General features: G+C 49.8%; 2 protein-coding genes across 2 annotated transcripts; one reads left to right on the plus strand and one right to left on the minus strand.

Moving 5' to 3' along the window:
- Window positions 1-3,844: 3,844 nt before the first annotated feature.
- LOC146058322 (sodium-dependent proline transporter-like) lies at window positions 3,845-37,317 on the minus strand. Its single transcript, XM_083170586.1, has 15 exons — window positions 36,508-37,317; window positions 28,384-28,606; window positions 22,650-22,781; window positions 17,126-17,274; window positions 16,989-17,038; window positions 13,470-13,608; window positions 11,417-11,551; window positions 11,174-11,277; window positions 10,743-10,867; window positions 10,429-10,541; window positions 10,210-10,344; window positions 9,276-9,375; window positions 6,678-6,796; window positions 4,777-4,950; window positions 3,845-4,535 (listed from the first exon to the last, which is right to left on the minus strand). The coding sequence occupies exons 1-15, from the start codon at window positions 36,631-36,633 to the stop codon at window positions 4,377-4,379; spliced, it is 1,983 nt and encodes a 660-aa protein (XP_083026712.1). The 5' UTR covers window positions 36,634-37,317; the 3' UTR covers window positions 3,845-4,376.
- Window positions 37,318-38,549: 1,232 nt separating this feature from the next.
- LOC146058323 (protein ZAR1-like 1.S) lies at window positions 38,550-46,188 on the plus strand. The gene is made up of 4 exons (XM_083170588.1): window positions 38,550-39,184; window positions 43,316-43,408; window positions 44,554-44,628; window positions 45,707-46,188. The coding sequence occupies exons 1-4, from the start codon at window positions 38,636-38,638 to the stop codon at window positions 45,845-45,847; spliced, it is 858 nt and encodes a 285-aa protein (XP_083026714.1). The 5' UTR covers window positions 38,550-38,635; the 3' UTR covers window positions 45,848-46,188.
- Window positions 46,189-64,582: the final 18,394 nt, after the last annotated feature.

The following is a 64,582-nucleotide window of genomic DNA, read 5'->3' on the forward strand; positions in this document are numbered from 1 at the left end:
TTCCAACTCTGTACCGAATGCTACAGTGAGTCCAGTAACAATGCATTACACTGTTATTTAGGTGCAGGATTTTATACACTTCTGTTTATTGTCTTTACTTGTGGCAGTTTATTGTAAACATGAATTGGTCTGAAAAACAATTTTGCATCCCCTATACTGGGAACATGAATGGGCTGCATTAGAGCATATAATCATGCCAAAGATTAGCCAGGTCTGCACTATATAGTCTTGGCTGCCCTCTCTATTTGGCTGCCGATTTTCGCTCGCACAGGAGTGCGTAAAGGCACACAATCAGCATGCGATATGGCTTCCGATGTTCACTATATCGGTAACATCGGAAGCTATATCGCACAGTGTGTACACACTATAAGACATCCTGACATAATTTTAACTAGATCGGAGCATCTTCATAGGTTTAATTATTTTCATCTAAAAAGCGAAACTTCAGGCCTCTTGCCAGAACAGAAGATGTTGATTCAGGTCAAGTCACAACTTTCCCACACTAGACGATTCTGAATATCTCAATTTAATTTATTTCACTCTCGCCCTACTGTGCAGCCAGTGTGCTCCTAACTATTATTTTTTTTAAACCCAGCCTGTCACCTGACAGATGCTGATTGCCTGCTTCGTTATATACATCTGCCCTAAACTTCCCAGCCCAGGGGCAAACGCAGGATTTTCAGAAGGGGGTTTCCAGAGGGGCGAAGCAAAGCACGGAGATGGAAACTTAGGTGACCCAGTATATGCCAGGTCAGTTAAAGTTATATATATATATCTCATCCAGCGGTAGGGGTGGGGTAAGCATTGATGTCCCGTGGGTGGTATACTATCACCCGCTCAGTATGTAGGGCCTGGATCAGTCATTTCCACTAATTACCCCTTTACTGCACAGATTGTGGGAGAAGAGGGCATTGGGCTGAATGAAGGGGCCCTGATATTAAACATCCTCTACCACCCTGGAAGTTTTGTATGCAGAGGAGGGGTGTATAGTCGAGTGGGCTTATTATCCATAATTTTCTGGAGAGAGGACAGCTTGCTTGACTGCAGATATCTCCAGTTCCCGGAAATAGATTTCTTAGATTTTAATGGAATTAAAAACTAGAGAATCCCACCTACCAAATGGTATTGAGGACTAGGGGATCAGAGTTCAGGAGGCAGAGCAATCTGCCAACAAGTATATAAAACTACATACCAGGTGTGTGGAGCTGGAGCAGTAACCAGCTGCTGGAAGGCTGGTATCTCTGGTTCTGGGAACAGTAGAGACAATCTACGAGTGTCCATCAAAGGGGGAGAGTCCCAGCTTTTGGAATATACCCTCAGAAAAACTCTAAGTCAGACAGAACCTGAAATATCTGACTGGGAAGAGCAATTAATAGGCTTGGATGGGGACCACTGCTTTGAAGTCAGATATCTCCAGTTCCCAAGGGCCGATTTTTAAAATTCTTGTACCCATGGAAAGAGGGGATCCTCAGCTTTCAGCCTAGGGCCCTTAGACTCCTGGGGGGGGGGTTCTGGGTACTCAGAAACCCCCCCTGCATGCGCTACTGCAGCCTGCTCTGCAGGTGAATTTCTGCTTGTCTATTGCTGGATGTCTTTACAGACCGTTACTTTATGGTCCATGGCAAACTGGTCCTGCATAAACCATCATAAGCGGTGGAACCCCGGCATTGTGCGCAGTTTAGGTGGTGGTTGCTACTTCATACACTGTATCATACAGTAGCTCACATCACAGACAGAGCGTTTGCCATAGCTAAGGCTTCGGAGCATGTTCTGTGTCAGTCGCTGGAATGATGATAGAAGAACCATGAAATAGTTTGTAGTGGAGGCTTTGTGCAGCAGATCTGCTCCCCAATATACCGTGTATTATACACTGATGCGCTAACACGTGATAACCACTTGCCTAATGTGTTTGCTCCTATGAGTGCATCTCAATCCGCCCTGAGCCACGGACTACACAACTACGCCCTGAGGCAGCCGCTGCCAGAACACACTGTACACTTGCTACATATAGTCATAATCAGCAGAAGCTGCTTGTGCATCCCATCTGCTCAGCAAATAAGATGCTGTGTAATGGAGAAACCAGTATAAATCTGCCTGGCGCTATTAAGTCACAAAGCGTTCACACGTTGTATCACTCGGAGGATGAATATATGTGGGCACATCTGTAGCACCTGGTCTGTTATGTACAGGTACGCGGTGTCTGGGTGTGCCCAAAGTCTTAGACTAGCTTCTACTTCCCACAATGCATCCTGGTGCCATCTGTTCCCAAGGTAAGACTTGCACGCCCTGGCCATCCACGCTACTTGTGGGCGTACTGACTGCCGCTGGCTCAATGCACTGTGTGGCTTAGGGTATAGCTCATACAATCGATGGGCATTGGATCAACCACTGACTGTTGACATGGGCTTAGGATGACACCTCAGTAGGTCAACACAAGCATTAGGTTGACATGGCCAAGGTCAACATGAGATTTTCACATATTTGGTTACCATCCAGCACACAACTGCGCAGACACTGCACGTCCAGCGTCTCCATCCAGCACACAACAGCCCGGACACTGCACGTCCTGCATCTCCATGCGGCACGTCCAGTGTCTCCATCCAGCACACAACAGCCCAGATACTGCGTGTCCAGCTCCACATCCAGCATACAACAGCCCGGACACTGCACATCCAGAGTGTCCATACAGCACACAACAGCCCGGACACTGCACGTCCAGCACACAACAGCGCAGACACTGCACGTCCAGCACACAACAGCGCAGACACTGCACATCCAGCACACAACAGCGCAGACACTGCACGTCCAGCATCACCATCCAGCACACAACAGCCCGGACATTGCACGTCCAGCGTCACCATCCGGCACACAACAGCCCGGATACTGCGCGTCCAGCGTCTCCATCCAGCACACAACAGCCTGGACACTGCACAACAGTCCGGACATTGCACGTCCAGCGTCTCCATCCAGCACACAACAGTCCGGACATTGCACGTCCTGCATCTCCATGCGGCACGTCCAGTGTCTCCATCCAGCACACAACAGCCCAGATACTGCGTGTCCAGCTCCACATCCAGCATACAACAGCCCGGACACTGCACATCCAGAGTGTCCATATAGCACACAACAGCCCGGACACTGCACGTCCAGCACACAACAGCCCGGACACTGCACGTCCAGCGTCTCCATCCAGCACACAACAGCCCAGATACTGCGTGTCCAGCTCCACATCCAGCATACAACAGCCCGGACACTGCACATCCAGAGTGTCCATACAGCACACAACAGCCCGGACACTGCACGTCCAGCACACAACAGCCCGGACACTGCACGTCCAGCACACAACAGCCCGGACACTGCACGTCCAGCACACAACAGCCCGGACACTGCACGTCCAGCACACAACAGCCCGGACACTGCACGTCCAGCACACAACAGCCCGGACACTGCACGTCCAGCACACAACAGCCCGGACACTGCACGTCCAGCACACAACAGCCCGGACACTGCACGTCCAGCACACAACAGCCCGGACACTGCACGTCCAGCACACAACAGCCCGGACACTTGTACAGGAGGATTCTGGGAATTCTGTCATGATACATAAATGCTTAAGTCTGATGAAAGATTTCCATATCAGTTATTTCTTTTTATCCTATATAATAAAGGGCTAATGCTGCTCCAGACCTCTATGGGGGGGATTCACATGCTGTACATGGCTGTGGCCACTAGATGGAGCGACACTTGAAGTACTCTGTCAGGTGCTGACATTACTGTTATGTTGGTGGGCTGGTATCTGATCTACATACAGGACGGCGGTTTCGCTCTGACCAATCTCTAGATCTTATGTTTTATTCTTCTGTATTACAAACATTATTATAACGGCATTAATTCAAGTATAAATAAGATCCAGAGTACTGGAAGAATCCTGCGGCAGCGGGGAGTCACTGGGTCATTGGCACCGGCACAGAACACACGGCGAATGAGAGTCACATTCCTTATTACTATGCAGTGTGGGGCTTATTGGAGGTCATTTCCTGGGAGAATAATACATCTGTGTGGCACTGGTGTTCCTGCTTAGTTGTCCATGATGGGGCCAGGGGCCTAGTCCGTACAATGCCTCCAGCCATGTGGGAATACCCAGGAGAGATCTGCAGGCCCCATCCCCGGTACACAAGTCTGCGCTCCAGGGAAAGGAAGAAGTGATGTTGGGGAAGGATGTGTACATGGGATTAGGGAAACGGTCTCCCAGGAGTCATCAGACCCATCTCCCGGCAGGTGCATCATACCACGTCCATCCCACCCCGGCAGTGTCCGGCAGGTAATCCCTTCGCTCTGGTGATAAATGAGGTATTTATGACAGCCCGCTGTGCCCATCAGGCCTCGCTGATGCCCTCACTCAGCCAAATGGGGTCGTTGAAGTCTTGGTCCGTCAGGTTCACGTTGTAGGGGACATCGATGATGGCGCTGGTCTGGTCACGCTGCCCACTGGACGTGCGCCACGAGTTTAGAGGGCGAAGGGAATTCTTGAATCTCTGGGGCGAGAGACAAACATTAGACGTGGAATAGTCCTGAGCGCCGAAAACCCAAATGCAGAAAGGTCCAGAGGGGAGGTACTTATTATTCCTGTATCTCCGATCTATAATTTACTGTCATCTGTGCGAGGACAGACCCCATCTCATGCCATCTACACAGGATTTACCCTATGGACTAACTGCACAAAACAGGGCATCAGGATTACAGCCATCACCAACACCCCCCATCATATCTACTCACGTCCACCAGCGTCCCGGATTGTCGGAAGATTGCCACACCGGCCCAGATGGGAATCTGGATGCAGCACAGGGAGCCCATGCATATGCCCAGAGCCTTCCCCCAGCGAGGGTATACGTAGTGGCCGTAACGCAGCGGGGTGTTATACATTTCCAGGAAGATGTAGAACAGAATAAACTGGGGAAACATCAGAAATAACTTGTAGGCACAGAACAATTGTGCTACGACGTCATAATTATCTTATATATCACAGACTTGGAGACACCAGTATAATGACCCCGAGGGATGCGGCGCAATCAGTACCAGACTGCGTGTAACTACTGGGGGAACCCCGACGCCAACTGCCCGTTACGCACCAACAACTCATTTAATCTCAATATAAATATCTAGGGGGGGGGGGGGGGGGTCCATTCACAATCTATGTATGTAAAAAGGCTACATACATAGAGGCCACTCAATTGACCACATTACTCCAGAACAGAAAGTGAAAGCAAGGGAGCTGTGAGGACAGAGGGAGCTGTGAGGATAGAGAGAGCTGTGAGGACAGAGATCGGAGGTAGGGACTAAGCAATCATTGTGACGGGCTATTAACTAGTTACAGAATAATGCACCGAGTTTGTTAGAGATGATCTACTTATAACATTCTCCATACAGTACATATGAGGATTTGTGGTTCCGCTATATCAGGAGCAGTCACCGGGACATCACCGCTATGTTTTTCTGTATTACATATAAGGGAACTAAAAAAGTCAGGAGAGCTCTAGACCAGTGGTCCTCAACCTCGGTCCTCGAGTACCCTCCAACAGTGCACGTTTTCCAGGTCTCCTGGCAGTTGCACAGGTGCACTCATTCACTGACCCATTTTAAAAGATCACAGGTGGAGCTAAAACGTGCACTGTTGGGGTCCTCGAGAACCGCTGCTCTAGACGGACCTTCGCCCAATAATCATCTATCAGAGGTCTCCTGTGCTGCTCCCAGTCCGCTGGGACGACCCTAGCCTGCATGTTATGCCTTACCACAGCCAATACTATTTACCCAGTATAATGACCCCGAGGGATGCGGCGCAATCAGTACCAGACTGCGTGTAACTACTGGGGGAACCCCGACGCCAACTGCCCGTTACGCACCAACAACTCATTTAATCTCAATATAAATATCTAGGGGGGGGGGGGGGGGGTCCATTCACAATCTATGTATGTAAAAAGGCTACATACATAGAGGCCACTCAATTGACCACATTACTCCAGAACAGAAAGTGAAAGCAAGGGAGCTGTGAGGACAGAGGGAGCTGTGAGGATAGAGAGAGCTGTGAGGACAGAGATCGGAGGTAGGGACTAAGCAATCATTGTGACGGGCTATTAACTAGTTACAGAATAATGCACCGAGTTTGTTAGAGATGATCTACTTATAACATTCTCCATACAGTACATATGAGGATTTGTGGTTCCGCTATATCAGGAGCAGTCACCGGGACATCACCGCTATGTTTTTCTGTATTACATATAAGGGAACTAAAAAAGTCAGGAGAGCTCTAGACCAGTGGTCCTCAACCTCGGTCCTCGAGTACCCTCCAACAGTGCACGTTTTCCAGGTCTCCTGGCAGTTGCACAGGTGCACTCATTCACTGACCCATTTTAAAAGATCACAGGTGGAGCTAAAACGTGCACTGTTGGGGTCCTCGAGAACCGCTGCTCTAGACGGACCTTCGCCCAATAATCATCTATCAGAGGTCTCCTGTGCTGCTCCCAGTCCGCTGGGACGACCCTAGCCTGCATGTTATGCCTTACCACAGCCAATACTATTTACCCAGCTTGGCCCCCACAGCTAACGCCACCTGAAGATGGCATTGTATTGCTGTAGCCTATGAGCCCCCCACACCATACAGCAATGAGGGGTCTACTTACCAGCAGCAGGACGGGGGTACAGAAAACCCAGCACAACTTAAAGTACACAAGGAGTTTGGTGCTCCATGAGGGGCCGCTAGACACCATATCCACAATATCCTGGCAGAACTGGTTTACACCTGAGGGGCAGATAAGTCACAGGAAACATTGTCTATACATGCATTGCCCTTACTGACATATCACACATCTCCTGATATACTCTGTGCTGCTGGGGACCCTGCTCCTCCCACTATATAACCCCCAGTCTGTGGCTTCCTGCTGCTCCCATTCCCCTCCTCACGTGATGTCACTGCCCCTGTCACATGCAGCTTTGTCCTCACTGACACATCACTCATCTCCTGATATACTCTGTGCTGCTGGGGACCCTGCTCCTCCCACTATATAACTATCAGTCTGTGGCTTCCTGCTGTCTCCATTCCCCTCCTCACATGTCACTGCCCCTGACACATACAGCCCTGTCCTCACTGACACATCACTCATCTCCTGATATACTCTGTGCTGCTGGGAACCCTGCACCTCCCACTATATAACTCTCAGTCTGTGGCTTCCTGCTACCCCCATTCCCCTCCTCACATCATGTCACTGCCCCTGTCACATGCAGCCCTGTCCTCACTGACACATCACTCATCTCCTGATATACTCTGTGCTGCTGTGGATCCTGCTTCCCCCACTATATAACTCTCAGTCTGTGGCTTCCTGCTGTCCCCATTCCCCTCCTCACATGTCACTGCCCCTGACACATACAGCCCTGTCCTCACTGACACATCACTCATCTCCTGATATACTCTGTGCTGCTGGGAACCCTGCACCTCCCACTATATAACTCTCAGTCTGTGGCTTCCTGCTACCCCCATTCCCCTCCTCACATCATGTCACTGCCCCTGTCACATGCAGCCCTGTCCTCACTGACACATCACTCATCTCCTGATATACTATGTGCTGCTGGGGGACCCTGCTCCTCCCACTATATAACTCTCAGTCTGTGGCTTCCTGCTACCCCCATTCCCCTCCTCACATCGTGTCGCTGCCCCTGTCACATGCAGCCCTGTCCTCACTGACACATCACTCATCTCCTGATATACTATGTGCTGCTGGGGACCCTGCTCCTCCCACTATATAACTCTCAATCTGTGGCTTCCTGCTGCCTCCATTCCCCTCCTCACATCATGTCACTACCCCTGTCACATGCAGCCCTGTCCTCACTGACACATCAATCACCTCCTGATATACTCTGTGCTGCTGGGAACCCTGCACCTCCCACTATATAACTATCAGTCTGTGGCTTCCTGCTGCCCCCATTCCCCTCCTCACATCATGTCACTGCCCCGTCACATGCAGTCCTGTCCTCACTGACACATCACTCATCTCCTGATATACTCTGTGCTGCTGGGGACCCTGCTCCTCCCACTATATAACTCTCAGTCTGTGTCTTCCTGCTGCCTCCATTCCCCTTTTCACATCATGTCACTGCCCCTGTCACATGCAGCCCTGTCCTCACTGACACATCACACATCTCCTGATATACTCTGTGCTGCTGGGGACCCTGCTTCTCCCACTATATAAATCTCAGTCTGTGGCTTCCTGCTGCCCCCATTCCCCTCCTCACATCATGTCACTGCCCCTGTCACATGCAGTCCTGTCCTCACTGACACATCACTCATCTCCTGATATACTCTGTGCTGCTGGGGATCCTGCTCCTCCCACTATATAACTCTCAGTCTGTGGCTTCCTGCTGCCCCCATTCCCCTCCTCACATCATGTCACTGCCCCTGTCACATGCAGCCCTGTCCTCACAGACACATCACTCATCTCCTGATATACTCTGTGCTGCTGGGGAACCTGCTCCTCCCACTATATAACTCTCAGTCTGTGGCTTCCTGCTGCCCCCATTCCCCTCCTCACATCATGTCACTGCCCCTGTCACATGCAGCCCTGTCCTCACTGACACATCACTCATCTCCTGATATACTCTGTGCTGCTGGGGACCCTGCTCCTCCCACTATATAACTCTCAGTCTGTGGCTTCCTGCTGCCTCCATTCCCCTTTTCACATCATGTCACCGCCCCTGTCACATGCAGCCCTGTCCTCACTGACACATCACTCATCTCCTGATATACTCTGTGCTGCTGGGGACCCTGCTCCTCCCACTATATAACTATCAGTCTGTGGCTCCCTGCTTCCTCCATTCCCCTCCTCACATCATGTCACTGCCCCTGTCACATGCAGCCCTGTCCTCACTGACACATCACTCATCTCCTGATATACTCTGTGCTGCTGGGGACCCAGCTCCTCCCACTATATAACTCTCAGTCTGTGACTTCCTGCTGCCCCCATTCCCCTCCTCACATCATGTCACTGCCCCTGTCACATGCAGCCCTGTCCTCACTGACACATCACTCATCTCCTGATATACTCTGTGCTGCTGGGGACCCTGCTCTGTATAACTCTTAGTCTGTGGCTACCTGCGGCCCCCATTCCCCTCCTGTCAGTATATCTCCGCCTGGTTCTACCCTCATCACTCAGGGAACGGATGCCATCTCCACTGTACATAGAAGGCTGCTGTAGAGAACACTGGGACCAGTCTGTCCATGTACTCACCATAGAAGAAGGCTATACCCAGGCACATGAAGAGAGTGATGATGATGAGGCCAAAGCTGGTGCTGTAGGAATCTATCAGGGTGAACCAGTAGATGCCGCCCTGTAGGGAGAGTAGAGTCTAACATGGTCATCAACTCACTGATAAGTACCAGTCCCAGCACCTCCTCTGGCTGTCCAGCACATGGCCTTCAGGTGTCTCCTCTGTGATTTACACCCAGGTCAAGGTTTCAGGATGTATCCCCCTCATATATCCCAATACTGCAGCCCCCCTCATATATCCCAATACCGCAGCCCCCTCATATATCCCAATACCGCAGCCCCCCTCATATATCCCAATACCGCAGCCCCCTCATATATCCCAATACCGCAGCCCCCCTCATATATCCCAATACCGCAGCCCCCTCATATATCCCAATACCGCAGCCCCCTCATATATCCCAATACCGCAGCCCCCCTCATATATCCCAATACCGCAGCCCCCCTCATATATCCCAATACCGCAGCCCCCCTCATATATCCCAATACCGCAGCCCCCCCTCATATATCCCAATACCGCAGCCCCCTCATATATCCCAATACCGCAGCCCCCCTCATATATCCCAATACCGCAGCCCCCCTCATATATCCCAATACCGCAGCCCCCCTCATATATCCCAATACCGCAGCCCCCTCATATATCCCAATACCGCAGCCCCCCTCATATATCCCAATACCGCAGCCCCCCTCATATATCCCAATACCGCAGCCCCCCTCATCTCCTGGTATACTCTATGGGACCTCTCAGTGACCAACAGCAGCCCCATCTTATGTCTGAGCCCCCTTATCTCCTGGTATATACTCTGGGCTCTCACCTCAGTGACCAGCAGCAGCCCCATCATATATAGCAATAATATCCCAGCCCCCTCATCTTCTGGTATATACTCTGGGCTCTCACCTCAGTGACCAGCAGCAGCCCCATCAGGAAGAAGAAGAAACACAGAGCCCCCAGGAACATTGCCTTCCGCTTCCATTCCTTGAGATATGGGAATTCATCCAATATGGCCGTCACAATCCCCTCCATGTTCCCAAACTTATTGGGGAGAGAGAATATATATAGGGTATGAGACAGATGCCAGCTTGTAGTTCTTCGGGTGCACTCAGTGAGTCTACTTACCAGAGTGTCCACTCCAAGAGAGAAGAGCATCAGAAAAAACAGGATGGACCAGAAGGCCGAGCCAGGCAGAAGAGCAAGGGCTTCTGGGTAAGCAACAAAAGCCAGACCAGGTCCTACCAGGACAAAATGGTGGGTTATACAGATGCTGCCATTGTGCAGTATAGTGACATAACTGTACACCACCCAGACACGCGCCTCCTCCATGTTAGCGCAGCTTGGTGATCCAATCATACGTGCCCTGAGGCCACCAGAAGACTCACCGACCAGAGTAGACATCCCCACACTGGTGGTCCCTGTATATTACCCATAATTACCTGAGTCCGCCACTTCTCCCACCGGAACCTGCTTTTTCCAGGCCATGTGACCTAACACGGAGAAAATGGCGAATCCCGCAAAGAAGCTGGTGCAGCAGTTACCGATGGCGATGACCAGGGTGTCCCTGTGCGACAGATGGGCAAACCGTAAGGGTTGGAGCACACGAGACACAGCAACAAAGTCACAGCTAAAGTCCCAACAGCGCATCAACCCCACAGGAATGACATCGGACTCTGGAGCAAGATAGCGCCCGGAGGCCCAGCTAGGCTGACCGGTTTCTGGGGGAAGTCTGGTATTTGGGGCCTGTCCTATGCTGGGGTCATTCTGTGGTGGCCAGGAGAGGGTGATGGTGAGGGCCACAGGCTGGGGGCTGTAATGGTCTCATACCGTACAAGCCCCTACACAGATATATTATTAGATCGCCACTCACCTGATCACGTTGTTATCAAACTTATTGTACGAGGCCATAGACAACAGTCCCCCAAAGCCGATTCCTAAGGAGTAGAATATCTGGGATGCCGCGTCATTCCACACCTGAAACATAGGGAGCGAAGATCCCCACAGAGCAACGATCAATGATAGGGGACTAATAATGCCCAATGTAGAGGCGAGTGGTAGGGAGATGGGTTATACAGGGGGGCACACATATATATATATAGTACAAGGTAAGTACCTGAGCGCTCCGGAGTCTCTCCCAGTCGGCCGACAGGTAGAATCTCACCCCATCTATAGAGCCCTCCAGAGTCGCCCCCCGTATGATGAGCACCAGCAGGACGAGGTACGGAAATGTGGCTGTAAAATACACAATCTGGGGAGACCGGGGATAACATATAAGGTGAATACACCTGGTACGGGCCCCCTGCGTATAACACTGTGCTACAGAGGGATGTAATACACAGGGCGAGGTACTGCGTCATGGTATTGGGGTGTTGGGGATAGTACTGGGGACAGGGATGATGGGGGTGATGGATGGGACAGACGATGGATGTGACAGGGATGATGGGGGTGATGGATGGGACAGATGATGGATGTGACAGGGATGATGGGGGTGATGTATGGGACAGATGATGGATGTGACAGGGATGATGGGGGCGATGGATCTGACAGGGATGATGGATGTGACAGGGATGATGGATGTGACAGGGATGATGGGGGTGATGGATGTGACAGGGATGATGGGGGCGATGGATCTGACAGGGATGATGGATGTGACAGGGATGATGGGGGTGATGGATGCGATAGGGATGATGGGGGTGATGGATCTGACAGGGATGATGGGGGTGATGGATGTGATAGGGATGATGGATGTGACAGAGATGATGGGAGTTACTGATGTAACAGGGATGATGGGGGTGATGGATGTGACAGATGATGTGACAGGGATGATGGGGGTGATGGATCTGACAGGGATGATGGGGGCGATGGATGTGACAGGGATGATGGATGTGACAGGGATGATGGGGGTGATTTATGTGACAGATGATGGGGGTGATGGATGTGACAGATGATGTGACAGGGATGATGGGGGTGATTTATGTGACAGAGGATGGGGGTGATGGATGTGACAGGGATGATGGGGGTGATGGATCTGACAGGGATGATGGGGGTGATGGATCTGACAGGGATGATGGATGTGACAGGGATGATGGATGTGACAGGGATGATGGGGGTGATGGATCTGACAGGGATGATGGGGGTGATGGATCTGACAGGGATGATGGATGTGACAGGGATGATGGATGTGACAGGGATGATGGGGGTGATGGATGCGATAGGGATGATGGGGGTGATGGATCTGACAGGGATGATGGGGGTGATGGATCTGACAGGGATGATGGGGGTGATGGATCTGACAGGGATGATGGGGGCGATGGATGTGACAGGGATGATGGGGGTGATGGATCTGACAGGGATGATGGATGTGACAGGGATGATGGGGGTGATTTATGTGACAGATGATGGGGGTGATGGATGTGACAGATGATGTGACAGGGATGATGGGGGTGATTTATGTGACAGAGGATGGGGGTGATGGATGTGACAGGGATGATGGGGGTGATGGATCTGACAGGGATGATGGGGGTGATGGATCTGACAGGGATGATGGATGTGACAGGGATGATGGATGTGACAGGGATGATGGGGGTGATGGATCTGACAGGGATGATGGATGTGACAGGGATGATGGGGGTGATGGATGCGATAGGGATGATGGGGGTGATGGATCTGACAGGGGTGATGGATCTGACAGGGATGATGGGGGTGATGGATCTGACAGGGATGATGGGGGTGATTTATGTGACAGAGGATGGGGGCGATGGATGTGACAGGGATGATGGGGGTGATGGATCTGACAGGGATGATGGGGGTGATGGATCTGACAGGGATGATGGATGTGACAGGGATGATGGGGGTGATGGATGCGACAGGGGTGATGGATCTGACAGGGATGATGGGGGTGATGGATGTGATAGGGATGATGGATGTGACAGAGATGATGGGAGTTACTGATGTAACAGGGATGATGGGGGCGATGGATGTGACAGGGATGATGGGGTGATAAAGGTAATAGTGATAATGGGGAATCTAGGATAATAAGGGGTGATGGCGAGAGTGGGGTTACGGGGGTGAGAGGGGACATGGGTGATGGATTTTGCAGGGTGACTGGGGTGATTGGCAGAACAGGTATACTAGGGGGAACTGGGACAAGGGGGCGACAGTCTCACCTTCCCCGAGCTGCGGATTCCCTTTAAGGTACAGAGAAAGATGATGATCCAGGCGGCCAGCAGACACAGAGCAAGTTCCCAGCGCACAGGGCCCGGATCACTGAGCCCAGAACTGTGTACAACTCCCAGCACCTTCTCACTGCAACCAGAGGGGGCGCCAGATTACACAAGGCAGACATCAGCGCTAGGGTTATATGACATGGGGTATGCCCAGAATGGTGGGGGGGCAATCCTTGGTGATGTATCCTCCATTTATCTAACACCCCATAGAGGATGCCGGAAATGAGATCTTACTGCAACATTGACATGATCTCCGGAGGAACATCACAGACAACTGCATTATCTCCAGAGGCAAAGCATTATATGGAGTATTATACAGAGAGGGGATATAATGGGGGGGGTTGTCATTGTGTGGCTAAGCAAAGCCACATAGATCGGGAAAGCAGGTATAGAAGCACATACAGAGGAAAGGCCGGGAAAGCCGCACACAGAGACAGAAGGCCGGGATAGGAGCACACAGAGAGGGAACACCGGGAAAGATGTCCACAGAGAGGGAAGAGCAGGAAAGCCGCACACAGAGGGAAGAGCGGGAAAGCCGCACACAGAGAGGGAAGGTCGGGAAAGCTACCCACAAAGACGGATCACCGGGAAAGCCACACACATAGAGGGATTACCAGGAAAGCGGCACACAGAGAGGGAAGGTTGGGAAAGCGGCACACAGAGAGGGAAGGTCGGGAAAGCGGCACACAGAGAGGGAAGGTCGGGAAAGCGGCACACAGAGAGGGAAGGTCGGGAAAGCGGCACACAGAGAGGGGAGGTCGGGAAAGCCGCACACAGAGTGGGATCACTGGGAAAGCCGCACACAGAGAGGGATTACCGGGAAAGGCGCACACAGAGAGGGGAGGTCGGGAAAGGCGCACACAGAGAGGAAAGACCGGGAAAGCCGCACAAAGAGAGGGAAGACCGGGAAAGCCGCACACAGAGAGGAAAGACCGGGAAAGCCGCACAAAGAGAGGGAAGACCGGGAAAGCCGCACAAAGAGAGGGAAGACCGGGAAAGCCGCACAAAGAGAGGGAAGACCGGGAAAGCCGCACAAAGAGAGTGAAGACCGGGAAAGCCGCACAAAGAGAGTGAAGACCGGGAAAGCCGCACAAAGAGAGTGAAGACCGGAAAAGCCGCACAAAGAGAGTGAAGACCGGGAAAGCCGCACAAAGAGAGTGAAGACCGGGAAAGCCGCACAAAGAGAGTGAAGACCGGGAAAGCCGCACAAAGAGAGTGAAGACCGGGAAAGCCGCACAAAGAGAGGGAAGACCGGGAAAGCCGCACAAAGAGAGGGAAGACCGGGAAAGCCGCACAAAGAGAGGGAAGACCGGGAAAGCCGCACAAAGAGAGTGAAGACCGGGAAAGCCGCACAAAGAGAGGGAAGACCGGGAAAGCCGCACACAGAGAGTGAAGACCGGGAAAGCCGCACAAAGAGAAGGAAGACCGTGAAAGCCGCACAAAGAGAGTGAAGACCGGGAAAGCCGCACAAAGAGAGTGAAGACCGGGAAAGCCGCACAAAGAGAGTGAAGACCGGGAAAGCCGCACAAAGAGAGGGAAGACCGGGAAAGCCGCACAAAGAGAGGGAAGACCGGGAAAGCCGCACAAAGAGAGGGAAGACCGTGAAAGCCGCACACAGAAAGGGAAGACCAGGAAAGGGAAGACCGGGAAAGGCGCACACAGAGAGGGAAGACCGGGAAAGGCGCACACAGAGAGGGAAGGCCGGGAAAGGCGCATACAGAGAGGGATCACTGGGAAAGGCGCACACAGAGAGGGAGGCCGGGATAGGAGCACACAAAGAGGGAGGCTGGGATAGGAGCACACAGAGGGAGGTTGGGATAGGAACACAGAGAGGGAAGACCAGGATAGGAGCACACAGAGAGGGAGGCCGGGATAGGAGCACACAGAGAGGGAGGCCGGGATAGGAGCACACAGAGAGGGAGGCCGGGATAGGAGCACACAGAGAGGGAGGCCGGGATAGGAGCACACAGAGAGGGAGGCCGGGATAGGAGCACACAGAGAGGGAGGCCGGGATAGGAGCACACAGAGAGGGAGGCCGGGATAGGAGCACACAGAGAGGGAGGCCGGGATAGGAGCACAGAGAGGGAAGACCGGGATAGGAGCACAGAGAGGGATGCCGGGATAGGAGCACAGAGAGGGAGGCCGGGATAGGAACACAGAGAGGGAAGACCGGGAAAGCCGCACACAGAGAGTGAAGACCGGGAAAGCCGCACAAAGAGAAGGAAGACCGGGAAAGCCGCACACAGAGAGTGAAGACCGTGAAAGCCGCACAAAGAGAGGGAAGACCGTGAAAGCCGCACAAAGAGAAGGAAGACCGGGAAAGCCGCACACAGAAAGGGAAGACCAGGAAAGGGAAGACCGGGAAAGGCGCACACAGAGAGGGAAGACCGGGAAAGGCGCACACAGAGAGGGAAGACCGGGAAAGGCGCACACAGAGAGGGAAGGCCGGGAAAGGCGCACACAGAGAGGGAAGGCCGGGAAAGGCGCACACAGAGAGGGAAGGCCGGGAAAGGCGCATACAGAGAGGGAGGCCGGGATAGGAGCACACAGAGAGGGAGGCTGGGATAGGAGCACACAGAGAGGGAGGCTGGGATAGGAGCACACAGAGAGGGAGGCCGGGATAGGAACACAGAGAGGGAAGACCAGGATAGGAGCACACAGAGAGGGAGGCCGGGATAGGAGCACACAGAGAGGGAGGCCGGGATAGGAGCACACAGAGAGGGAGGCCGGGATAGGAGCACACAGAGAGGGAGGCCGGGATAGGAGCACACAGAGAGGGAGGCCGGGATAGGAGCACACAGAGAGGGAGGCCGGGATAGGAGCACACAGAGAGGGAGACCGGGATAGAAGCACAGAGAGGGAAGACCGGGATAGAAGCACAGAGAGGGATGCCGGGATAGGAGCACAGAGAGGGAGGCCGGGATAGGAACACAGAGAGGGAAGACCAGGATAGGAGCACACAGAGAGGGAGGCCAGGATAGGAGCACACAGAGAGGGAGGCTGGGATAGGAGCACAGAGAGGGAGGCCGGGATAGGAACACAAAGAGGGAAGACCAGGATAGGAGCACACAGAGAGGGAGGCCGGGATAGGAGCACACAGAGAGGGAGGCCGGGATAGGAGCACACAGAGAGGGAGGCCGGGATAGGAGCACACAGAGAGGGAGGCCGGGATAGGAGCACACAGAGAGGGAGGCCGTGATAGGAGCACACAGAAAGGGAGGCCGGGATAGGAGCACAGAGAGGGAGGCCGGGATAGGAGCACACAGAGAGGGAGGCCGGGATAGGAGCACATAGAGGGAGGCCGGGATAGGAGCACACAGAGAGGGAAGACCGGGATAGGAGCACACAGAGAGGGAAGACCGGGATAGGAGCACACAGAGAGGGAGGCCGGAATAGGAGCACAGAGAGGGAGGCCCGGGATAGGAGCACACAGAGGAGGAATGTTACACGCTCACTCACTTCCAGAACGCTTCCGTTGCGCTGAAGTGGGACCCATTGCTGGAGACATTCTGCAAAACAGACATGTATGTTACACATCAGCCACATCATACGTGTATGATATACACAGCTGCACAGATTCCATGGCGTGATCTTACCGAGCAGAGCTGAGCATACAGAGGGGACTCACAGGACCAGGGTAGGGGGCTCTGGAATGACTGGCCCAGGTAAAAGAATGTCCAAGCTATGATAACATTATAATACAGAGAGACCAGAGCCGACACCAGAAGCATCCCAATACCGATACCTGGGGAGAGGGACAACAGTGATACAGGTGTCGCACACGTCACATACAGGCGTCACACACGTCACATACAGGCATGACGCACACCGTCACATACAGGCATCACGCACACAGGCGTCGCACACGTCACATACAGGCGTCGCACACGTCACATACAGGCGTCGCACACGTCACATACAGGCGTCGCACACCGTCACATACAGGCGTCGCACACCGTCACATACAGGCGTTGCACACACAGGCGTCGCACACGTCACATACAGGCGTCGCACACGTCACATACAGGCGTCGCACACGTCACATACAGGCGTCGCACACGTCACATACAGGCGTCACGCACACGTCACATACAGGCGTCACGCACACGTCACATACAGGCGTCACGCACACGTCACATACAGGCGTCACGCACACGTCACATACAGGCGTCACGCACACGTCACATACAGGCGTCACGCACACGTCACATACAGGCGTCACGCACACGTCACATACAGGCGTCACGCACACGTCACATACAGGCGTCACGCACACGTCACATACAGGCGTCACGCACACGTCACATAAAGGCGTCACGCACACCGTCACATACAGGCATCACGCACACCGTCACATACAGGCATCATGCACACCGTCACATACAGGCATCATGCACACCGTCACATACAGGTGTTGCACACACAGGCGTCGCACACGTCACATACAGGCGCCGCACACGTCACATACAGGCGTCGCACACGTCACATACAGGCGTCGCACACGTCACATACAGGCGTCGCACACGTCACATACAGGCGTCGCACACGTCACATACAGGCGTCGCACACGTCACATACAGGCGTCGCACACGTCACATACAGGCGTCGCACACGTCACATACAGGCGTCGCACACGTCACATACAGGCGTCGCACACATCACATACAGGCGTCGCACACCGTCACATACAGGCGTCACGCACACGTCACATACAGGCGTCACACATGTCCACGCTATGATAACATAATACAGAGAGACCAGAGCCGACACCAGAAGCATCCCAATACCGATACCTGGGGAGAGGGACAACAGTGAATCAGGCGTCGCACACGTCACATACAGGCATCACGCACACGTCACATACAGGCATCACGCACACGTCACATACAGGCATCACGCACACGTCACATACAGGCATCACGCACACCGTCACATACAGACGTTGCACACACAGGCGTCGCACACGTCACATACAGGCGTCGCACGTCACATACAGGCGTCGCACACGTCACATACAGGTGTCGCACACGTCACATACAGGCGTCGCACACGTCACATACAGGCGTCGCACACTTCACATACAGGCATCGCACACCGTCACATACAGGCGTTGCACACACACGCGTCGCACACGTCACATACAAGCGTCGCACACGTCACATACAGGCGTCGCACACGTCACATACAGGCGTCGCACACGTCACATACAGGCGTCACGCACACGTCACATACAGGCATCACGCACACGTCACATACAGGCATCACACACACGTCACATACAGGCATCACGCACACCGTCACATACAGGCGTTGCACACACAGGCGTCGCACACGTCACATACAGGCGTCGCACACGTCACATACAGGCGTCGCACACGTCACATACAGGCGTCGCACACGTCACATACAGGCGTCGCACACGTCACATACAGGCGTTGCACACACAGGCGTTGCACACACAGGCGTCGCATACGTCACATACAGGCGTCGCACACGTCACATACAGGCGTCACGCACACGTCACATACAGGCGTCACGCACACGTCACATACAGGCGTCACGCACACGTCACATACAGGCGTCACGCACACGTCACATACAGGCGTCACGCACACGTCACATACAGGCGTCACGCACACGTCACATACAGGCGTCACGCACACGTCACATACAGGCATCACGCACACCGTCACATACAGGTGTTGCACACACAGGCGTCGCACACGTCACATACAGGCGTCGCACACGTCACATACAGGCGTCGCACACGTCACATACAGGCGTCGCACACCGTCACATACAGGCGTCGCACACCGTCACATACAGGCGTCGCACACCGTCACATACAGGCGTTGCACACACAGGCGTTGCACACACAGGCGTCGCACACGTCACATACAGGCGTCGCACACGTCACATACAGGCGTCACGCACACGTCACATACAGGCGTCACGCACACGTCACATACAGGCGTCACGCACACGTCACATACAGGCGTCAGGCACACGTCACATACAGGCGTCACGCACACGTCACATACAGGCGTCACGCACACGTCACATACAGGCATCACGCACACCGTCACATACAGGTGTTGCACACACAGGCGTCGCACACGTCACATACAGGCGTCGCACACGTCACATACAGGCGTCGCACACGTCACATACAGGCGTCGCACACGTCACATACAGGCGTCACGCACACGTCACATACAGGCGTCACGCACACGTCACATACAGGCGTCACGCACACGTCACATACAGGCGTCACGCACACCGTCACATACAGGCGTCACGCACACCGTCACATACAGGTGTTGCACACACAGGCGTCGCACACGTCACATACAGGCGTCGCACACGTCACATACAGGCGTCGCACACGTCACATACAGGCGTCGCACACGTCACATACAGGCGTCGCACACCGTCACATACAGGCGTCGCACACCGTCACATACAGGCGTCACGCACACGTCACATACAGGCGTCACACATGTCCACGCTATGATAACATTATAATACAGAGAGACCAGAGCCGACACCAGAAGCATCCCAATACCGATACCTGGGGAGAGGGACAACAGTGAATCAGGCGTCGCACACGTCACATACAGGCATCACGCACACGTCACATACAGGCATCACGCACACGTCACATACAGGCATCACGCACACCGTCACATACAGGCGTTGCACACACAGGCGTCGCACACGTCACATACAGGCGTCGCACGTCACATACAGGCGTCGCACACGTCACATACAGGTGTCGCACACGTCACATACAGGCGTCGCACACGTCACATACAGGCGTCGCACACTTCACATACAGGCATCGCACACCGTCACATACAGGCGTTGCACACACACGCGTCGCACACGTCACATACAAGCGTCGCACACGTCACATACAGACGTCGCACACGTCACATACAGGCGTCACGCACACGTCACATACAGGCGTCACGCACACGTCACATACAGGCGTCACGCACACGTCACATACAGGCGTCACGCACACGTCACATACAGGCGTCACGCACACGTCACATACAGGCGTCACGCACACGTCACACAGGCGTCACGCACACCGTCACATACAGGCGTCACGCACACCGTCACATACAGGTGTTGAACACGTCACATACAGGCGTCGCACACGTCACATACAGGCGTCGCACACGTCACATACAGGCGTCGCACACGTCACATACAGGCGTCGCACACGTCACATACAGGCGTCGCACACGTCACATACAGGCGTCGCACACGTCACATACAGGCGTCACGCACACGTCACATACAGGCGTCACACATGTCCACGCTATGATAACATTATAATACAGAGAGACCAGAGCCAACACCAGAAGCATCCCAATACCCATACCTGGGGAGAGGGACAACAGTGAATCAGGCGTCGCACATGTCACATACAGGCATCACGCACACGTCACATACAGGCATCACGCACACGTCACATACAGGCGTTGCACACACAGGCGTCGCACACGTCACATACAGGCGTCACATACAGGCGTCGCACACGTCACATACAGGCGTCGCACACGTCACATACAGGCGTCGCACACCGTCACATACAGGCGTCGCACACCGTCACATACAGGCGTCGCACACCGTCACATACAGGCGTCGCACACCGTCACATACAGGCGTTGCACACACAGGCGTCGCACACCGTCACATACAGGCGTCGCACACGTCACATACAGGCGTCGCACACGTCACATACAGGCGTCACGCACACGTCACATACAGGCGTCACGCACACGTCACATACAGGCGTCACGCACACGTCACATACAGGCGTCACGCACACGTCACATACAGGCGTCACGCACATGTCACATACAGGCATCACGCACACCGTCACATACAGGTGTTGCACACACAGGCGTCGCACACGTCACATACAGGCGTCGCACACGTCACATACAGGCGTCGCACACGTCACATACAGGCGTCGCACACGTCACATACAGGCGTCGCACACGTCACATACAGGTGTCGCACACGTCACATATAGGCGTCGCACACTTCACATATAGGCGTCGCACACGTCACATACAGGCGTCGCACACGTCACATACAGGCGTTGCACACACAGGCATCGCACACGTCACATACAGGCGTCACGCACACGTCACATACAGGCGTCACGCACACGTCACATACAGGCGTCACGCACACGTCACATACAGGCGTCACGCACACGTCACATACAGGCATCACGCACACGTCACATACAGGCGTCACGCACACGTCACATACAGGCGTCACGCACACGTCACATACAGGCGTCACGCACACGTCACATACAGGCGTCACACATGTCCACGCTATGATAACATTATAATACAGAGAGACCAGAGCCGACACCAGAAGCATCCCAATACCGATACCTGGGGAGAGGGACAACAGTGATACAGGTGTCGCACACGTTACATACAGGCATCACGCACACGTCACATACAGGCGTCACATACAGGCATCACGCACACGGCACATACAGGCGTCGCACACACGTCACATACAGGCGTCGCACACACAGGCGTCGCACACGTCACACACAGGCGTCGCACACGTCACATACAGGCGTCGCACACGCCACATACAGGAGTCGCACACGTTCACACTATTTTAACATAATATAGAGAGATCAGAGCGGACACCAGAAGCTTCCTAATACCGACACCTGGGGAACACCCAGCGTTTTATGCCCGCTCCTCATTGTGCGATACTCGCCGAAGGTGTTCGCAGAGGGGGTTTACACATGCTCATATACGCACATGCGCAGACGTGACTGAATCGGCCCCTATGGACATTCCTATTCCCAGCTACACACTGTTCTGCCACCAGAGTGACCGGTACTGTGGTCGCCATGTGGTTACAGGTATCGATGGAATGACAGGCATCTGATGGCGATGGTGGAAGTTCCCGTCCCCTCTACCGTACGCTGGCATGGCTGCGGCTCCTGCCACCTGAAAAACTTAGTTTTCATGTCGACCTTTTGTGTCGACCTATGGCCTGTCAACCAATAGTGGTTGACCTATTGCCCGTCTTAATTGGGTTGACCCTATGACCCATGCACTGTACCTTTCAGAATCGGGCAGCACTTCCACACCGTTATGGGTCCTGCGGCTCCATACTGGCCCAAACTCAGCTCCATCAGGAAGAGGGGAAGACCCGTGAAGAACAGCATGATGGAGTATGGGATGAGGAAGGCTCCTGGGTACAGAGGAAATGTGCAGATTAGTAACAGCTGTGGTGGGGTTATCCCTAGGGGTATAGTTATCGTTACTGTCAGGGAGAGGGGGACACCTGGGAGGAGAGGGGAGAGGGGACATAACACCTGGGAAGGGAGGTGGAGAGGGAGCCATAACTTCTGGAAAGGGAGGGGAAGAGGGGACATAACACCTGGGAAGGGAGGGGATGAGGGGACATAACTCCTGGGAAGGGAGGGAGAGAGGGGACATAACACCTGGGAAGGGAAGGCAGAGAGAGGACATAACACCTGGGAAGGGAAGGCGGAGAGAGGACATAACACCTGGGAAGGGAGGGAGAGAGGGGACATAACACCTGGGAAGGGAAGGCGGAGAGAGGACATAACACCTGGGAAGGGAAGGCGGAGAGAGGGGACATAACACCTGGGAAGGGAGGTGGAGAGAGGACACATAACACCTGGGAAGGGAGGTGGAGAGAGGACACATAACACCTGGGAAGGGAGGTGGAGAGAGGACACATAACACCTGGCAAGGGAGGGAGAGAGGGGACATAACACCTGGGAAGGGAGGGGGAGAGAGGACATAACACCTGGGAAGGGAGGCGGAGAGGGGACATAACTCCTGGGAAGGGAGGCGGAGAGAGGACATAACACCTGGGAAGGGTGGCGGAGAGAGGACATAACACCTGGGAAGGGTGGGGGAGAGAGGACATAACACCTGGGAAGGGAGGCGGAGAGGGGACATAACTCCTGGGAAGGGAGGCGGAGAGAGGACACATAACACCTGGGAAGGGAGGCGGAGAGAGGACATAACACCTGGGAAGGGAGGGAGAGAGGACACATAACACCTGGGAAGGGAGGCGGAGAGAGGACATAACACCTGGGAAGGGAGGGAGAGAGGGGACATAACACCTGGGAAGGGAAGGCGGAGAGAGGACATAACACCTGGGAAGGGAAGGCGGAGAGAGGGGACATAACACCTGGGAAGGGAGGCGGAGAGAGGACACATAACACCTGGGAAGGGAGGCGGAGAGAGGACATAACACCTGGGAAGGGAGGGAGAGAGGGGACATAACACCTGGGAAGGGAGGCGGAGAGAGGACATAACACCTGGGAAGGGAGGCGGAGAGAGGGGACATAACACCTGGGAAGGGAGGTGGAGAGAGGACATAACACCTGGGAAGGGAGGGAGAGAGGGGACATAACTCCTGGGAAGGGAGGCGGAGAGAGGACACATAACACCTGGGAAGGGAGGCGGAGAGAGGACATAACACCTGGGAAGGGAGGCGGAGAGAGGGGACATAACACCTGGGAAGGGAGGCGGAGAGAGGGGACATAACACCTGGGAAGGGAGAGGGGGGGAGCCATAATAGGAGGTCAGTGCTGGATGGCGTATTGCAATGTGATCTGTAGTAAATGAGCCCCTATAGCCGCTATTCGTTCAGCACTGAGAGTCGTCTGTAGTAATTCAGTATCAATCTCTGACGCTACTCTGCATATATTCGCTGCATAGCGAGCAGGTAAATGCCGAACATACGCACTCGCCCACACAGCCAGAATCTCGGCGCGATGAATCCGCACATTCACAAAGACACCAAACAAGAACCCTATTCGCAACCTGGACTCCATTCCCATATCAATCAACGCCATCTGAACGCCATCTATAAGCCACCTATACGTCACCTATATGCCATCTGAACGCAATCTATACACCATCTTTACAACATCTGAACACCATCTATACGCCATCTGAATGCCATCTATACACCATCTGAACGCCATCTATAAGCCACCTATACGGACACCTATATGCCATCTGAACGCAATCTATACGCCATCTGAACGCAATCTATACACCATCTGAACGCCATCTATACGCCATCTGAACACCATCTATACGCCATCTGAATGCCATCTATACGCCATCTGAATGCCATCTGAACACCATCTATACGCCATCTATACGCCATCTGAATGCCATCTGAACGCCATCTATACGCCATCTGAACGCCATCTATACGCCATCTATACGCCATCTGAACGCCATCTGAACGCCATCTATACGCCATCTAAACAACATCTGAATACCATCTATACGCCATCTATACGCCATCTGAATGCAGTCTATACGCCATCTGAACACCATCTATACGTCATCTGAACGCCATCTATACGCCATCTGAACGCCATCTATACGCCATCTGAATGCAGTCTATACGCCATCTGAACACCATCTATACGCCATCTGAACACCATCTATACATCATCTGAACGCCATCTTTACGTCATCTGAACGCCACCTATACGCCATCTATACGCCATCTATACGCCATCTGAATGCAGTCTATACGCCATCTGAACACCATCTATACGCCATCTATACGCCATCTGAACGCCATCTATACGCCATCTGAATGCCATCTATACACCATCTGAATGCCATCTATACACCATCTGAACACCATCTATACGCATCTATATGCCATCTATACACCATCTGATGATGCCGGTCAGTAGGTTCCCGCTGCCAAGTTCCAGAAATGTACTATTGATGAATTCAGGTTCCCCTAGTGTTGTATGTAGACAGTTGGGACTAAAATGGGTGTGGTACAATAGGTCGACGCTGTCTAGACAAACCTCAAATGGTTGACATGCAGAATGCTGACATGGGGGTAAAAGACTATACAAGCAAATTGTCAACACATAAAAAAAAGGTTGGCGTATATTTCTCTGTGAATTGGCTCGCCATGCGTCAGGCTGCGCTCTGCGCACGTTACCGTTTCCACTCACAGTATAGTTTACCAAAAATGTGTTGACATTTGAACCTGTCAACCATTAGAGTAAATTGACATGATGCATGTCGACCAATTGACTGTTGACCTACCACCAGGACTGGACTAAGAGGTGAGCAGGAGAGGTCACCCAGTGGTCATCTATTAATAAATAAAGGGAAGTGACGAAGGCGACAGCGATTCTCTGTGGAGCGCTGTGTAATTAGGGACATGTTATAAATAACTGATAATAATAATTAACAGTCCGTCAGCAGTGTATACTGTATATATGGAGATCCGTCATACAGGTAATTATATGACGGGTTTGGTGGTATAATCACTCCAGCAGCCGCTGCCTGAGATCACAGAACTCTTCTGTACAAAGGTACCAGCACTGCGATATTACAGGAGGGATATAGCCCCTCACTGTCACTCAGGGGCACCTTACTGCCCGCTGTCATATTACAGGAGAGATGTGTCCCCTCACTGTGACTCAGGGACACCTTACTGCCAGCTGTCATATTACAGGAGAGATGTATCCCCTCACTGTCACTCAGGGACTCCTTACTGCCCGCTGTTATATTACAGGAGGGATATAGCCCCTCACTGTGACTCAGGGACACCTTACTGCCCGCTGTCATATTACAGGAGAGATATATCCCCTCACTGTCACTCAGGGACACCTTACTGCCCGCTGTCATATTACAGGAGAGATGTGTCCCCTCACTGTCACTCAGGGACACCTTACTGCCCACTGTCATATTACAGGAGAGATGTGTCCCCTCACTGTGACTCAGGGACACCTTACTGCCAGCTGTCATATTACAGGAGAGATGTATCCCCTCACTGTCACTCAGGGACGCCTTACTGCCCGCTGTCATATTACAGGAGGGATATAGCCCCTCACTGTCACTCAGGGACACCTTACTGCCCGCTGTCATATTACAGGAGGGATATAGCCCCTCACTGTCACTCAGGGACACCTTACTGCCCGCTGTCATATTACAGGAGAGATGTGTCCCCTTACTGTCGCTCAGGGACACCTTACTGCCCGCTGTCATATTACAGGAGAGATGTGTCCCCTCACTGTCACTCAGGGACACCTTACTGCCGGCTGTTATATTACAGGAGAGATGTGTCCCCTCACTGTCACTCAGGGACACCTTACTGCCGGCTGTTATATTACAGGAGAGATGTGTCCCCTCACTGTCACTCAGGGACACCTTACTGCCCGCTGTCATATTACAGGAGGGATATAGCCCCTCACTGTCACTCAGGGGCACCTTACTGCCGGCTGTCATATTACAGGAGAGATGTATCCCCTCACTGTCACTCAGGGACACCTTACTGCCCGCTGTCATATTACAGGAGAGATGTATCCCCTCACTGTCACTCAGGGACTCCTTACTGCCCGCTGTTATATTACAGGAGGGATATAGCCCCTCACTGTGACTCAGGGACACCTTACTGCCCACTGTCATATTACAGGAGAGATGTGTCCCCTCACTGTGACTCAGGGACACCTTACTGCCAGCTGTCATATTACAGGAGAGATGTATCCCCTCACTGTCACTCAGGGACTCCTTACTGCCCGCTGTTATATTACAGGAGGGATATAGCCCCTCACTGTGACTCAGGGACACCTTACTGCCCGCTGTCATATTACAGGAGAGATATATCCCCTCACTGTCACTCAGGGACACCTTACTGCCCGCTGTCATATTACAGGAGAGATGTGTCCCCTCACTGTCACTCAGGGACACCTTACTGCCCACTGTCATATTACAGGAGAGATGTGTCCCCTCACTGTGACTCAGGGACACCTTACTGCCAGCTGTCATATTACAGGAGAGATGTATCCCCTCACTGTCACTCAGGGACGCCTTACTGCCCGCTGTCATATTACAGGAGGGATATAGCCCCTCACTGTCACTCAGGGACACCTTACTGCCCGCTGTCATATTACAGGAGGGATATAGCCCCTCACTGTCACTCAGGGACACCTTACTGCCCGCTGTCATATTACAGGAGAGATGTGTCCCCTTACTGTCGCTCAGGGACACCTTACTGCCCGCTGTCATATTACAGGAGAGATGTGTCCCCTCACTGTCACTCAGGGACACCTTACTGCCCGCTGTCATATTACAGGAGAGATGTATCCCCTCACTGTCACTCAGGGACACCTTACTGCCCGCTGTCATATTACAGGAGAGATGTGTCCCCTCACTGTCACTCAGGGACACCTTACTGCCCGCTGTCATATTACAGGAGAGATGTGTCCCCTCACTGTCACTCAGGGACACCTTACTGCCCGCTGTCATATTACAGGAGAGATGTGTCCCCTCACTGTCACTCAGGGACACCTTACTGCCCGCTGTCATATTACAGGAGAGATGTGTCCCCTCACTGTCACTCAGGGACGCCTTACTGCCCGCTGTCATATTACAGGAGAGATGTGTCCCCTCACTGTCACTCAGGGACGCCTTACTGCCCGCTGTCATATTACAGGAGAGATGTGTCCCCTCACTGTCACTCAGGGACGCCTTACTGCCCGCTGTCATATTACAGGAGAGATGTGTCCCCTCACTGTCACTCAGGGACACCTTACTGCCCGCTGTCATATTACAGGAGAGATGTGTCCCCTCACTGTCACTCAGGGACACCTTACTGCCCGCTGTCATATTACAGGAGAGATGTGTCCTCTCACTGTCACTCAGGGACACCTTACTGCCCGCTGTCATATTACAGGAGAGATGCTCTGCTGCCACTGACATTGTATAATATGGAAGTCTCTTTTGATTGGCATTTGCTATAAGCCCACAGAGCTAGCACTTACCTCCTCCATTTCTGTAGCACAGGTAGGGGAACCGCCAGACATTTCCGAGACCCACACAGTAACCGATGCAGGAGAGCAGGAACTCATACTTTCCTCCCCAGGTCTCCCGAGGCGGCTCTGAGGACAGGGCGGAGGACACCGGCTGGGTGAGGGACAGTGGTGGAGGCTGAGCGACATTGTAGCAGTTCTCTGATCCATGGATTTCCTGAGCGGGTGACAAAACCTGGGACACAGAGATATATTCTTAGACTGATGGCTGCACACAGTATTATCTACTTCCAAGTCGTCTGGTTTGTGCCCACAGAATGCCCTGGTGCCATCCTCTCCAATATACCTGCGCTACATGTGGTGCCACATCAATATTCAGGCATGGCAACTGTGGCACACCCTGTATTCTCAACACGCAGCTAACACGCGATAATAAGTATAGGGCCTGATTCAGAAATTATTGCTGATGTGCAGTTACAGGTGACTGAGTAGATAGCCGCCACCCACCCAGAAAGAAAACCCGCCCCATACAAATCTGCAAATGGATCACTATCCACCCGCAATTCCATACACACTTTTTACCGTTCCCAATCCGAATACAAGTGGATCTATGAAAAAGATTCCCCAAAAATGTAAGAAATTCCCCAAAACTCGTGTCGGCCTACCATAACCATGTCAACCTTTTGCTTCTGTCAATCTTTTGGCCATGACGACCATATGGTGTTGACCTCAATCTACCATCTGGATCCCGAGTCTCAGTCTCATAGAGCTGGGAATACAGCCACACCGGATGAGCTTTAGAGAATGACGGGCGGTTCACTCTGTACAATGGGGTCAGTGGGGCGTAAGCATGGCGGAGAACCGTCTCCTGTGACAGTAACAAGAGTTACATCATATTAGGAGTCCTGTCTACGCGGCAGAGACGCCCTCCTCTCATTTCATTTGTACCCAGCATTGGTTGGGTGTAAGTGTGGACAATGAACATGTAGAGGAAAAGGGGGGCAACGTGTACGCATCAGAACATGCGCATAGTAGAATTAGCATTCCCTTTACGCTCAGAATGTGGACGCATTGTGTCCTACACTCGCTTTAGAATCAGGACCATGTAGTTACGCTGTCGCTGGTGAAGGACTTTCTATTAGAGATGTGCAGGTTCTTAAACCCAAATTAGTCAAATTATGATTTATCGAAACTTTTCTTATTGGCTGTCCAAAACATGTGACTGCCAGATAATAATATGAAGTTTGGAGATTAAAGTAAATCCAAACCTGCACACTCTACTTTCTATACATCTAAAGATGTGGCAACTGGGTAAAAGCTAACGCCACATCTCGCTGCCCGTTATAGCAAGTCATTAGTGTAAGTTAGAAAGGATAGGTCCAGAAGAACATCTAACACCTGACTGGACCTTGATGGAAGGCCCTTCCTTACAGCTGAAGCTATTGATGGTAGACCGTTCCTTCCAGCAGAAGCACTTGATGGTAGGTCAATCCTTACAAAGGCTGTTTTGTTCCTTTTAGCTGAAGCTCTTGATGGTTACTCTTAAAGGCCTTGACGGTATTCTGGTCCTTCCTGATAAAGACCATGATGGTAGGCCGGTCCTTACAGCTAAAGCCCTTGATGGTAGTCCGGTCTATCCAGATGAAGCCCTTTATGGTAGGGCATTCCCTACAGCAGAAGAACTTGATGGTAGGCCATTTCCTACAGCTGAAACACTTGATGGAAAGCCATTCCTTATACCTGAAGCCCTTGATGGAAAGCCGTTCCTTACAGCTAAAGCCCTTGATGGTAGGCCGTTCCTTACAGATGAACCCCTTGATGATAGGTCGCTTCTTACAACGGAAGCACTTGATGGTAAGCCATTCCTTACAGATGAACCCCTTGATGGTAGACCATTCCTTACAGCTGAAGCTATTGATGGTAGACTGTTCCTTCCAGCAAAAGCACTTGATGGTAGGTCAATCCCTACAGCTGAAACACTTGATTGTAAGATATTCCTTACGAAGGCTGTTTTGTTCCTTTTAGCTGAAGCTCTTGATGGTTAGACCGTACCTAACACTTAAAGGCCTTGACGGTATGCTGGTCCTTCCTGATAAAGACCTTGATGGTAGGCCGGTCCTTACAGCTAAAGCCCTTGATGGTAGCCTGGTCTATCCAGATGAAGCCCTTGATGGTAGGCCATTCCCTACAGCAGAAGAACTTGATGGTAGGCCATTTCCTACAGTTGAAGCACTTGATGGAAAGCCATTCCTTATATCTGAAGCCCTTGATGGAAAGCCATTCCTTATACCTGAAGCCCTTGATGGTAGGCCGTTCTATAAAGCTGAAGCCCTTGATGTTAGGCCATTCCTTATACCTAAAGCCCTTTATGGTAAGCCATTCCTTACAGCTAAAGCCCTTGATGTTAGGCCATTCTTTACAGCTGAAGCCCTTGATGTTAGGCCATTCCTTACAGCTAAAACCCTTGATGTTAGGCCATTCCTTACAGATAAAACCCTTGATGGTAGGCCGTTCTTTACAGATGAAGCCTTATAAATAAACAAACTACTAATACTAATAGGCTCTTCCTTACAGCTGAAGCCCTTGATGGTAGGCTGATCCTTACAGCTGAAGCCCTTGATGGTAGGCTGTTCCTTACAGCTGAAGCCCTTGATGGTAGGTTGATCCTTACAGCTGAAGCCCTTGATGGTAGGCTGATCCTTACAGCTGAAGCCCTTGATGGTAGGCTGTTCCTTACAGCTAAAGCTTTTGATGGTAGGTTGATCCTTACAGCTGAAGCCCTTGATGGTAGACTGATCCTTACAGCTGAAGCCCTTGATGGTAGGCTGTTCCTTACAGCTAAAGCTTTTGATGGTAGGCTGATCCTTACAGCTGAAGCCCCTGATGCTAGGCCATTCCTACAGCTGAAGCCCTTGATGGTAAGCTGTTCCTTATAACTAAAGCTTTTGATGGTAGGCCGTTCCTTACAGCTGAAGCACTTGATGGTAGGTTGTTCCTTACAGCTGAAGCCATAGGCTTTCCTTACATGCTTCATAACATCTGTAACAGCTCCCCTGGAGGTCAGAGTAGAAGAACATCATGAGAAGTCCATAGTTTCATCCAGCCTCCTTCAGGTTCCCCTGGCTCCTCAGGCACCAATGCTACTGGATTAAAATGTGAGCTGGCATCCTGAATCATTTCTTGCAGAAGATCCATTCGTCAGGTTTCTATCATTCTCTAATGCTTCCAGCACTATTCTTCCTCCCGAATAAAAGGCCTACTCCGAAGTCCTGGACTAGTGACTGCTACTGGGGTCTACACAATAAAAGAAGCTAGCCTCTGTCCAGTGCAGAGAACGAGGTCATGATAGTGATGACTAATAACAGGGACTGTGGACGACAGGAACTACACTGCACATTAGGAGGAATTATGTCCCATTAAGGGGTTAAGAGTAGGTATATCCTGTAGTCCTGGAACACTCGGCAGGGTGTGAGCTGCAGGACAGGGTCATGGAAAAAGCATCTCAGTGAACTGAGAAAACAAATGCAGATTCCTGGTCTTATGTCTCTGAGCCCCTAGCAGGGATAGGGTTAAGGGCCCAGCGACTGTAATAACACAAAAACACAACTGCAGAACTTGTACCATTATATGAAGTGTTGTATAAACAGGGAGACAAGCGCTTCGCTGATAGCATCTTGCAGCCTGTTTATATGCACTTTCTGGTGGCCTCAGGCCCCACCCCTCCCCCCCACCCCGCATCTACATGGTAAATGGAGGCCTCAGCCCCCCCCCCCCCCTGTATCTACATGGTAAATGGCGGGCTCAGGCTCCGCCCCCCCTGTATCTACATGGTAAATGGTGGCCTCAGGCTCCCCCTGCATCTACATGGTAAATGGCGGCCTAAGGCTCCCCTACATCTACATGGTAATGGCGGCCTCAGGCCCCCCCCCCCACCCCACATCTACATGGTAAATGGCGGCCCATCTACATGGTAAATGGCGGCCTCAGGCTCCCCCTGCATCTACCTGGTAAATGGCTGCCTCAGGCCCCCCCTACATCTACATGGTAAATGGCGGCCTCAGGCCCCCCCTACATCTACATGGTAAATGGCGGCCTCAGGCCCCCCCTACATCTACATGGTAAATGGCGGCCTCAGGCCCCCCCTACATCTACATGGTAAATGGCGGCCTCAGGCCCCCCCTACATCTACATGGTAAATGGCGGCCTCAGGCTCCCCTGCATCTTCATGGTAAATGGCGGCCTCAGGCTCCCCCTGCATCTACATGGTAAATGGCGGCCTCAGGCTCCCCTGCATCTACATGGTAAATGGCTGCCTCAGGCCCCCCCTACATCTACATGGTAAATGGCGGCCTCAGGCTCCACCTGCATCTACATGGTAAATGGCGGCCTCAGGCTCACCTGCATCTACATGGTAAATGGCTGCCTCAGGCTCCCCCTGCATCTACATGGTAAATGGCGGCCTCAGGGCCCCCCCCCCTGCATCTACATGGTAAATGGCAGCCTCAGGCTCCCCCTGCATCTACATGGTAAATGGCGGCCTCAGGCTCCCCCTGCATCCACATGGTAAATGGCGGCCTCAGGCTCCCCCTGCATCTACATGGTAAATGGCGGCCTCAGGCTCCCCTGCATCTACATGGTAAATGGCTGCCTCAGGCCCCCCCTACATCTACATGGTAAATGGCGGCCTCAGGCTCCACCTGCATCTACATGGTAAATGGCGGCCTCAGGCTCCCCTGCATCTACATGGTAAATGGCTGCCTCAGGCCCCCCCTACATCTACATGGTAAATGGCGGCCTCAGGCTCCCCTGCATCTACATGGTAAATGGCTGCCTCAGGCCCCCCCTACATCTACATGGTAAATGGCTGCCTCAGGCCCCCCCTACATCTACATGGTAAATGGCGGCCTCAGGGCCCCCCCCCCTGCATCTACATGGTAAATGGCGGCCTCAGGGCCCCCCTCCCCTGCATCTACATGGTAAATGGCAGCCTCAGGCTCCCCCTGCATCTACATGGTAAATGGCGGCCCCAGGCTCCCCCGCATCTACATGGTAAATGGAGGCCTCCGCCCCCTCCCCCCCCCCCCCGCATTGGTCTGCAGAGAAAGGTAGACAAATATAGACATGAGTTTTTCATATTTGTATTTTGTGTCACCGTATGAGTGTACCACGCCCCCCCCTCACACGGCGCACTGCACACTATTATAATCTAAGTGTAAGCCTATGTGGATGGGAAAGTAGGAACAAATTGCTGTGTCATACAAAACAAATAATGAAAGACGCATGTTGACCTATTTCATGTCGATATTTCGACCGTGTTGACGGTACTGTAGATCTACTGACTGCATATCACTTACGTTACGTGTCGGACATATTACACCATTTCCCCAATACCATGGGTCCAGCCCAGGTCACTGGGAATGGGTCTGATGCTGTGTCACCGTGACTTCACACCACAGGTTGTACCCCAGCCGGGTCACCCATTCATACCGCCCTGTAGGCCAGGTCCTTCCTGCCTAATGTACTCACCGCCAGCTTGTACAACAGGTGTATCACCCATACACACAGTGCGCCAATATAGTGTTCATTCTAGCACCCGCCATCTATGAAAACCCATGCAGTTCCTGTTCCCTGCCTGGGGTGTCGCTGTCTGCTGTGGTGGTTCTAGCACAGTGTGGTCTGTATATTAGCACTGATATGCAAACCAACCTGTGCTAGAAACCCCACAGACAGCGGCAACCCAGGCAGGGATCAGGAACTGCATGGGTTTTCATAGATGGCGGGTGCTAGAATGTACACTAGGTTATATTATTATACAGATACACAGACATGACTGGTACACACTGAGCGACGAGCAGCGATATATCGACCATTCCCAGCAATACCTCTAATATCTACACACACACACACACACACACACTGCTGTATTGGGATGCAGTCAATTTATCTACAGTAAAAACAATGACATTATTAACAGTTTCTTATATAGCGCATAGACATTCCGTACCTATGTCAACCTATGACGACATAGACACCAAAACATTAAATATCATGTCTACTGTTTGACCGTGTCAGCATTTTTACCGTCTGTATTTTGACCATCAGCCAATGGTGGATGGTATTTTGACAGTAATTGAATTGCACTGAACCCATTGTAGTGAAGCATATGACAGGTCATGCTGTCAGACGGTCGGGTGACCTGTATATACACACCGCTGTCACAGTGATGTCACCGGGGTGGAGGCTGCTGTACATGTTTATTTATAGACAGGGATTAGTGACGCGTAGAAGAATCCAGGCCAGAAATTACCGACAGACATCACATTACTGTGTGTGCTGTGTACAGTGTGTGTACTGTGTATACTATGTGTACTGTGTGTGCTGTGTATACTATGTGTGCTGTGTATACTATGTGTGCTGTGTATACTATGTGTGCTGTGTATAGTATGTATAATATGTGAGCTGTGTATAGTGTGTGTGCTGTGTATAGTGTGTGTACTGTGTTCTGTGTATAGTGTGTTGTGTATAGTGTGTGTACTGTGTATAGTGTGTGTACTATGTGTGCTGTGTATAGTGTGTGTACTGTGTATAGTATGTATACTATGTGTGCTGTGTATAGTGTGTGTACTGTGTATAATGTGTGTGTGCTGTGTGTACTGTGTATAGTATGTATACTATGTGTGCTGTGTATAGTGTGTGTGCAGTGTGTTGTGTATAGTGTGTGTACAGTATGTATACTATGTGTGCTGTGTATGGTGTGTGTGCGGTGTATAGCGTGTGTACTATGTGTGATGTGTATACTATGTGTACTGTGTATGCTGTGAATAGTGTGTGCGGTGTATAGTGGATGTAGAGTGTGTACTATGTGTGCTGTGTATAGTGTGTGTGCGGTGTATAGTATGTGTAGTACTGTATACTATGTGTGCTGTGTATGGTGTGTGTTCTGTGTATAGTGTGTGTGCTATGTGTGCTGTGTATACTATGTGTGTTGTGTATAGTGTGTGTACTATGTGTGCTGTGTATACTATGTGTACTGTGTATAGTGTGTATACTATGTGTGCTATTAGTATGTGTACTAGGTGTGCTGTGCATAGTGTGTGTGCTGTGTATAGTATCTGTACTGTGTGTGCTGTGTATAGTGTGTGTGCTGTGTATAGTATGTGTATAATGTGTGCTGTGTATAGTAAGTGTGCTGTATGTGTACTACACTGTGTATAGTGTATTTTGTGTGCTGTGTATGGTGTATTTTGTGTGCTGTGTATAGTATGTGTACTATGTATGTTGTGTGTGTGCTGTGTAAAGCATGTGTACTATGTGTGCTGTGTATAGTGTGTGCGCTGTGTTTAATATCTGTACTATGTGTGCTGTGTATAGTATGTGTACACAGCACACACACTATACACAGCACACATACTATACAAAGCACACATAGTACAGATATTAAACATAGCTCGCACACTATAGACAGCACACACACTATACATAGCACACACACACTATACATAGCACACACACACTATACATAGCACACACACACTATACATAGCACACACACTATACACAGCGCGCACACTATACACAGCGCGCACACTATACACAGCGCGCACACTATACACAGCACACATACTGTAGTACACACATGTAGTATGTGACTCTCTTTCTGACAGCTCAGTGTCCACACTGCCTCTCTCTCTGATAATGACCTAATACTCCTGTGCTCTCTTTCCCTGGTGTCTCTATCTGTGTCCCCTCTGTGTCTCTCTGAGATCTCAGTGTCCCTGCTGTCTCTCTCTCTCTGATCACCTAATACTCCTGTGCTCTCTTTCCCTGGTGTCTCTATCTGTGTCCCCTCTGTGTCTCTCTGAGATCTCAGTGTCCCTGCTGTCTCTCTCTCTCTGATAACCTAATACTCCTGAGCACTCTCTCTCTCCCTGGTGTCTCTATCTGTGTCCCTCTCTCTCTCTCTCTCTCTATACCTATTGGGTCTCTTCCTATGAGGTCTCTCTCTCTCTGTCTGTCTGTCCCTGGTGTCTCTCTCAGACATCTCAGTGTCCCTGCTGTCTCTTTCTTTCTCAGCTCATACATCTGTCCCAGCTTCTCCCCAGCCAGTTCCGTGTGTCCTCCGCCCGCCTCTCTTACCTGTACTGGGGATGTGTTCCCAGGTGTCTCTCCTCCCCCGACTGTCTCACTTATCTGCTGCATATCTGCCCCCGGTGAGTCTCTCTTCTGCCCCTGGAAACCCTCGCTCCACTGCTCAGGGGGCATCTTCAGCTGTACATGGGAAGACTTGAGATCCCAGATTTCCAGGCCAGACAGTCAGTATGGGAGCAAGACATAGTCTCACCTGAGACCAGGTGAGCCCAGCCCCGCCCCTTCCATGTCATCACTGTGTCTCCATGGTAACACTACCTAACCCACCCTGCAGTGTCATTCACAAAGTGCAGCGGTTATACCTGTCCTGTCCCTGCACAGGTTACATAGACAGGAGCCCCCCTCACATCCCCCTGGGGTATATCCCTTACACAGGCAGAGACTGATCCACACCACCACAATGTAACAGCGGTTATACCTGTCCTGTCCCTGCACAGGATACATAGACAGGAGCCCCCCTCACATCCCCCCGGGGTATATCCCTTACACAGGGAGAGACTGATCCACACCACCACAATGTAACAGTGGTTATACCTGTCCTGTCCCTGCACAGGTTACATAGACAGGAGCCCCCCTCACATCCCCCCGGGGTATATCCCTTACACAGGCAGAGACTGATCCACACCACCACAATGTAACAGCGGTTATACCTGTCTTGTCCCTGCACAGGTTACATAGACAGGAGCCCCCCTCACATCCCCCCGGGGTATATCCCTTACACAGGCAGAGACTGATTCACACCACCACAATGTAACAGTGGTTATACCTGTCCTGTCCCTGCACAGGTTACATAGACAGGAGCCCCCCTCACAGCCCCCCGGGGTATATCCCTTACACAGGGAGAGATTGATCGGTGCTGCAGGGGGTAATGCTGACACCGGTGCTGCAGGGGGTAATGCTGACACCGGTGCTGCAGGGGGTAATGCTGGCACCGGTGCTGCAGGGGATAATACTGACACCGGTGCTGCAGGGGGTAATACTGACACCAGTGCTGCAGGGGATAATGCTGACACCGGTGCTGCAGGGGATAATGCTGACATCGGTGCTGCAGGGGGTAATGCTGACACCAGTGCTGCAGGGGGTAATACTGACACCAGTGCGGCAGGGGGTAATTCTGACACCGATGCTGCAGGGGATAATGCTGACACCAGTGCTGCAGGGGATAATGCTGACACCAGTGTTGCAGGGGGTAATGCTGACACCAGTGCTGCAGGGGTTAATATTGACACCAGTGCTGCAGGGGGTAATGCTGACACCGGTGCTGCAGGGGGTAATGCTGACACCGGTGCTGCAGGGGATAATGCTGACACCGGTGCTGCAGGGGGTAATGCTGACACCGATGCTGCAGGGGGTAATGCTGACACCGGTGCTGCAGGGGATAATGCTGACACCGGTGCTGCAGGGGGTAATGCTGGCACCGGTGCTGCAGGGGGTAATGCTGGCACCGGTGCTGCAGGGGGTAATGCTGGCACCGGTGCTGCAGGGGGTAATGCTGACACCGGTGCTGCAGGGGATAATGCTGACACCGGTGCTGCAGGGGGTAATGCTGACACCGGTGCTGCAGGGGGTAATGCTGACACCGATGCTGCAGGGGGTAATGCTGACACCGGTGTTGCAGGAGGTAATGCTGACACCGGTGCTGCAGGGGGTAATGCTGACACCGATGCTGCAGGGGGTAATGCTGACACCGGTGCTGCAGGGGGTAATGCTGACACCGGTGCTGCAGGAGGTAATGCTGACACCGGTGCTGCAGGGGGTAATGCTGACACCGATGCTGCAGGGGGTAATGCTGACACCGGTGCTGCAGGGGATAATGCTGGCACCGGTGCGGCAGGGGGTAATGCTGACACCGGTGCTGCAGGGGGTAATGCTGACACCGGTGCTGCATGGGATAATGCTGACACCGGTGCTGCAGGGGATAATGCTGACACCGGTGCTGCAGGGGGTAATGCTGACACCGCTGCTGCAGTGGGTAATGCTGGCACCGGTGCTGCAGATCTCACTAATTAGTGTCAGGGAGGGGCTGATATAAGCTGGTCACTGATTAGTGTCAGGGAGGGGCTGATATAAGCTGGTCACTGGCTCTCTGTGTAGTTTGGGACACCAATTAGTCAGTATGGCCGGAGTTATGTATCATCAGCAGTATCCTGTGTATCCTAACTATGGACCCTCATACCGGCAGCAGCCCCCTTACTACAAGCCCAGGCAGCCATACTGGAAGCCCCCGTACAAAGGCAACTATGGGCCCATGAAACAGCCCTTCCCCTTTGACTGTCTGGATAACTATAAGTGGGCCCAGCTGAGGGCTTTGCTGAGCCAACTAGGCCCAGAATTGGGTCTGAATCGCTTCCACACCAAAGAAGTGGGGGTACAGGTGAACCCCAGAGTGGATGTGTCCGTCCAGTGCTCGCTGGGACCACGCACCCTAAAGAACCGCAAGGGAGGGCCCTTTCTGTGTGGCCCCATTCCCGGGCAGCATGCGGGGCTTAGCCTTGTGGCCCCGGTGAGGTTTCCCCGGACAATTGCAGTGTATTCCCGATTGTTAGACAGGAGGCTGTTCACGCTGCCGCCCATCCAGCGAGGGGTGGACAAGGATGTGGGGACGCAGCTGAATGATGTGGAGGAAGGTGGGGAGACTGGGACCAGTAGGAAACCCACATTCCAGGTGAGACGTGGTGGTGGGGGGGTCCTCTCATGGGGTACAGGGTCTTCTGCTGAGTGAAGCCATGTAGTACTGCAGGTGGGGCAGGGAGGCTGCTCAGTGGTCACATGCAAAAGCAGATGGTATTTCTCCTGCATGCAGAAAATACATGTATCTGACCACTTGCACTGTCATGGCGCGTCCTGGGAGAAAACTTGTTTGTCAGGTTTATTTTTCTACTAGTTAAAAGACTATCATACTCAGTGCCGGCTTCTGCAATGTGCTCTCACTTTGAACTGTGACAGTTTTTATCCCACACACTCCACCCCTTACTGCTCCTACCACCAATATGTCTCCACAGCTCCCTCTCTCTCCATATCCAGCAAGCTTGAAACGGACCAGTGCCCTTTGGGTTGTTTTCACTTTTATGACCTCTGGTAGCACACAAAGGAGTAGTTTGGTATTTTGTGTTGTATTTTTTCTTCACATTAACCAGTTATCTGGTGGTTGCCCTATTCCGCACACAGCTTCTGGGCGTCCTCTATACTTGAAGCAGGATTCTGTAATGGCTGCGGGGGTCAGTCTTTGTGCACCCCGATAATGGCTGCGGGGGTCAGTCTGTGAGCCCCAGTCGCTGCTATGTCCCAGCCCCATCCTCACCACTGGCCGCCCTAGTGCTCTACATACCCTGCTGTACAGTCTCATCATGGTGAGGTCTCAATTATCCTATATACTACTAGTATACCCGCTCAAAGCTAATGCTTCGAAAGCTAGTCTGCTAACTTGAACAAACACTTGCCACTTGTGTGAAAGATGTAGTTTCACTCGCTGCCAACAGATGGCAGTGTTTCCTAGACACATGAACACTATATCCATCTATCTCCCCATCACTGCACAAGTGGAATATATTCCCTACCCTGTGTCAACACTTGATCTATGTCGACTTCAAGTGATTGCCCCAATGTATGTGAACCTTTTTAATGTGTTGTCCCAACGACCAACCATATACCCAGCTGGTATGGTAGCAGCAACTTAACCCAATGGACAGACTCCTTGCTGTATCCCGCCACCTGGTGGGAGGGAGCGGTTATTTCATGTGACCTAATGTGTATATACAATGACACTAAGGGCCGCATTTATCAAGTAATATTTGCAGCTCAATCCCCCGAAAACACCTGTTTCAGGGGTTAACCGCAAATATTAAGTATTAAATGGGGACCGCAGTCGGAATCTCCGATTTCCCCTTGTGCAGCACCGCCGGCCGCATCCTCCATAGGTTTCTATTGGGGATGCAAAGCTGCCCGATGTATCAACATTGGGCAGCCCGGCTTCACATCCCTGGGCTATCGCCATTCTGATATGGCGATAGCCCATTGTAGCCTATGGCTACACATCGCAGTGCGGTCGCGGGGGGGGGGTCAGCGCATAACCGCGCATGTGCAGACCCCCGGCTTCCAGGTCAGGGCTTCGCAGGGACGGGCTCCTTTCAGCGCCCTTTCATTTGATAAATCTTGGCGGTATTGCACGCTACCGCAATGCGATGTCCGACGATGGTATCGCTCTGTAATGATAAATGCGCCCCTAACGCAGAGTGAAAAAGCTGAAATTGAGATATTCAGAATCGGCTAGTGTGGAAAAGTTGTGACTTGACCTGAATAAGAAACGTGCAACGTCAACATCTGTTCTGGCAAGAGGCCTGAAGTTTCACTTATTTGGTGAAAATGACAAACTGTGAAGATGTTCCGATCTAGTTAAAATGATGTCTTAGAGTGGTTCATTAATATACTTTGCACTAGGAAAAGCTCGTACTCTTTTACTAAGCTAAAGTGACTGACTTTGGCGAGAGAATCTGTTGGATGCTCTGTAATTGACCAAGAACTTGGGGCAAAAAATCCTGGTAAATCCCTTTTGTTTGCCCTTAATAGAATAGTGCACCTCTCTGTCTTCTAATGTCCAACAAACTCTGTACCGAATGCTCCAGTAAGTCCAGTAACAATGCATTACACCAGGGGTTCCCAATCTTTTTTGATTCACGGCACCCTAGAGAATCAGAATTTTTTTCACGGCACCCCTAGGTCCAAAAAAAATTAATTTGATTGGGTTTATATGCGATTCTATGCGATTCTTAGTGGCAGTTATGTGGTAAAGGGCAGGATTTGCTTCTGTTTGTACACATTCTATGATTGGCAGCCACCAGCACTGGTTTTGCTCATAAATAATTAACCATTAATAATTTGAGTTGATCCTGGACCACCAAGCCGCGGCACCCCTGCATGTGTCCCGAGGCACCCCAGGGAGCCACGGCACACAGTTTGGGAACCACTGCATTACACGGTTCTTTAGGTGCAGGATTTTATACACTTCTGTTTATTGTCTGTAATTGTGGCAGTTTATTATAAACATTAATTGGTCTGGAAAAAATAAAAAATACATTTTGCATCCCCTATGCTGGGAACATGAATGGGCTGCATTACAGCATATAATTATGCCAAATATAAGCCAATATATTAACAGTTAAAGTGCATTATGCTGTAATAAACAAATCTCATGTTTAAGAAAGATTAAAATCAAGAACATTGATTCAAAAATAACAGGTTCCAAAGATGTTGCACATACAGTATTCTTGTTATTTATGTTGTGTTTTGAGTTCAGTTTTATACAAACCACTTGTGATGTCCACTATTATTAGACTGTTTAATTGGGTCAGTAAGCACATAAAAAGGATATAACTTATTTCTGGTCAATTCTGCCTAGTAATTACCACAGTGATCGGCATATACTGTGTGTACTGCTGGGCACCACTGATAGAATGAATCTAAATAGTATGTCCAGTAAACTTAGTTGTTGTTTTCAATACACACAATACATCTGATTTTAGAGTTCTGGCCTGACAGTTGCTGTGTCAAATTTTTGCATAGCATATGGGTGTGGTATGACTCGTCGACAGTGACAATGTTACCATACAGTTCATGATGAACTGTCAATAAACCATCCCTGGTTGAATAGTGGTCTGTTACTATTTCTCATTGGCAGCTGCAGCTTCTCGGTACACCCGTAATACTGTTGAATTCCTATGAGTATCTCTCCCCCAGTGCCAAACTGCCCACCTTGCACTTCTGACACGTGCGCCAAGTATAGGGGATGCAAAACTGTTTTTCAGACCAATTCATGTTTAAAATAAACTGCCACAAGTAAAGAGGACAAACAGAAGTGTATAAAATCCTGCACATAAATAAGAGAGTGTAATACATTGTTACAGAGTGTAATACATTGTTACTGACCTTACTGGAACATTCAGGAGAGAGTTGGGCATTAGAAGACACGGAGGTGCACTATTCTATTAAGGGCAAACAAAAGGGGTTTCTTTTCTTGGTCACTTACAATTACAGAGCATCTTCTCCAACCCAAAAGTGTGTTTTATTTATTTTTTGTTATTTTTGGAAACACCCTATATTTGCAATTGTGACCATGAAAACGGGTCATTTATCAGGGATTTTTTTTTTTTCTCACGCCAAAGTTTGGGTTACATATGATGTCCTGGCGGTTCAAATACCAACCCTGGCATCCCAGCACAGAGAATCCTGACAGTTTACCCTTTCCTCCTACCCCTCCCTAGTAGCAGCAGCCCCCCCCCCCCCTCCGTTGGGCTGTGGCGTGGGGGGAGGCTAGGTTTATGCACTAATGCTTTCTTTTCTTTATGTGCGACTTTTCCCTAGTACACGGCACAAAGGAAAGCCTGCACGTCCTGCATATGGCAGTGGTACTGTGCATTTATACTTACACGCAGAGTAGGGGCAGATGCTATGGGGTACATGAGGCTATTGTATGTGAATGAAATCTATATATCAGCAGAGGGAAGTGGTACTGTGCATTTATACTTACACACAGAGCAGGGGCCGATACTATGGGGTACATCAGTTGTTTTAAACTTGCACTGTGTCTTGCCAATATAACGAAGTCCACAAGGACACAGGATTTGATATATGACAAACGTGCTTTCACATGTAAGATGTTTGATGGACATCTTTAAGCCCGAGTGTGGGTGGTTGAAACAGTTCCCTGCTAGCATAATTTTATTAGAGGGATATGGGAGGACAGAGGGAAGTAGTACTGTGCACTGAGAATTGCACACTGACTTGCTGTCCTTCCCTACAGTTCCTCGAACAGAAATACGGCTTCTTCCACTGCCGGAGCTGCCAGGTGCGGTGGGAAAGTGCCTATGTGTGGTGTGTTTCTGGGACAAACAAGGTAAGTGCCCCTCATGGTATCTATGGCCGAAGGTGATTATATCTGGTACTAATACCACAGAATGGATGTAACGTCTGTGCATGTGGAATGCTCAGTATCACTGCACAAGTGGGTACTAATACCGCAGAATGGATGTGACGTCTGATCTGTGCCTGTGGAAAGCTCCGTATCACTGCAAATGGGCCCCTTACTAGTTGGATGCAAGTTCTTTTACAAGCAGCTCCCATTTCTCCCAGAGAAAGTCAGTCTTTCTAAGTCCTTACGGGAGCCCCCCCCCCCCCCCCCCCCACATCCCACCCTAATAACTAAGCAATTGGAGGATTCCAACTAGATTAATTAATCCTTAATTACTAAGTAATTTTTCCAGGATCCTGGTAAGTACTTTGTGCCGGATGCTGCCAGAATGTGCCCGTGTAACCAGCCCTGTCGGCTGCATGCTGTGAGTTACTACACCCCCGCCACTTATGGGATCCTGCCCCTACCTGGGTGCCCGTGTAACCAGCCTTGTCTATTGCATGCTGTGAGTTACTACACTCCCTCCCCCACCCATGGGATCCTACCCGCCTGCCTGGGTGCCCTGACTGCCTCTCTCGGTGCCCTGTCCCCTGCCTGGGTGCCCTTCTCGCTGATTGCCCGCCTGTGTCTGTCTGGGTCCCCTGCCGACTGACTGCCTTTCTCGGTGCCCTGTCCCCTGCCTGGGTGCCCTTCTCCCTGATTGCCCGCCTGTGTCTGTCTGGGTCCCCTGCCGACTGACTGCCTCTCTCGGTGCCCTGTCCCCTGCCTCTCTCGGTGCCCTGTCCCCTGCCTGGGTGCCCTTCTCCCTGATTGCCCGCCTGTGTCTGTCTGGGTCCCCTGCCGACTGACTGCCTCTCTCGGTGCCCTGTCCCCTGCCTGGGTGCCCTTCTCCCTGATTGCCTGCCTGTCTGTCTGGGTCCCCTGCCGACTGACTGCCTCTCTCGGTGCCCTGTCCCCTGCCTGGGTGCCCTTCTCCCTGATTGCCCGCCTGTGTCTGTCTGGGTCCCCTGCCGACTGACTGCCTCTCTCGGTGCCCTGTCCCCTGCCTGGGTGCCCTTCTCCCTGATTGCCCGCCTGTGTCTGTCTGGGTCTTCTGCCGACTGACTGTCTCTCTCCGGTTTATCACCCAGGTTTATTTCAAACAGTTCTGCCACAAATGTCAGAAAGGATACAACCCGTACTACGTGGAGCCCATTGAGTGCAAGGTAAGACCTGCATGGGGTAACTATAGATAGCCTGTGTATGGTGATAGCAGAGAACACTAGCCGCGGGGCAGATTAATCTCTGTACAGAGCATGCATACAGGGAGAGTGGCTGAAGAATCCTGCGACCAGGCTGCCCCCCCCCCCCCCTCTGTCTGCATGACTGGCACCTCTGTATGAGGCTGTGCCCACGGGACCCCTCAGACATAATAAGCATATTAATGATTGGCAGGAGAAGGGAATTATAATATTACAATATCTATGGGATGCTGGCAGCAGGAATATCTTCGCCGAATCCCAACTGTCGGCATCCTGTGGAAAGCAGGGATTAGGTCGGGGTGGCGGGGTAGGCACATAGGGGGTTATTTTGGTTCACTCTTTCTGACAAAATCCTTCTTAGATGGACAAAACCATGTGCACTGCAGGGGGGCAGATGTAAAATGCGCAGAGAGAATTAGATTTGGGTGAGTTATTTTGTTTCTGTGCAGGGTAAATACTGACTGCTTTATTTTTACACTGCAATATAGATCTCACTTTGAAGTAAAACCCCACCCAAATCTAATTCTCTCTGCACAAGTAACATCTGCCCCACCTGCAGTGCCCATGGTTTTGTCCATCTAAGAAGGAATTTGTCAGAAAGTGAACAAAATAACCCCCTAAGGGACAGTTAGGCATGATGGGGGTAAGGGTTGGGATACTTGCCTACCAGATGTCCTGAGCTTTGTTATAAGTGTATTATTTCCTGTTCTGTCCTAGAGAATACTTGATGTTTTGTAAAATACACAGAGCTGATTCTGAGCCAGGAGCAAAGACAAAACAAGCCTGTACCTTTGCACCTTCCGCAAACCATGTTGCAAAGAGGAGATAAACTTTTCTTTGCATGCAGAGTAAAGAAAGTCTGCTATTACATGTAGCCCACAAATGCTAGAAAGGTTTATTCTTTCACTCAATATTTCATTTTGAGACCCCCATCCCTGCACAGCTTAAATCAGCCCCGTCTACAATTCCACATGGTTTCACCACTCTGCAAAGCTGCGTTCTTGTCTTGCGGTATGAGAACTGATCCCTGTCTTTGTTGCAGATCTGCATGAGAGCCTGGTGCTCCTGCCCAGACCGGAAACACCTCGACCTCAAGAGACCTCACCTGCAGGAACTGTGCGGTCGCTGCAAGGGGCAGCGACTGTCTTGCGACAAGACTTACAGCTTCAAGTACATTGTCTGAATGGCGGCAGTGCCGCACGCGGAGGACTCGTGTCACGCCACAGTTCGTGGTGATCCTATTTATTTTGATATTGGAAATCTCTCTGATATTTGCACTTGGATATCTGTATTTTTTTTTTCCTTTTGTGTAAAGTGAGTGGTTTGTAAATATAACAAGGATTTTTGTTAGTACCTGGATATATGGATAAGTCACTGTTGAATGAAAGCTCAGACACGGCTGGCGACGGCTGCCCGGGAGCGTTTCGCTGGAACGGATGTGTCGCTCAGTCTGTGTATATATCACGTCATGCCTTATATGTGACCAATAGCACTGCAGTCTTAAAATAAAAAAATGTAAACAATTTTGTCAAGTACAGTAGTTATTGTCTTGTGCTAACATGAAGCAGCAGATACGGAGCTGCGTCCGCCCAGTTTAGGACTATATTAGGCCGTGGCAAACGCAGTATTAATATCTAACACTGTAGATGGCCCATAGCAAGGGCTGTATTACACACTTACATAATCTAATGGTAAGGAATAGGTTAAACATGAAAAATGAATACACAAACATAGCAGAACCAGTGCTGCACTTTCTAAGCTAACATTCTCCCACCTCGTGGTAAGGCTCTTGTCTCTTCTTCCTGGTAGCTGCTCTCTAGTTCAGCTCACTGACTGAGGACTCGGCTCTGTGTGGTGACAGCTGTAGTAATCATATTATAACAATTTGAGCAGCTTATCAAGAAGAGGGGGTTTACAGGTAACTTTCCCCAGAGTATCCTGAAATAGTCATCATTCGATTTATTCCTGATGTGCCTTGTATCCGCCCCGCTTAGCCCTAATATTAGAGAGGTGGCTACAGGGCCGCCAGGAGGTATGCCAGGCCCCGGTAAAATCCATGCGTGCTTCCCCCCCCCCCCCTTCCCTTTGTCGGGATTTTGACTGCCGGGATTCCATACCGAATCCAGTATAAATTGTATGTAAAAAGTACAGTTAGCAAAGATTGTATAGCTGTTGAATCTAATGCTGGGTACACACCAGGATGACGAAGGTCCGAACCCATCAATCTAGATCCAATTCCGACCAATTGGATGTACATTGTGTGGTGATTGGGCCCTTTTCTGTCCTTGTGTGGACCGATACTGATCCGATGCGCGGTCCCGCGGGTCGGACGGTCGTTATTCAGATCCTACCTGCAGCAGGTAGGATCTGGAAACGACCATACTCCCGGGTGCGGGTCGCCATCGGATTGGACCCGCTGACGGTGCACATAGTGAGTGGGTCGTGCCCCACGCGTCATCGCGAGCGGTTTATCTTGGTGTGTACCCCGCATTAAGTCGAATTGCAAGGGAATCTCACCGTGTGTACACACCATTAAGGTGCCCACATACTAGAACGATTTTTTTTGACGATTTCCGATAAATGGGCTGATATATCATCCGGTGGTTACCGCTAATCGGGCGATATCGGTCTGATGCGCGCTCCCGTGGATCTTTAGCTGAATCTTCTGATCTTACGTGCTGCACAAAAGATCAGAAGATTTAACAAAAGATCCATAGGAACGCACACAGGATCTTAAGAAAAATCTTTGAAGATGTGCGCTGGCCTGAAATCTTTTCTCCAGGACGGACAGAAGATTGGAAGGCTAATTTATACGCACATCTAAGGTGCCCACACACTAGAAAGATCTGCGATCATAAGATGTGCGCATAAATTAGCCTTGAAATCTTTTGCCTGTCCTAGACCAAAGATTTCAGGCCAGCGCACATCTGTACCAAAGATGTTTCTTAAGATCCCGTGTGCGTTCCTGTGGATCTTTTGTTAAATCTTCTGATCTTTTGTGCAGCACGTAAGATCAGAAGATTAAACAAAAAATCCACGGGAGCACTCATTGGATCGATATCGGCTGAACCTCGGACGATTTATCAGAAATCGGCCAAAAAATAGTTCTAGTGTGTGGGCACCTTTAGGCCAGAGGCCATGCTTTCTACATGTACTGTTCTAGTATACACACACACTTCAGAAACCCTTTTCTCGCCACTGTTACTGTACTGTAGAAGCCATGTTGCTGAAGCCTCAATCAGTGGCGTAACTACTGTAAGGCAGCCGCTTGGGGGAACAAGCAGCAGCAGGGTCTGTGTGGGCGCCGGCACCCGCTCGACGCACTGACATGCCGCTGCACACTGGCTGAGTACTGGAGGAGAGTCAGCCGCAGCGCTGGTGCGGCCATGGCAGAGCTGACAGATCCCCCAAGTGATTTAATTGACTGTACACCGAGCCGGCTATTGGCTACTGTGCACAGGATGGGCAGGCGGATGGGCGTGCTAGGGCGGCCTGGGATGCGTCGGAGCCAAGGGAAGCAGCAGTGTATGCTGGTCTCTCTTCGGTTATCATGTCACATGCTGGTGGCTGGGGAAACATGCTGGAGAGGAGCATGGGGGGGGGGCACAAACTTTTTGGCAGGGGGAGCTAAATTTATAGTTACGCCTCTGGCCTCAATCGTGTTCTATAATGGTCTCTCCCATGAACCTCTAACACAGGGGTCACTCCTGGCTTGTGTGGCAGTGTGTACAGGACAACCTGCTTGCATTGTATCACTGGTGTGTGATAGGCTCTAGGACCAGGTGATGTGGGGGTTGGAGGTGCAGCCTGCACTGTAGGTATGAGAGGAATGGTATAGAGCGAGGCGTAACCTGGACTGCAGGGGATCACACCCAGCGCAGGCAAAGGTATATAGTGCGTTCCTGGTAATGTTACCAGCAGGTGCGGAGTTCTGTCACCTGGGGGTACAGGTGTGTATGTGAGCCAGTGTTTTATGCTGTGACATGTGGTGAATGAATAATGTAAGTTGGCCAGAGAGGTGCGGCAGAACCTCTCCCGTCATACATATAAAAGCATACCTCCCAACAGTCCCGATTGCATACCTCCCAACATGACCCATGCCAGGAGGGACACAATGCTCTGCTTCTGGACTTTCCTATTAATGTATGATTGCTATCACCTGTTTTTGAACAGGTTAACTAATAAGAAAGGTGCTTCACCACAGGTGATGGCAATCCTAAATTAAGAGGAAAGTCCAGAAGCAGAGCATTGTGTCCCTCCTGGAGAGGGTCATGTTGGGAGGTATGCGATTGTCAGGGCCTGTCCCGCTGTCCCACCCGCGGGCGGCAGTGTCCTGCAGTGTGGGGGGGCTGTTGGGAGTCCCCCCTGTCAGCTGCTAAGCAGCGGGGAATAAACGCTGTGCGCATGCGCACAACGTTTATTCCCGCAGCCAGGGGGCTGGGGGCATGGCTAGAGGCTCACAGAGCCTCTGGGTCATGCCCCCATAGCGGCAAAATGGGGCGTGGCCTCGCGGAAGAGCCGCGAGCATAGGCCACGCCCCCAATTAGGCCACGCAGGCCACGCAGCGTCCCGACTGCTGAGATGCAAAAGTTGGGAGGTATGTAAAAGTGATAAGATACAAAGAAATGATAAATATCTCTGTATTCTATTTCTATATATGATTAGTCCAAACTCTGAAATATACAGGTAGGAAGTGTCAACACGTCTGCTGAAACGTCCGTCAGTACATACTGCTGCACATGTATATAATGCTCACACTGCCTACCTCCCACTGGGAGAGACCACACTGCATTCTGCATTAGTGACCAGGACGCACCTCCCAACATGCACTGCAACCTGGGACACAAGCCCATGAACCAATCCCCTAAATCCTGCGCTATGCCTCCTGTATGTGAGGACAGATTGTCCTGTGCAGGTTGTCAGGACAGAACATCAGATCTTTACGTCTCTAGCACATGAGAAATAGGGACAGGGTATACAAGGACTACAGAAGAGAAGTGGGGGCCTGCAGCATTTCGGATGATCCTGAGGGTGCACAACTGTACCCCAAATCCAGCCACTGGGTCCCGGACAGGAATAACATTATTATATAAATGCTGTGCTCTACGGTCTGATGCTGCCTCCATTACCAACATACGTCACAGGGTGACCAAATGCCCAGGATCTCCTTTTCCAAATCTCTCCCAGGACTACAAGTGCCAGCATGTTCTGCAGCAATTGGGCATGCTAGGACTTGTAGTTCCATAGCATTAGTGGGTCCACAAACCGCCAAAGCATGACATTTATTTCCATCAGAATACAATGCCAGTAATGAGATATCGTGAGGATAAATCATTTACCTGAACCGGCCAGATGTGTATAAGCTGGGGAACCTGGTGATAACTGGCCGGTATAATCTGTCATACTGCACCTCGGACCCGGGTCATTGCTGTCTACATGGGATGAGATGCTGCGGGAAAGCACCAAGGCTTATAACCTGGTCAACCAACCCGACAACTCAGTATAATGGACGACCCGGGTTACTGTGAAAGCATCAGACTCAGCATTGTGATGTTAAACTGGTATGAATGACTAGTATGACCGGTATAACATGTGACTGACTAGTATAACCTACACCTGACTGACCAGTATAACATGTAACTGACTAGTATAACCTACACCTGACTGACTGGTATAACATGTGACTGACTAGTATAACCTACACCTGACTGACCGGTATAACATGTGACTGACTAGTATAACCTACACCTGACTGACCGGTATAACATGTTACTGACTAGTATAACCTACACCTGACTGAGCTGTATAACATGTGACTGACTAGTATAATCTACACCCGACTGACCGGTATAGCATGTGACTGACTAGTATAACCTACACCTGACTCACCGGTATAACATGTGACTGACTAGTATAACCTACACCGACTGACCGGTATAACATGTGACTGACTAGTATAACCTACACCTGACTGAGCTGTATAACATGTGACTAACTAGTATAACCTACACCTGACTGACCGGTATAACATGTCACTGACTAGTATAACCTACCACCCGACTGACCGGTATAGCATGTGACTGACTAGTATAACCTACACGTGACTCACCGGTATAACATGTGACTGACTAGTATAACCTACACCTGACTGACCGGTATAACATGTCACTGACTAGTATAACCTACCACCCGACTGACCGGTATAACATGTGTCTGACTAGTATAACCTACACCTGACTGACCGGTATAACATGTAACTGACTAGTATAACCTACACCTGACTGACCGGTATAACATGTGACTGACTAGTATAACCTACACCAGACTGACCGGTATAACATGTGACTAACTAGTATAACCTACACCTGACTGACCGGTATAACATGTCACTGACTAGTATAACCTACACCTGACTGAGCTGTATAACATGTGACTGACTAGTATAACCTACACCTGACTGACCAGTATAACATGTGACTGACTAGTATAACCTACCACCCGACTGACCGGTATAACCTACCACCCGACTGACCGGTATAACATGTGACTGACTAGTATGACCTACACCCGACTGACCAGTATAACATGTGACTGACTAGTATAACCTACCACCCGACTGACCGGTATAGCATGTGACTGACTAGTATAACCTACACCTGACTGACCCGTATAACATGTTACTGATTAGTATAACCTACACCTGACTGACCTGTATAACATGTTACTGACTAGTATAACCTACACCCGACTGACCGGTATAACATGTGACTGACTAGTATAACCTACACCTGACTGACCGGTATAGCATGTGACTGACTAGTATAACCTACACCCGACTGACCGGTATAACATGTGACTGACTAGTATAACCTACACCCGACTGACCGGTATAGCATGTGACTGACTAGTATAACCTACACCCGACTGACCGGTATAACATGTGACTGACTAGTATAACCTACACCTGACTGACCGGTATAGCATGTGACTGACTAGTATAACCTACACCCGACTGACCGGTATAACATGTGACTGACTAGTATAACCTACACCCGACTGACCGGTATAGCATGTGACTGACTAGTATAACCTACACCCGACTGACCGGTATAACATGTGACTGACTAGTATAACCTACACCCGACTGACCGGTATAACATGTGACTGACTAGTATAACCTACACCGACTGACCGGTAAAACATGTGACTGACTAGTATAACCTACACCCGACTGACCGGTATAGCATGTGACTGACTAGTATAACCTACACCCGACTGACCTGTATAACATGTGACTGACTAGTATAACCTACACCAGAGTGACCGGTATAACATGTGACTGACTAGTATCACCTACACCCGACTGACCTGTATAACATGTTACTGACTAGTATAACCTACACCTGACTGACCGGTATAGCATGTGACTGACTAGTATAACCTACACCAGACTGACCTGTATAACATGTTACTGACTAGTATAACCTACACCCGACTGACCGGTATAACATGTGACTGACTAGTATAACCTACACCTGACTGACCGGTATAACATGTGACTGACTAGTATAACCTACACCTGACTGACCTGTATAACATGTTACTGACTAGTATAACCTACACCCGACTGAACGGTATAGCATGTGACTGACTAGTATAACCTACAACCGACTGACCGGTATAGCATGTGACTGACTAGTATAACCTACACCTGACTGACCTGTATAACATGTTACTGACTAGTATAACCTACACCTGACTGACCGGTATAACATGTGACTGACTAGTATAACCTACACCTGACTGACCTGTATAACATGTTACTGACTAGTATAACCTACACCCGACTGACCGGTATAGCATGTGACTGACTAGTATAACCTACACCCGACTGACCGGTATAACATGTGACTGACTAGTAAAACCTACACCTGACTGACCGGTATAACATGTGACTGACTAGTATAACCTACACCTGACTGACCTGTATAACATGTTACTGACTAGTATAACCTACACCCGACTGACCGGTATAGCATGTGACTGACTAGTATAACCTACACCCGACTGACCGGTATAGCATGTGACTGACTAGTATAACCTACACCCGACTGACCGGTATAACATGTGACTGACTAGTATAACCTACACCCGACTGACCGGTATAACATGTGACTGACTAGTATAACCTACACCCGACTGACCGGTATAACATGTGACTGACTAGTATAACCTACACCCGACTGACCTGTATAACATGTTACTGACTAGTATAACCTACAACCGACTGACCGGTATAACATGTGACTGACTAGTATAACCTACACCTGACTGACCTGTATAACATGTTACTGACTAGTATAACCTACACCCGACTGACCGGTATAGCATGTGACTGACTAGTATAACCTACACCCGACTGACCGGTATAACATGTGACTGACTAGTATAACCTACACCCGACTGACCGGTATAGCATGTGACTGACTAGTATAACCTACACCCGACTGACCGGTATAACATGTGACTGACTAGTATAACCTACACCTGAATGACCTGTATAACATGTTACTGACTAGTATAACCTACACCCGACTGACCGGTATAACATGTGACTGACTAGTATAACCTACACCTGACTGACCGGTATAACATGTGACTGACTAGTATAACCTACACCCGACTGACCTGTATAACATGTTACTGACTAGTATAACCTACACCCGACTGACCGGTATAACATGTGACTGACTAGTATAACCTACACCCGACTGACCGTTATAACATGTGACTGACTAGTATAACCTACACCTGACTGACCGGTATAACATGTGACTGACTAGTATAACCTACACCTGACTGACCGGTATAACATGTGACTGACTAGTATAACCTACACCTGACTGCAGGGTCGAATCCAGGAGAAAATTACAGGGGGGTACCATGATAGGAGAGGGGGTGTTAGTGGTGCCAGTGTACATGCTAAGGGAGCGGCAGAGAGAGGGCGGAAATGGGATTAAAAATAGGCCCTGGCGTTTGAAGTACGCAGGCCCACCATGGCGACAAATGTGAAGGATGTAGTTGTGCCCGCACCGAAGGCACGCTCCGGAAAAGGGGGCGTGTCGCTGAGTGTAGCGTACCACACCATTTACAACATTATGCAACAAAATACTAGACCCCATTATACTTGCCCCTTACACATGATGCCAAATGGAATGAGCCAAATTCACATAATGCCACACGGATTGAGCCAAAATTCTAATAATGCCACATGGATTGTGTCAAAATTCACATAATGCCACATGGATTGTGCCAAAATTCATATAATGTTACATGGATTGTGCCAAAATTCACATAATGCCACATGGATTGTGCCAAAATTCACATAATGCCACATGGATTGTGCCAAAATTCACATAATGCCACACGGATTGAGCCAAAATTCCCATAATGCCACTTGGATTGTGGCAAAATTCCCATAATGCCACACGGATTGAACCAAAGTTCATATAATGTTACATGGATTGTGCCAAAATTCACATAATGCCTCACGGATTGAGCCAAAATTCACCAAATGCCACATGGATTGTGCCAAAATTCACATAATGCCTCACGGATTGAGACAAAATTCACATAATGCCACACAGATTGAGCCAAATTTGACACAATGCCACATGGATTGAGCCAAAATTCACATAATGCCACATGGATTGTGCCAAAATAACACATAATGCCTCACGGATTGAGCCAAAATTCACATAATGCCACATGGATTGTGCCAAAATTCACATAATGCCACATGGATTGTCCCAAAATTCACATAATGCCACATGGATTGAGCCAAAATTCCCATAATGCCACAGAGATTAAATCAAAATTCACAACATTTATGCTTCATAAACAGGGACATTGTCCACCAAAGGCTCGCATTAAAAATTTACACCATAATGTCCATTACACGTTAAGTTACACACTATAATGTCCATTATGTGTTATGCCAAACACTATGATGCCTATTAAAAATGATGCTACATAAGTGCTGCTTACCTACATGCTCATTGCCAAGGGTTCCATGCTCATTGCCAGGGGTTCCATACTCATTGCCAGGGGTTCCATACTCATTGCCAGGGGTTCCATATTCATTGCCAAGGGTTCCATGCGCGTTGCCATGTGGGATTACATTCTCATTGCCAAGGGGGAATACATGCTTGCGGTAACTGGGGGACAGCCACCGCCAGGCAGAAGTGACAGCCATTGACAGCCAGGCAGAGACAGCGGGGGCTGCCCAGCTGTATTCAGAGCACTGCAGTTCCAGGGATTTACCAGGAAATATTGTCCCAGGATCATACAGGGACATTCCCGGGTTGGCCCCTTTTACACCAGCCTAGTCCCTGCATTTTCTGGTGTTAGGGGGAGAGAAAACCACCCCTCCCCCCTTTAACTGGCTATCTCGTTTAACTGGCTATATCTTTGGAACCAACTGACCCATTTACATGAGACAAGTATCATACTAAAGAACTTTTCAATGGGCTTCAAATGATTTTGTTAATCTGCCCTCAAAGAACATGAACAGCCATGAAATTACATTTTAGAAATAAAAAACTCTGTTTACCCACAATATCTCCGGAACCAATTGACCATATGGACCTGCCTGGTATCAAATTTAAGGGCCAATTTGGGTTTGAATGAGATCAATTATGAGTTTATGTGAAGCCGCGGGGTGAAATGGCAGCTGTCGGAACCGGGTGGGGGTCAGAATTATCGAGTCCAATATTATCCTATGGGGAAAACGTTCTAGCTTTGTCTGACAATATCTTTGGTTCCCAGGGGGCTAGCGACACGGAGCTGGGCTCATTGGAAATCCCCAGTTCCCAGCTCCAAAATTAGCTATGTCTGAAATAAAAGGGGGCACGTGCCTGGGTGCCCTCTGCCCCCGAATCTGCCCATGCCTGACTGACCTGTATAGCATGTGACTGACTAGTATAACATACCCTCCAACTTCTGATGGGTAGAAATCGGTACAAATCTGGAAAGGGGGCGTGCCACTGGTAAAGGGGCATGGCCAGAAACCCTGTACACAAAGTTGGAGGGTATGAATTATTATACAATTGAATAAATGCAGCCACCGCACCTTACTTCACTTGCTGCCGTGTTCTTGAAGTTAATTTCATGTGCTGGTCCTTCACTGCTGGGCTCAGCTCCGCTCTCATCGCCGTGATCTCCCCCGCGCTCTCATCGCCATGATCTCCCCCGCGCTCTCATCACCGTGATCGACGCACCCAGGACGTCACTGCGCATGTGGAGAGCGCTGACAGTCCTTTCCCGAGTGTGCCGGGTCCACGGTTCCGTCGCGCGATGTCATGACATTATGACGCGCACGCTGGCACAGGACCCAAATGCACTCTTGGGAACGCCGGGTGCTGGGCCAGGGGAGAGCGGCTCACAGTGGCAGATCAGAAAGCAGACTGCAGTGGCACCAGAGCCAGGAGGAGGAGGAGGGATGCCAGGGGAGTCGGGCCACAGTAATTAAATCAGTACATTCTTTATTTGCCGGTACAGTCTGTTAAAAAACGGTACTGTACCGGCAAATTTGGTACAGTTAGAGGGTATGGTATAACCTACACCTGACTGACCGGTATAACATGTGACTGACTAGTATAACCTACACCCGACTGACCGGTATAACATGTGACTGACTAGTATAACCTACACCTGACTGACCGGTATAACATGTGACTGACTAGTATAACCTACACCAGACTGATCGGTATAACATGTGACTGACTAGTATAACCTACACCTGACTGACCTGTATAACATGTTACTGACTAGTATAACCTACACCTGACTGACCGGTATAACATGTGACTGACTAGTATAACCTACACCCGACTGACCGGTATAACATGTGACTGACTAGTATAACCTACACCTGACTGACCGGTATAACATGTGACTGACTAGTATAACCTACACCAGACTGATCGGTATAACATGTGACTGACTAGTATAACCTACACCTGACTGACCTGTATAACATGTTACTGACTAGTATAACCTACACCCGACTGACCGGTATAGCATGTGACTGACTAGTATAACCTACACCCGACTGACCGGTATAACATGTGACTGACTAGTATAACCTACACCAGACTGACCGGTATAACATGTGACTGACTAGTACAACCTACACCTGACTTACCTGTAAAACATGTTACTGACTAGTATAACCTACACCTGACTGACCGGTATAGCATGTGACTGACTAGTATAACCTACACCAGACTGACCTGTATAACATGTTACTGACTAGTATAACCTACACCTGACTGACCGGTATAGCATGTGACTGACTAGTATAACCTACACCCGACTGACCGGTATAACATGTGACTGACTAGTATAACCTACACCTGACTGACCGGTATAACATGTGACTGACTAGTATAACCTACACCTGACTGACCTGTATAACATGTTACTGACTAGTATAACCTACACCAGACTGACCGGTATAACATGTTACTGACTAGTATAACCTACACCCGACTGACCGGTATAACATGTGACTGACTAGTATAACCTACCTGACTGACCAGTATAACATGTGACTGACTAGTATAACCTACACCAGACTGATCGGTATAACATGTTACTGACTAGTATAACCTACACCAGACTGATCGGTATAACATGTTACTGACTAGTATAACCTACACCAGACTGACCGGTATAGCATGTGACTGACTAGTATAACCTACACCCGACTGACCGGTATAACATGTGACTGACTAGTATAACCTACACCAGACTGACCGGTATAACATGTGACTGACTAGTATAACCTACACCTGACTGACCGGTATAACATGTGACTGACTAGTATAACCTACACCCGACTGACCGGTATAACATGTGACTGACTAGTATAACCTACACCTGACTGACCGGTATAACATGTGACTGACTAGTATGACCTACACCAGACTGATCGGTATAACATGTTACTGACTAGTATGACCTACACCCGACTGACCGGTATAACATGTTATAACCTACACCTGACTGACCGGTATAACATGTTACTGACTAGTATAACCTACACCCGACTGACCGGTATAACATGTGACTGACTAGTATAACCTACACCTGACTGACCGGTATAACATGTGACTGACTAGTATAACCTACACCCGACTGACCGGTATAACATGTGACTGACTAGTATAACCTACACCTGACTGACCGGTATAACATGTGACTGACTAGTATAACCTACACCAGACTGATCGGTATAACATGTTACTGACTAGTATAACCTACACCCGACTGACCGGTATAACATGTGACTGACTAGTATAACCTACCTGACTGACCAGTATAACATGTGACTGACTAGTATAACCTACACCAGACTGATCGGTATAACATGTTACTGACTAGTATAACCTACACCAGACTGATCGGTATAACATGTTACTGACTAGTATAACCTACACCAGACTGACCGGTATAGCATGTGACTGACTAGTATAACCTACATCCGACTGACCGGTATAACATGTGACTGACTAGTATAACCTACACCCGACTGACCGGTATAACATGTGACTGACTAGTATAACCTACACCCGACTGACCGGTATAACATGTGACTGACTAGTATGACCTACACCAGACTGATCGGTATAACATGTTACTGACTAGTATGACCTACACCCGACTGACCGGTATAACATGTGACTGACTAGTATAACCTACACCCGACTGACCGGTATAACATGTGACTGACTAGTATAACCTACACCTGACTGACCGGTATAACATGTGACTGACTAGTATAACCTACACTTGACTGACCGGTATAACATGTGACTGACTAGTATAACCTACACCCGACTGACCGGTATAACATGTGACTGACTAGTATAACCTACACCTGACTGACCGGTATAACATGTGACTGACTAGTATAACCTACACCAGACTGATCGGTATAACATGTTACTGACTAAAGATGAAAAAAGGTATAGAGAGGATGGCGGCGCCAAGAGTTGCAGCCGTATGTATATTTATGGGGCACTAGCTCCCCTTGGGTACACGTTCAGAAGAAAAAAGTAAATATACACTTCGGCGCCACTCAACAGGGTTTTAAACGGTATGTCTTGATTCGCTGAACCACAATTCTTCCTGGTTCTCCTAGTGTTTATGCAACGTCTTACTGACCTTAGAGAAGGTCCCTATGTGCCCGTAGAGGTTTCTTTTGTCCACGCCAGGAAAATACTGTTACTCTCAGCAAATCGTAGAAAATCAATGAATTACTGACCTTATGTCAAGGCCCTATATTCATATAAGGGTATCTTTGTCCTATTGTTCTCACAACAAAATTTATATCAGCTTCACTCCACATGTAACCATCAGGAAACACACTCACCTCAAAATGAGGCCCTATGTTCATGGAAAGGTATCTTTGATATGTCCACGTCCACCAGTCCCCTTGTAATGAGGCTCAGATATCGCCGTAGCAGAAAAATAGTTTTATTCCAGGACGTATACAATAAAAACATACAGAAAGATCCAATTAAAAATACACACAGTCTCAGGTGAGCCCAAAAGTAACTCACTCCCTGTATCCGGATACTGGGAGGGGTTCTACCAGATGAAAAAATGGTAAAGGGTCTCACCTATGCTGTGGGTCCAGTCCTCTCACCAACGCGTTTCGGGCTCTGGGGTTAGCCCTTTTTCAAGGTGTGAGGAGTGTTATGGCACTAGGGTATTTATACCCTCTAAACAATAAAACACAATTTGGGCGTCTAAAAAACCCGGCCTGGAATGATAATTCCTGTATCCGGTATTCACCTATATACCTATCTAATACAACATCAAAACCTCTCTATCCACCTAAACATCTACACCGCTATAGTCATACATGTAGGGGACATATACAGAGAGGGGCTTGCGCTGTGTCACAGATAAGTAAACAATGTCCGTATGCGCTGCAGTCCGGTAATCCCGGTTTTCTATAGTACTTCCTGCTCAGGTTCTGCCGATCAGCTGATCGCGGGGGCTCGTTCCAGCGGAAGTGCGTCATTGTACTTCCGTTTTTACTCATCCTCCGTCGTTGGAACGCATATTTCCTGGTTTTGCGTTCCAAACTTGCGAGCGCCATTTTATCTGTTGTTTTCAGCGCTTGGTGTGTATTGTCGCCTTTTATTCTCCACCATACTGGCGATTTAGCTCCTCAGAACCATCCCATCATACAGACAACATATAAACAACATATAAAAAGGAGAATTAGTGTTATGCATTTAATTATCCTATTTGTCAGGTAGAAGAATGGTCATTACACTTCTATTATTACAACAGTAAATATATATGAATAAATATATATAGGAATTGAGTGTTTAAAACTCATTAAAAAAGTTAAAAATATTTAAAAATATTTAAAAATATTTAAAACTACTTTGGAGTAATAAGAAACATAGAAATTCATGGAGAGAGTACAAAAATACAAAAATTCAAAAATTACAAAAATAGGGGCGCCAATATGAAGTTTATAGAGAAAGTGCATGAAAGTGCATATATGTACAATTTTTCTAAGAAAATATGTGCAGACAAAAATTTATTTATAAGAAACACCTAAGTTCAAACCCAATGTTCAAACCTCGGGGCTCAATAGTTTTATGCGAGTATATCTTTTTCATTTCCAGACATGCTAATCTCTTTTCTTTATCATTGGCCCGCCAATTATCTTTAATAACATTAATACCGCAAAAGGATACTAGATGCTTGGTTTCCATATTATGTGTGCGTTTAAAGTGGGCTGAGACATTGTGTGTCTCCATCCCCTTTTTTATATTTCTGACGTGTTCGGCCAGGCGTGTTTTTAACATTCTGGTTGTTTTTCCTATATACTGTTTCTGGCACGAGCACTCAATTAAATAAATACAAAATTTACTGCTGCACGTAATAAAATCATCAATAGGAAACCATTCATTAGTTTGTGCTACTTTATATTGTGTAGTCGGTCCACCTCCTGCTCCTTTACAAACTCTGCATATGGAGCAAGTACCACATCTGTAAAATCCTTTTGACTTGATGTGGTTATATGGAGAGGGGGTGTTTATTGCACTCTTTACAATAAGGTTTTTTAAATTATTCGCCTTTCTGTATATAAATTGTGGGTTTTCACTTAGATATTTCTTTAACATGGGGTCTCCTTTGAGTATCCCCCAATGTTTTTTAATTATTTTCTCTATCTGTTTGGACTGGCATGTGTATCTTGTAATAAAGTTTACACCTAGCTTTTCTTTTGGGGGCTTAGGCACCATCTGCATTTCTGTTCTATTTGTCTGTACCGATTGTCTCCCTTTGTTTTTGGCTCGTTCGATGGTATCATCTTTATATCCCTTGCTTTTGAATTGGTTCTCTAATTTTTTCGCATGAAATTCATACGTATCAATCTCTGTGCAGTTCCTGCCTATTCTCTGAAATTGGCTGCTGGGAATACTCCTCAGCCAATTTACGTGATGGTTGCTATTATAATTTATAAATGAATTACAATCTGTTGCCTTTTCGAAGTTCCTGGTTTTAATCTTGCAGTTCTCTATATATATATGTAAATCCAGGAAATTCACATGACTTGAACTTATATCGAAAGTCAACTTGATGTTCATATCATTATTATTTAATTCCTGGCAGAAGCTTTCAAGGGTTATATCATCGCCCTTCCAGACAAATATAATGTCGTCGATGTAACGCTTCCAGGACACTAGACTGGCACCGTGCCTCACATTGGCATATATATTATGCTCTTCCCATCGAGCCATAAATAGGTTTGCATAGCTCGGTGCCAGTCTAGTGCCCATCGCGGTGCCAGTCAGCTGCAGGTAAAAATCATTATTGAACCAGAAATAATTATTATTGAGTATCAATGCTATACCCTCCAAAATAAAATTTTTCTCATCTATGGGGGTGCCTTCTTTATCCAAAAAATGTGCCACTGCACTCAACCCCATTGTGTGATCAATAATAGTATACAAAGAGGTCACGTCTGACGTGACCAATTTGTAACTGGGCTCCCACTCTATGGTTTTGATCATTTCCAGAGTGGCAATTGTGTCCTTCAAATACGAGGTGGTCTTTAGAACCAATGGCTGTAAAAGGGTGTCCAAGTAGTGTGATAAATTTAACAGAATCGAATTAGTGCCCGCCACGATCGGGCGGCCCGGGGGATTGTTAGTGCATTTGTGTATCTTAGGTAAAATATATAAGACAGGTATAGATGGAGTTTCTATCATAATATATTCTTTTACCTTTTCTTCTAGCACCCCCTTAAGCATATACATGTTTAAAAAGCTTTCTAGTTTTTTACTAATGGTGGCTGTGGGGTTACCTCTCAGTTTTTTGTAAGTTTTCACATCCAAAAGTTGCCTGTAAATCTCTTTGTTGTAATCTACTGTATTGAGGATCACCACACTACCACCTTTGTCAGCTGGCTTAACTATTATTTCGGTGTTGTCTTTTAAGGTCTTAATTGCCCCTCTTTCTCCTTTTGTGAGGTTGGGGTTTTTATTAGGTTTAATCTGCATTTTTTCAAGGTCATCCCTTACTAATTTTTCGAAGGATTCCACTAGGCATCCTCTTTTATGTATGGGATTAAATGTGGATTTCCTCTTGAAAACAGAGATGGTGTCTACCTGGGTTTCCACCATTTCAATTGTATCCTCACTTGTTCGGTCCTTATCCTCAAAAAAGCGCTTCAGCGCTAATTTGCGCACAAATTTCTGCAAATCAACAAACACTTCGAACTTGTCTACCCTGTTGGAGGGGGCAAACTTTAGGCCTTTCTCCAACAGGGCAGTCTCATCCGCCGTAAGCTCATAGTTGCTCAGATTGACTATTTTGGTTTTATGTTCTTCCGCCTGGGTGCTACCCTCAGTGGGCGTTTGTTCTGCCTCTGCTGTGGGGTGTTTTTTTCTATTTCTTATTCTGTTATGTCCCTTGCCTCTTTTTCCCCGGGGTCTAATATTTTTGGTTATCTGTGTCTCGGGGTCACGGGACCTGGCTCTAACATGTGACTGACTAGTATAACCTACACCTGACTGACCGGTATAACATGTGACTAACTAGTATAACCTACACCAGACTGATCGGTATAACATGTTACTGACTAGTATAACCTACACCTGACTGACCGGTATAACATGTTACTGACTAGTATAACCTACACCCGACTGACCGGTATAACATGTTACTGACTAGTATAACCTACACCAGACTGATCGGTATAACATGTTACTGACTAGTATAACCTACACCCGACTGACCGGTATAACATGTTACTGACTAGTATAACCTACACCTGACTGATCGGTATAACATGTTACTGACTAATATAACCTACACCTGAATGACCGGTATAACATGTGACTGACTAGTATAACCTACACCTGACTGACCGGTATAACATGTGACTGACTAGTATAACCTACACCAGACTGATCGGTATAACATGTTACTGACTATCTTCAGTTTTAGGGCCAGATTCTCTAAGCCAGGGGTGTCAAACTCAAATTCATCGGGGGCCACATCAGCAGTTTGGTCACCCTCAAAGGGCCGGTTGTATCTGTAGGACTATGTGTCCACTCTAATTTGGGGGCGTGGCCAATACTCGCGGCCCTCAGCGAGGCCACGCCCCCATTTTGCCGCTATGGGGGCATGACCCAGAGGCTCTGTGAGCCTCTAGCCATGCCCCCAGCCCCCTGGCTGCGGGAATAGACGCGTTTATTCCCCGCTGCTTAGCAGCTGACAGGGGGGACTCCCAACAGCCCCCCACACCGCGGGACACTGCCGCCCGCGGGTGGGACAGCGGGACAGGTCCTGACAATCGGGACTGTCCCGATAAAATCGGGACTGTTGGGAGGTATGCACACACACATAGGCAGAGAGTTTGACACTTACCTGCTCTGATTCGTCCACTCCAGTCTGAGCTGCTCCACCACCAAAGACACAGCTGCGCTCTCACACATGCGCAATTCCCCCTCCCTCCTGTGAGTAGCGCTCCTCGCACTATCTATCCAGGAGTGGGGGGCAGCGTGCTCCCGGTCACTGTGCAGTGCACACTCAGCAGTAAGTGACCTGGAGCGCACAGCAGCTGCAGCACCATTCACCACGACGGACCTGCTCTTTCCTCTCTCTGGCTCCTATACAGCAGGTGGGAGCAGAGGAGGGGTTGACGACCGGCGGCACTGCGCTAGAGGGCAGACGTTCTCTGGCTTGTAGGCTGCCGCGCATGCGCTGAAGAGGCGGCTTTCTTGTTTAAAAAGAAAATCGAGAATAAAAGGTGAAGGCTGGCGGCGGCTGCGCGGGCCGCATGAAGAGGTCTGGCGGGCCGGATTTGGCCCGCGGACCTTGTGTTTGACACCCCTGCTCTAAGCTTTAAAAGTGATAAAATGGAGAGTGATTAACAGCCAGCCAATCAGCTCCTACCTGCCATGTCACAGGCTGTGTTTGAAAATTGTCAGGCAAGAGCTGATTGGCTGGCTGTTTATCACTCTCCATTTTATCACTTTTGAAGCTTAGAGAATCTGGCCCGTAGTCTTCTAATTACTCTGTGTAATACAGTCATAAATATATGGATAACGCAGGTATGTAGTGATAGCATACCTCCCAACTGTCCCGCTTACCGCGGGAATGTCCCGATATTCGGGGACGCTCCCGCATCCCGCCAGGGGCCGCCATTGTCCCGCGGTGGGGGAGGACAGTTGGGAGTCCCCCCAGGCTGCCAAGAATAGACGCTGTGCGCACAGCGTCTATTCAGCGCCGACGAGCGGCAAAAAACGGGGCCGCGGCCGGAGGACGCGTCATCCCAAGAGGCCACGCCCCCTTTCGCAAGAGTCCCGACCTCCCAACT

This window comes from Crinia signifera, chromosome 2 (genome assembly GCF_055691185.1).
Source record: "Crinia signifera chromosome 2, ASM5569118v1, whole genome shotgun sequence".
Lineage (NCBI taxonomy): Eukaryota > Metazoa > Chordata > Amphibia > Anura > Myobatrachidae > Crinia > Crinia signifera.

Bases quoted from the DNA above. Each gene is read 5' to 3' on its own strand.
- LOC146058322 (XM_083170586.1), bottom strand. From the start codon at position 36,633: ATGCCCCCTGAGCAGTGGAGCGAGGGTTTCCAGGGGCAGAAGAGAGAC. The intron at 10,345-10,428 runs GTAAGTAGACTC...CTCCCCAATAAG, and splicing joins CTCTTGGAGTGGACACTCTG to TTTGGGAACATGGAGGGGAT. The intron at 6,797-9,275 runs GTGAGTACATGG...TCTGCCCCTCAG, and splicing joins GGGTATAGCCTTCTTCTATG to GTGTAAACCAGTTCTGCCAG.
- LOC146058323 (XM_083170588.1), top strand. From the start codon at position 38,636: ATGGCCGGAGTTATGTATCATCAGCAGTATCCTGTGTATCCTAACTAT. The intron at 39,185-43,315 runs GTGAGACGTGGT...CCTTCCCTACAG, and splicing joins GTAGGAAACCCACATTCCAG to TTCCTCGAACAGAAATACGG. The intron at 43,409-44,553 runs GTAAGTGCCCCT...TTTATCACCCAG, and splicing joins GTGTTTCTGGGACAAACAAG to GTTTATTTCAAACAGTTCTG.